The sequence below is a fragment of the Balaenoptera physalus genome (genome assembly GCF_965194825.1).
Source record: "Balaenoptera physalus genome assembly, chromosome: 11".
Classification (NCBI taxonomy): domain Eukaryota; kingdom Metazoa; phylum Chordata; class Mammalia; order Artiodactyla; family Balaenopteridae; genus Balaenoptera; species Balaenoptera physalus.
In genome coordinates this window covers 54,266,580-54,338,668 of record NC_138896.1, presented here as the reverse complement: position 1 = coordinate 54,338,668, position 72,089 = coordinate 54,266,580, and the positions used below count along the sequence as shown (strand labels likewise).

At 42.4% G+C, this 72,089-nt stretch overlaps 2 protein-coding genes across 4 annotated transcripts; one reads left to right on the top strand and one right to left on the bottom strand.

The window, feature by feature from the left end:
• Positions 1 to 35,178: 35,178 nt before the first annotated feature.
• Positions 35,179 to 54,442, bottom strand: LOC309638716 (uncharacterized protein; the record flags this gene model as incomplete). Its single annotated transcript, XM_082415014.1, has 5 exons — positions 35,179 to 45,636; positions 47,652 to 47,914; positions 49,088 to 49,160; positions 53,922 to 54,048; positions 54,237 to 54,442. The coding sequence occupies 5 exons, from the start codon at positions 54,440 to 54,442 to the stop codon at positions 45,106 to 45,108; spliced, it is 1,200 nt and encodes a 399-aa protein (XP_082271140.1). The 3' UTR covers positions 35,179 to 45,105.
• Positions 49,156 to 59,223, top strand: EOMES (eomesodermin). Of its 3 annotated transcripts, XM_082415118.1 has the most exons (7): positions 49,156 to 53,992; positions 54,954 to 55,108; positions 55,763 to 55,884; positions 56,305 to 56,463; positions 56,554 to 56,615; positions 57,372 to 57,455; positions 57,571 to 57,755. In XM_082415118.1, exons 1-7 carry the CDS (start codon positions 53,115 to 53,117, stop codon positions 57,641 to 57,643), a joined length of 1,533 nt encoding a protein of 510 aa, XP_082271244.1. In that variant the 5' UTR covers positions 49,156 to 53,114; the 3' UTR covers positions 57,644 to 57,755. The 3 variants fall into 3 exon arrangements, with proteins under 3 accessions (XP_082271244.1, XP_082271243.1, XP_082271242.1); XM_082415117.1 differs by having other exon boundaries at positions 57,429 to 59,223; XM_082415116.1 differs by having other exon boundaries at positions 57,372 to 59,223.
• The last annotated feature ends 12,866 nt before the right edge of the window (positions 59,224 to 72,089 follow it).

The window sequence follows — 72,089 nt, the reverse complement described above, 5'->3', positions numbered from 1 at the left end:
GGATAAGCTCTTCTCTCAGCTTTCTTTTTAATCTTATTTATTTTTGCCAGACACTCATCACTAGCATACCGGTGTATTCCAAAGAGATTAAATTTGCTTCTTCTTTGAGCAGTTGTCACCGCAGAGACACCAGCATAAATATAGATAAAAATTTTTAAATACTTCCTTTTTATTGGAGTGGGGTGTAAGACACTCAATTTCAGCTTTTCTAACTAACGTACCCAATCTGTTTAGCTCTATAAGGCTAGTTGCTAAATATTCTTTGTGTGATACCTTCAGCTGAAATGATCAGCAAAACACATTCCCCCCATGAGAAATGGCTTTCTTCTGCCAGTTAGGACAAAGGTAGGTGAAGAAGTAGAAAAGTCCTCCATTCTAGTTGACAGTGCCAAACTAAGAACTGTTTTGACTGTGGAACAGCAGTCTTTACTCAACCTTTCTTATTTTTGCTGCTACTCAGGTAATGGATCCACAGGAAGACAATGTGGTTGACTGGTATGGCCACATCTTGACAAATCTTCAGAATTTGCATTTACTGCATTTACCCATAAACGTCACAACAGTGATGGGTCCCTCTCTGGTAGCACACTGCAGGCTGGAGCAGAGAAAAGGCATCTCAGCACACATTTATGCCCCACAACTGTTACATCACCACTGTCTCCTCCATTTAAGAAGCATCTTGGTCAATAATGACCAGCAACATTTTTAGACAAATAAACATAAATTTGGTCTAGTTTATAAAATCAGGGTTATTTGCAAAACTTTATCACTTTATTAGCGTTGGCAACATAGCTCCCAACTGATTTTGGGATTGGGAGTCTTGTTGTAGAACAGTACTTCATAACTGGGGGTGCTTTTGACCCCCAGAATATGTCTGGAGACATTTTTGTTGAAACAACTGGGGATGCTGCTTATGGGCATCTAGTGGGCAGAATCCAGGGGCGCTGTTAAAAATCTTACAATTGGGCTTCCCTGGTGGCACAGTGGTTGAGAATCCGCCTGCCAATGCAGGGGGCACAGGTTCGATCCCTGGTCCGGGAAGATCCCACATGCCGCTGAGCAACTAAGCCTGTGCACCACAACTACTGAGCCTGTGCTCTAGAGCCCGTGAGCCACAACTACTGAGCCCACGTGCCACAACTACTGAAGCCCGTATGCCTAGAGCCTGTGCTCCGCAACAAGAGAAGCCACCTCAGTGAGAAGCCCTGACACCGCAACGAAGAGTAGCCCCCGCTCACCGCAACTAGAGAAAGCCTGGCAGCAGCAACAAAGATCCAATGCAGCCTAAAATAAATAAATTTATTTAAAAAAAAAAAAAAAAGAACTGGTTACTCTTATTAAAAAAAAAAAAAATCTTACAATACACAGGACAGGGCCACAGTCAAAGAATTATCTTGCCCAAAATGGTGATAGTGCTGAGCTTGAGAAACCTGGCTGTAGAAGAATCTGCCGGGTCCAGCTCCTGCCCACCTCACTAAACCCCTCAGCCCTTCTCTGCATGGCAGCTGGCCTCTTTTGTGTCCCATCAGGACACAGGGATCACCTATATTGGTTTTCATTGTTGGCTTGTTGGGCAGCCTCTAGGGCAAGGGATATCTGCTTGCAGAAATCTCTTCTCCCCCCACCCCCACCATGGGTAGCTGGGATAAGTGTGTATTTCAGGCTGACCTGAAGGATTACAATGGCACAACTAGCTTGAGGGTGACTGAGACCCAATTCTATAATAACTAGCTTGAGCGCTTAACAAAATCAAAGAGATGAATAGATATCATCTATGCTGCCCCTCTGTGTTTAGGAAGGTGAAATAATCAGAAATAAATGGAGAAAGTTGTTAAACAGGTGGCTTAACTACAAAAGGAAGTTAAAACCAAATTGTACGGTTAGCCTACTACTTTGTTGTAGCCATTGCTTCTGCTGCTGTTGTTGTAATTGACACCTACCCTAAATTACGGCACCCTTGGCAAATACATTCTTCATACTCTTGGCTCCAATAAGCTTTTTTGATATATATTTTTGACTATAGAAAAGGATATCTGAAAACTAGGAGCAGTGATAACATGGATAATATATTATATCCTGGAAAAAAATGTGGGTCCTGTTCTGGAAGCCATGTTTTTGTTTTTCTGAGACCTCATTTTCCCCAAATGGTCCATGTTTCTTTTTGTGACTCTGAGAAAGGATAGTCATGACTTTGAATTAGTCATTAGCCAATGGGCACCTGCTCTGAATCAGCAGCAAAAATGGACACAAAAGATTCATTTGGAATTCCCATCAAGGAAAACCTATGGGGTAGTTGTGAATTTTGTTCAGTTGAAAAATTTAAAAGGAAAAATTTTGTGGGCTTTGAAGGCTTTGCATCCTTTTGGGTTGCAGAGAAATCGATTCTTAGTGTTTACTAGTGCTCACCCTCCCACCCACACCCACCCTCCCCACCACCACCTGTGGAGGAGGCAGCCTGGAGCATTAGCCCCTTGTACTGGTTTCTACAACATGGTCATCATCTGGGCAGTCCCTATGGAGCTGCTATGGTAACAGCTCCAGAGGGTGCCATTCACCATGGACCAGAATATAAACAGTTCCCTTGGAAATGTTCAGAAGAGACATGGCACCTCAGTGCTGCTTGGCAAAGCTGTGGCATGGGAACTTCTGCCAATTCTGGAAGCGACTGGGATCATGGTCGAGCTGGCCATTTCCCTCTGAAATCCTTCCCTCTCCCTGGAGCACAGGGCTCCATGTCATCTCCTTCCCAGTTTGCGGGAAGCTCAGCAGAGCTTGTAAGACCTCTACTTCATAGCTCCTTGCCTTTCCTCTCATAAAACTCACCCACACACCTACCCACCCAGTGTTCTAATCACCTTCAGTGGATCACCAGAAACCTGAATTTAGCCTTTCCTTGGTGGGAGGAGGGGAGAGCGGGTTGGGTAGAAAACTGGGATGTTAAAATAAATCTGTTTTTTTGTCCTGTTTTCTAATTCATCCTGACCTACCTGGGGCTGAGTCAGTCCCAGAGTTTTTTCAAGGAGATTTCTAAGATAACTTGGCAAGTGAGAAGAAGAGGGAGCATCCAGAGCATTATACCTCATGAACAGGAGCCAGATTGTCACCCCTTCAGCATGAGAAAGAGAAAGTAACTGAAGAGTGAAAGGTATGAAGGGGAAAGCAGCAAAGACAAAGTGTAAGTGCATCCATGCAGAGTATAGGCTAGGTGACAAGTCTGTTCATGCAGAATATATGCCAGACAACCAACTCTGTCTCTCAGGTTTCCTTCCTTCATTGTCTCTCGGGCAGTGCTTGCATTCACCCTCTTGTTCTCATCACGCTTCTTTCCTCCTGGCACCACCTAGTCCAGTGGGGCCGTGTCTCTGGCAGTGTCCAGCCCTGTTGGGTCCCTCTATTGGTGTCAAGAGTTGATTCTCAGAGAATGATGTTTCCAAGCTATAAGTATGGAGAAAAACCTTTTAATCAGGAAGAGAATGGAGACTCCAAATGTCTCCAGAATAAGGATTTCCCATGAGAAGGAGCACTCTGGCCCCACCTCGACATTTTCCCTTCGAATAGCAACCTTTATAATTCATTTCTTTGCTTAGACATATTGCTCTGCTGTTTAATGGATGCTCACCACCTTGAAGGCTGTTCATCGTTCCCTTTGTGCCCTCATGGTAGTGCTAAGCACATTGCCTTGCACATGTGAGGTGTTCTGCAATGTCCTGTGCAGTGAAAATAAAAGCAGGAAGCAGCCATGAAGATGAAAAAGCTAACACAAAAGTATGGGGACCAAAGCCACTGGTAACCATTTTTCATTAATCTTATATAGCAGCACCCCCACTCCTGAAAGGTGTCTCACCTTGGAAGTGAGACAGTGTTGTGTGTGTGTTTTAAAGAAGGAACTAAGGAACTAGAGGCCGCTGCAGCTGGCTGGTTGCTCAAGCCACCCTCCCACCACGGTGCTGGGAGCCTGAGATTCCCTGATGAGTGTGGCTTTTACTGCTTCCATGAGCCCCGTTAGCTGCATCGGGAGAGCGTCTGAGCCTAGGCAGCCTGCGATCCTGGAGCGCTTCCCTTTCATGTGCCCCACTGCTTATCTGCTCTGACAACAATATGGTGAGACTTCCCTCCCTCTGGCTTGGGGCCACAGTGGCCATCAGAGCACACACTGTGCACTAGGAGTGGGCAGGATAGCAAGAAAAGGTCAGAATGAATACTTACTTCTCTTGAAATAATTATACCTTAGCTCAATTGCTTGTCCACAGAACAGAGAACATCTCTGCAAGGGATTTGTCAAACCAGCAAGTGCTCCTGAGGGTCCTGAGGGTGGTATGTTGAACTTCTAACCACGACTAGAGTCAGTCACAAGTGACCCTCCTTTATAATGACTAACAACCCTAATAAAAGGGGGGCTTAAGGGGAAAGGGCCACCTCATCTCTGAGGGTTGATAAAGGAGAAAGAGAAAGTGGTAGGTGGTGTATAATATCTGGATCTGCTTATCTTGAGGGAGAAGGAAAGCAGGAATGAATGGGCACCAGAGTGCCACATGATGTCAACTCTCCGGAGGTCTTCCAGGGCAGGGGCCCGTTTCCAGGCCTTATTTGATAAGACGCCGTAAATACCAATTCTCCTTTGCTGCCTTAGAATTTGTATCTTTCATTCTAAGAGGTTTCCTCATTGCAAATGGGAGGAAAAGAAAATGAATAAGTAAAAATGTTTAAATTTAAAAAATTAAAAAATAAAATGGGAGAAAAAGGACACCAATTTGCAATGTCACTGATGAATGAGACATGGCTTCATGGTGGTTGATGTGATGTGTCCATTCACTTTTGGTGTGGGATGAACCACCCTAAAACTTAGTGGCTTAAGACACACTAATTTAACCCACAATTTTGTGGGTCAGCACTTTGGCCAGGCTCAGCTGGGAAGGTCTGGTGGAGGCTGGGCTGTGAAGTCCATGGTCAGCTGCTGAACCTACTAGGGCAGGAACAGCTCACCTCTGCTCCATGAGGGCTCTCATCCTCCAACACGCTGGCCGAGGTCACTGATCCAAGGTCGCTGACCCGAGGTCGCTGACCCGAGGTTGCTGACCCAGTGGCAGGCAGGATTCCAGACACAAAGCTGAACTGCTCAGAGCTTCTGGAGGCCCAGCTCCCAGCTGACACTCCATGGTCTCTGTCTTATTCTACTAGTCAGAGCAGGTCCCAATGTTAAAGCCATTATAAGGAGTCAGGAAGATACACCATCTCTTGAAAGGAGATGTTGCAAAGTCACACTGCAAAGTGGTGTGACTTCAGAGAGGTGTCAAGAACGGGTAACTCTTTCAAACTGTCTATGCAGTGGGACTTTTCATCACTTGGCCCTGGTCTGTGTCACAGCTTTGCAGGGACCCACAGAGGCAACAAGGGGCTGATTTGAAAGGAGAGCCCTGGCCTAAGAATCAGGAGGGCTGGATTCTTGTCCTGACTTCCATCGTCAGACTGTGCGACCCTGAGACTTTGCTCTCATCTTCTCTGTAAGATAAAGGAGCGGCCTCAGTCAACTCTAAGGCCCTTTCCGTGACGAACGTCCTGCGATTCCCCAATAGCAGCATTCACATCAGTGGCTCAACAAATAAGCATAAGATATGTTTTTGTATTAAAAAATGGATATTGTTATATTTTCCATTATCTTCTGCTCTGGTCATCACCCACAGCTAGCTTGTTCCTTTTCTTATTTTTTTTCATTTTGCTTTTTAATTTTAATTTATTTATTTAAAAAAAATTTATTTTATATTAGACTACAGTTGATTTACAATGTTCTGTTAGTTTCAGGTATATAGCAAAGTGATTCAGTTATACATATACATGTATCTATTCTTTTTCAAATTCTTTTCCCATCTAGGTTATTACAGAATATTGAGCAGAATTCCCTGTGCTATACAGGTTATCTATTTTAAATATAGTAGTGTGTATATGTCAATCCCAAACTCCCAATTTATCTCTCCCCCCAACCTTTCCCCTTTGGTAACCATAAGTTTGTTTTCTATGTCTGTGAGTCTGTTTCTGTTTTGTAAATAAGTTCATTTGTATCTTTTTTTTTAGATTCCACATGTAAGTGATATCATATGATATTTGTCTTTCTTTGTCTGACTTACTTTACTTAGTATGATAATCTCTAGGTCCAACCATGTTGCTGTAAATGGCATTATTTCCTTCTTTTTTATGGCTGAGTAATATTCCATTGTATATACGTACCACATCTTCTTTATCCATTCATCTGTCGATGGTTGTTCCTTTTCTATTCTACTGTCTAAGGTATCTTTTGGGAAATTTGGATCCATTGGGAGGCAAAGAGTATAATAATTAGTCTCTTCTTGAATTTAATTACCTGTTTCATAAATAATATTATGAAAACAGTGTCACAAATAGAAAAACAGTAAAAAATCCTATCACTCAAAGAATACAGACATAATTACACATGTTCTATAAATATTCGTATATAACATACATGGTGTTTAAAATTCATAGTCATCATCTTTGAAGTATATATCTTTATTTTAAGGAACACACATACAGAATACAGCACACAAGTATAGATCTCAATGAATTTTCAAGATGTAAATGTACCCACGTAAAAATCATCCAGGTCAAACAAAACATTACCAAAACCCAAAAGCCCTCCTCATTTCCTCTCTCAATTACTACCCAACTCCCCAAAGTTAGCTAGGATCCTGACTCCTTATACTATGGATCAAGTTTGGCCTCCAGGTAGATGGAATCATGCAGTAGGCATGCTTTTCTATCTGGCTTCCAACTCAACATTATGTTTGTGAGATTTATTTGTGCTACTGCATGTGGCAGTAGTTTGTTCATTTTCACTCCCATAAATCATTCCTTTGTATCAACATACCAATAATTTGTTCATCTATTCCACGGTTGGGCATTTTGGTACTTTCCTATTTGGGACTATTATGAATAGTAGGTCTATGAATATTCTCATAAATGTTTTTGCTGCACACGTGTACAACTTTTTTAGATATATACCTAGGAGAGAAATCGTTAAGTCAGAAGTTTTATGTTCAGCTAGAGTACCTACTGTTAAACTGGTTTCTAAATCAATTTTACCAGATTACATACCAACAGCAACAAATCAGAGTTCCCATTGATCTACATCTTTGCCAGTACTTGGTGATGTCAGCCTTTTTAAATTTTAGCAAATTTAGTGAGTGTGTACCTGTATGTCATTACGGTTTTGCGAATGCCATCTTCATGAAGTTTCTTTTGTTTTTTTTTTTACACATTATAGATCATGCCTTGAAGTTCCATCTAGTCTTCTGAGTTCTCTGATTCTTCCTTTTCTGGTATGGAATTTTTAAGAAACATGCAAAAGCAAAATATGGTATATACATGCAATGGAATAGTTTTCAGCTCTTAAAAAGAAGGAAATTATGACCTGTTATACCATGCATGAAATTTGAGGACATTATGCTAAGCGAAATAAGCCAGTCACAAAAAAACAAATACTGTATTACTCCACTTATATAAGGTACTTAAAGTAGCCAAAGTCATGGAGACAAAGAGCAGAATGATGGCTGTCAGGGGCCAGGGGAAGCTGGGGGGTCGAGGGACAGGGGAAATTATTGTTTAACAGGTACAGAGTTTCAATTTTCCAAGACGAAAAGAGTTGTGGAGATGGATGGTGGTGATGGCTGCACAACAATTTAAATGTACTGAATACCACTAAACTGCACACTTTAAAATGGTTAAGATGGTAAATTTTATGTTATGTGTATTTTACTAGAATAAAAAAATAACAGGCAGAAATAAACCAGCCATCAGTGCAAAACTTTGTATAAAATATGGTGTCTCCTCCTGTCTCAACCTTCAGAGTTCTTTCAGGAGGTGCCAGGTAGGCTCTGGAGAGAAAGGAGAATATAAATAGCAGAATGTTTCCAAGCAGAATATGTTCCTTCGCTAAGCATCAGAGAAGTTACCTACCCCCTCCACCCATAAAAAAATAGAATCACTGGGTATACAGAAGTCGCAAGGAAGCAGATTTCAAGTCAGTGTAAGAAAGTATCTTTTTTTTTTTTTTTTTTGGGTCTTTGTGGCTGCACACAGGCTTTCTCTAGTTGTGGTTAGCAGGGGCTACTCCTCATTGTGGTGCGCAGGCTTCTCATTGTGGTGGCTTCTCTTGTTGTGGAGCATGGGCTTTAGGCGCGCGGGCTTCAGTAGTTGCAACACACAAGCTCAGTAGTTGTGGCTCGTGGACTCTAGCACGCAGGCTCATTAGTTATGACGCATGGGCTTAGTTGTTCCGCGGCATGTGGGATCTTCCTGGACCAGGGCTCGAACCCGTGTCCCCTGAATTGGCAGGAGGATTCTTAACCACTGCGCCACCAGGGAAGTCCCAAAAGTATCTTTACATGAACTGAATAATAGCAAAATGGCCTTCTGGACACTGACCGTTTTGATTTTTGTTTTTTTTGAAGGATGCTTCAGAGATAGGAAAACTGAACTTCCTTTTGAATCTATAATTCGAGTAGGTTTTTCTTGACAGTTGAATCTTAAACTGAATATGGACATTGATTATCCCTGGACTATTCGAAGTGCCTTTTTGAAAGTGTTTCCCCTTCCATAGGAAGGTCTGGGAGCTGGGTGGTCCTTTCAGATCATTTACAGCCGTGACCCAGCAAACAAAAATAGCCTTGAGATGACATATGCCATTGTTAAGAATACACTCTGATGGAAATAGACCAACTTCATGGATGCCTGTTAGCCTGCTTGCTTTCTTAGAGACTTGCTGCTATAGACTGAATGTTTGTGTTCCCCCAAAATTCCCATGTTGAAACCTAATCCCTAATGTGATGGTATTTGGAGTCAGGGTCATTGGGAGGGAACTGGGTGGCTAGAATGGAGCTCTCAGTGAACGCAGTTAGTGCCCTTATAACAGAGACCCTGGAGAGCCCCCGCACTCCTTCTCTATGTAAGGACACAGCAAGAAGACAGCTGTCTACAAACCAGGAAACAGGACCTCCTCACACACAGAATCTTCCAGCACCTTGATCTTAGACTCCCCGCCTAAGAACTGTGAGAAATGAATGTTGTTTAAGCTACCCTATCTCTGGTATTTTTGTTATAGCAGCATGAATGGACTAAGATACTTGGCTCCCTAACTTCATCTGTATTCTATAACCAAGCCCTTAGTCTCTAGTATCTTCCATTTGAACTCCTACTGACCACCCCCCCTCCAAACTCCTCGGTCTGAATTAGATGCCAGCCTATCTTTTATCTGCAACCCCCTGGCACAGTCCCAAGCCAGCCTTGTAATACTCTATGCAGTGCCAAATGAGAAGAATATTCCTTACTCAAGCCATTTCCTGTCTGAAATGGAAACCTGGTAAATGACTGGCATAAATATCGTGATCACTTTTAAGTAGGATATGAATCAGCTTGGTGTAAAGGACTCTTTTGTGGTTATTTTTACTTCTATTAGAGCCTTGTCAGGAAACATTATTTTAATAGGCACTAAGTCCAAGCTTATTTTTAACCTGTTTAGGTCTCCAATATTCTTCAACCTGAAATATTCAAGGCAATTTGTACAGTCAGGTCTAGATGCAAAGTGCAGTTGGAAACCTTTTGTTTAGTCTGGAGGAAATTTTATGGCAAAAGATCCTATCAACTAGGTTAAAATAGATGATTTCTAAGATCCATTTTAGTTTTAGAATGCTGTGATGTTATTAAGTAATAATAATGGAAATCATTCATTGACTGCTTTCATCTCACAAGGGAGAGAGGTGCAATTACTTCCCCCCATCGTACACATGAGGAAACGAAGTCATAGTATGGATGAATAAATTGCTGCGGATATTTCCAGTGCTGGGAATCTAATTCTGGCTACAATGCACACATGTTCTTAACCATTGCTCTCTGTAAAGGGTGCTGGCTTATCATCCTCATTTTCCCAGCCAGACTGAAAGGAAAAAGCATCAGGAATGAGAAGGGATATAAGTTGAATAGAAAAACCCACCATCAGTAAGAGTTAACAAGCAGTAAAAATGCTACTATAATGGAGCTATCACATATTTCCTGAAACATTTAAAGAGATATTACATACTTCTCTCTAATTACAATCAATCACGTGAACTTGCCCAATTCAGAGACTACAGGAACAGTAGAAGAATTTTCCATCCTGAAACTCTGCATCCAGTGTGGTCCCAGAGAGCCTAACCTGTTTACCCACTGAAAGTGTTACTCAAATATAACTTCTAAAGGAAGAGACTAAGGTACTTCATCACTGTTTTTCCTGGCATGTAGAAGACTAGAAATATTTACTGACTGCCCAGTTGGTTGAATTTGAGCATGTTCCACTGTACTTTGGTGGGCAGATGAGGTGGGCTAGCTATGATTTTATTGAGATGTGGGCTTGATAAATCTCCTTAGATATGAAATAACTGAACTAGTTAGGAGTGATGGTAAAAGCTATTGGGATAAGACCCCCAAACAGATGAGAGGGAGCCATGGTTATAGCCCTTGGCCCCAGGAGGAAAGGGGCAGGGTCCTTGAGTTTAATATAATAGTCTTGACTGAGCTTTGGGGAAAGGAATAGTTTACGTGCAGAACAGTCCCTTCAACTAAATTGGGTTCTGGATGAGTCTTGGGGGAATTTGGGGGCAGGTTTCTAAGAAGAAAGGGACTTCACAGCCTTTTTAACTCACTGGTGAAAAAGCACACCAGTGAGTTTTCAGGAAACTGGAAGCACCAAGCCATTTGTTTCTGGCTTCATTTCAGAACTTAGCCTGGAAGAGAGGAGACCCTTCATCCCATGACTCATGGGAGATGTTGATGATGAGCCACAAGCCAATGACTGTCAGTCAAAATGGATGAATGAGGTGGAGGACAAAGAAGAAATTTTAAGGACCATTAGAATGGATGATATCATGGAAACCAAGGCCTAAGCAGATTGTCAGGAACAACAGACAGTAGGAGAGGTGGCTCCTTGAGTGTAAGAGGTCTGCAGTGTACTGGTCAGGACAAATTGGGTCACCTTCAGTACTGCCACCAAATGACTCCATCCCTGGGGCCTGGCAAGAAGAGCACTGGTCAGAGCTGTCTCCTACAACCAGACCTCCTGGGACCAGGCTGGATTTTGGGAAGCTCTCTATGTGTCTTCTGGTGCTTTCAAGAAGCCACACTCCCCATCTTTACTGGTAAAGCATCTAGATAAGTCTGCCATATGGGGACACATGGCATTATCAGAGAACAATGGAAAACAAGGATACTCATAAATGTTCCCTTTACAAACCTCCTGTATTCAAGTTACTACAGGTGATAAGTCTGACAATAGAAATGAACATTTACTTATATTAACACCAACTTTGTTATTTCCTCAAGGGACTTAGAGAAGAAATTTGTCCTATATCTCAGTACCAAGAACAGTTTTGCTTCTTCTAAGCAGTTCTTTTGCTTTTATGGTATTTGTGCTGTGAATCATGGGACAAATCTTGTTCCCTGTTATTAATCGGAGCAGATCCAAATTTATGAGTGTACATCTGTATAGAATACAATTCTTACACAATGCATTTGGGATTCTAACTTTTTAAATCTTACTTTAACTTTTCTCTAATATTTCAATTTACCTACTCTAATTTTCCCTAAATTCAACTGGGAAATCACTTTTGCTTTGTTGTTGTTGATGTTGTCATGTGTAAACAGACTCAATGCAATCCTTATCAAATTACCAATGGAATTTTTCACAGAACTAGAACAGAAAATTTTACAGTTTGTATGGAAACACAAAAGACCCTGAATAGCCAAAGCAATCTTGAGAAAGAAAAAAGGAGCTGGAGGAATCAGGCTCCCTGACTTCAGACTATACTACAAAGCTACAGCCATCAAAACAGTATGATACTAGCACAAAAACAGAAATATAGACCAATGGAACAGGCTAGAAAGCCCAGAGATAAACTTATGCACCTATGGTCACCTAATCTATGACAAAGGAGGCAAGAATATACAATGAAGAAAAGACAGCCTCTTCAATAAGTGGTGCTGGGAAAACTGGACAGCTACATGTAAAAGAATGAAATTAGAACACTCCCTAACACCATACACAAAAATAAACTCAAAATGTATTAAATACCTGAATGTAAGGCCAGACACTATAAAACTCTTAGAGGAAAACATAGGAAAAGTACTCTTTGACATAAATTTCAGCAAGATCCTTTTTGACCCACCTCCTAGAGTAATGAAAATAAAAACAAAAATAAACAAATGGGACCTAATTAAACTTAAAAGCTTTTGCACAGCAAAACCATAAACAAGATGAAAAGACAACCCTCAGAATGGGAGAAAATATTTGCAAATGAAGCAACTGACAAAGGATTAATCTCCAAAATATACAAACAGCTCATGAAGCTCAATATAAAAAAACACACAAACTTGGACTTCCCCGGTGGCGCAGTTGTTAAGAATCTGCCTGCCAATACAGGGGACACGGGTTTGAGCCCTGGTCCGGGAAGATCCCACATGCCATGGAACAACTAAGCCCATGCACCACAACTACTGAACCTGCACTCTAGAGCCCACGAGCCACAACTACTGAGCCCATGTGCCACAACTACTGAAACCTGCGTGCCTAGAGCCCATGCTCCACAACAAGAGAAGCCACTGCAATGAGAAGCCTGCACACTGCAACAAAGAGTAGTCCCCACTCACCGCAACTAGAGAAAGCCCGTGCGCAGCAACGAAGACCCAGAGCAGCCAAAAATAAATAAATAAAATAAATAAATTTATTAAAACAAAAAACAAAAAACACACAACCCAATCAAAAAATGGGCAGAAGACCTAAACAGACATTTCTCCATAGAAGACATACAGATGGCCATCAAACACATGAAAAGATGCTCAGCATCACTAATTATCAGAGAAATGCAAATCAAAACTACAATGAGGTATCGCCTCACATGGGTCAGAACAGCCATCATTAAAAAGTGTATAAATAACCAATGCTAAAGAGAGTGTGGAGAAAAGGGAACCCTCTTGCACCATTGGTGGAAATGTAAGTTGATACAGCCGCTATGGAGAACAGTATGGGGGTTCCTTAAAAAACTAAAAATAGAACTACCATATGACCCAGCAATCCCACTCCTGTGCATATACCCAGAGAAAACCATAATTCAAAAAGACATGCACCCCAATGTTCACTGCAGCACTATTTACAATAGCCAGGACATGGAAGCAACCTAAATGTCCAACAACAGAGAAATGGATAAAGAAGATGTGGTACATATATGCAATGGAATATTACTCAGCCATAAAAAGGAACAAAACTGGGTCATTTGCAGAGATGTGGATGGACCTAGAAACTGTCATACAGAGTGAAGAAGTCAGAAAGAGAAAAACAAATATCATAAATTAATGCATATATGTGGAATCTAGAAAAATGGTATAGATCATCTTATTGGCAAAGCAGAAATAGAGACACAGACATAGAAAACAAATGTATGGACACCAAGGGAGGAAGGGGGGGTTGGGATGAATTGGGAGATTGGGATTGACATATATACATTATTGATACTATATATAAAATAGATAATGAGAACCTACAGTATAGCTCAGGGAACTCTACTCAGTGCTCTGTGGTGACCTAAATGAGAAGGAAATCCAAGAAAGAGGGGATATGTGTATAAGTATAGCTGATTCACTTTGCAGTACAGTAGAAACTAACACAACATTGTAAAGCAACTATACTCCAATAAAAATTAATTTAAAAAAACAACAAAAAATTATCACATTGTACACTTCAAATACCTTAAAATTTTATTTATCAGTTATACCTCAATGAAGCTGAAAATAAAAGAAAATGTAGACTGCAAAAATAATAATGAAACAATATTAAAGTTTAAAAATCTCTAGAGTCCCTCTTCTTTCATTTTTCAAACCAAACACACCACTTCCTATATTTTCCTCCTGCTGTCAAATTGAGTGCCATATTTTTGAGGGTGCTTTTGTGGTACGTTGATATCATGACACCCATAGGGTCTTGGGAAGTTATCATGAGTTTATGAGATATTCACTAGCTTGTAAATTCCATGAGGACAAGAGCTGGCTGTTTTGCTTACCACTGAGTTCTCTACATCTAGCTCAATGGCTTGTGGGCTGGGCTACTGCATTTTCATCAAAATGGATTGGGAAACAAGCAGCAATTTCCAGAGCAGCAAAGCATGAAAATGCCAACCATAGATTTAGAAATAATAATGCCTTTGAAGTCTGGAATTGTAGTTTGGAAGAAGCATTACAGTAAATCGGTAAAAAAGCTTAATAGCTTCAATTCTCCCAAATTGCTACATCCATTTCATTTCAATCATCTTTGACCTTCCTTTCCTATTCCCCACTCCAATTTTAAAGAAAGAAAACAATTCCATATGTCACTTTTTTCTCTAACTCCTTGTTTAAGAATTGGCAGTAAGTGCTAGGAAGCCAAGATTTGGCGTCTCTAAGAGTTAAAGTGGAAAAAAGCATGAAAAAAAAAAATCCATTTTCCCTAAACTCGTTGATCTTCCTGGGTTCCTACTGTCATCGGATTCTCCTCAGCAGGCTTCATCTCAGTCCATTGCCAACTAGTATGTATGGAGTCAGCATGCACATATAAATCACATTATGGTAGACGCAGAGGATATAAGTAGCTGAAAATAGTCTCCAAAGCTCAAATGAGATGCTGCAGGTTTGTGTCACCAAGTCACTAAAGAAAGCATTCCTGTAAAATGAAGGGGTAAGTTGAACAAAAAGTCAGAGTAGTGAGTCTTTTTCTTTTTTTTTCCTTTTATTTTTATTGTGCAAAAATTACAAAGGGGATATTAAGATTTTTCTCATCAGGGGATACTATGCTAAATATGTTGACACAAATACTCCAGTGTTTTGTTGTTTTGTTTTGGTTTAGTTTGGTTTCGGGTTTTCGCTCACATGTCGATGAATCAAAGAATAGAATCATCTCTGAGTGTAAGAGGAACTTTTGAGATCTCACCCTTAATTAATTTATCTATCAACATCAACGTGAAAGAACAGAGGGGAAAAAAAGTATACTTTTAAGAGTAAATAAAACTCTATTGAAGATGAATCTCAAATGCATTCTATTACATGAAAGAAGCCACACTCAAAATACTACCTGCTATATAATTCCATTCATGTAACATCCTGGAAAAAGCAATAGGATGGAGACAGAAAACAAACCAGTGGTGGCCTGGGGGTTGGTGTAGGAGCTGACGTAAAGGAGTAGGTGAGAATTTGGGGGCGTGGGGGGGGGCGATAGAAATGTTCTATGTCTTGTCCTTGTGGTCACGCAACTGCGTGCATCTATCAAAACTCGCAGAAATGTGCACTAAAAATGGCACATTTACTCTATTTGAATTATTCCATAATAAAAATAAAATGAGGGGACACAAGCATGCCAGCTTCTCCCTGAGGGGGTTGGGGAGTGAACGGAGCAGGTAGAGGAGGTGGAGGAGGACCCACACCAGCATCGTCATGATCACAGCTCTGAGGTGACAAACGTAGCTCATCTAGTTCTCACACCCATTGGCCCAAAGTTACAGACTGAGGAGGCTGCCAGCAAGGGTTTCAAACCCCAGTCTGTCTGACTCCAAACCCCCAGAGTTTCATCACGGTGCTACACTGCTTCCCCTATTCTGAGACCGGCCCTCGCAGTTCAGAAATGCACTGACTTCCCAGGACCTGTGGGGAAGGGCAGGGGAGCCCCACTCACACATGAGGAAACTACCAGAGAGTCATAACTCACCCAAGAGCCAGAGCGAGCTCTCAGACTCAGGTCTATCTGACCCTATAACACGTTTTCCTTGTTTCTGTTCTTGTGGTTTGCTTGTTTATTTTTGTTTTTATTCCTTCCAACACTTTTGTCTATAAAAGCTGAAAATTACAAAGGGAATATATGTCTATCATTTTTCATACTCATGCACACGAGGAACGCAAGTCTTGTTATTAAAGAGTTTCCAAATGTAGCTACTCTGAGCAGTTAATGATAATCCAATGCATTTGAATTAAATAAATAAACAATAAATTCACTTTATTAAAATTTGAAGATGTTGAGTGAATTAAAAACATGGCTTTTGGAACCAGATGGCCCAGGTTTGAAATGCCATTTAAGGCTTAGGAGCCAAACCTGGACAAATGTCTTAAACTCTCTGTGCCTCAGTTTCTACAACTGTAAAATAAAGATGATAACAGTACCAAACTCATAGAGTTGTCTTTGGTATTAAATTAGTTAATATGTATACAACACTCAGAACAGTGCATGGGATATATGGTAAAGAATTGGTACTTTTTTTATTTTTCTTTTATTTTTGGGGGGGTAAAAATGCAAAGATATAGAAGGATAAGGTATAAAAGATGATCAACTCCAACAACAAAATGTTGCTGCTTTCCTTCCTTCTTTCCTTTTCTGCTCTTACTTTCCTTCTTTTTCACACACACAAAAAAATGTTATAACCTAAAAGTGACCCAAAAAGAGCAACAAATAAAATCTTAAAAAAAAAAAATCCCCTGGCTCTTACATATAGTTCAATAATTCTAGGGGGTGAAAGAAGTATTAAAACTGGGGAAAATATAAAATTTCTTTAAGATAAAATCTTTCTTCGAGCCTACACACCTGTCCTGCTTATCATTAAATACTCAAAGCTAAATACTCTCAATATAGTCTATATTTATCAAAGTGTTATTGATTTCCAATTGTGCCAGATATTACAGGGACCATGCAGATCGGCTTTCAGAGACCTAAGTCACCTATTGGTCAAATCTTGGGAAATATCTAGACAGGAGGCTTTTTTTTTTTTAAGATTTAATTTTATTTATTTTTGGCTGTGTTGGGTCTTCGTTACTGCGCACGGACTTCCGCTAGTTGTGGCGAGCGGGGGCTACTCTTCGTTGCAGTGCATGGGCTTCTCCTTGCAGTGTCTCGTCTTGTTGCAGAGGATGGACTCTAGGCGCGCAGGCTTCAGTAGTTGTGGCACGTGGGCTCAGTAGTTGTGGCGCATGGGCTTTGTTGCTCCGCAGCATATGGGATGCTCCCAGACCAGAGATCGAACCCGTGTCCCCTGCAGTGGCAGGCAGATGCCTATCCACTGCACCACCAGGGAAGTCCAGGAGATGGGTTGCTTTTTTTTTTTTTTTAACATCTTTATTGGAGCATAATTGCCTTACAATGTTGTGTTTCTGCTGTATAACAAAGTGAATCAGCTATATGTATATATATATATATCCCCATATCCCTTCCCTCTTATGTCTCCCTCCCACCATCCCTATCCCACCCCTCTAGGTGGTCACAACGCACCGAGCTGAACTCCCTGTGCCATGCAGCTGCTTCCCACTAGCTATCTATTTTACATTTGGTAGTGTATGTACGTCCATGACACTCTCTCACTTCATCCCAACTTACCCTTCCCCCTCCCTATGTCCTCAAGTCCATTCTCTATGTCTGCATCTTTATTCCTGTCCTGCCCCTAGGGTCTTCAGAACCATTTATTTTTTTTAAGATTCCACATATATCTGTTAGCATACAGTATTTGTTTTTCTCTTTCTGACTTACTTCACTCTGTATGACAGACTCTAGGTCCATCCACCTCACTACAAATAACTCAATTTCGTTTCTTTTTATGGCTGAGTAATATTCCATTGTATATATGTGTCACATCTTCTTTATCCATTCATCTGTTGATGGACACTTAGGTTGCTTCCATGTCCTGGCTATTGTAAATAGTGCTGCAATGAACATTGCGATACATGAATCTTTTTGAATTATGGTTTTCTCAGGGTATATGCCCAGTAGTGGGATTGCTGGGTCGTATGGTAGTTCTGTTTTTAGTTTTTTAAGGAACTTCCATACTGTTCTCCATAGTGGCTGTTTCAATTTACATTCCCACCAACAATGCAAGAGGGTTCCCTTTTCTCTACACCCTCTCCAGCATTTATTGTTTGTAGATTTTTTGATGATGGCCATTCTGACTGGTGTGAGGTGATACCTCAATGTAGTTTTGATTTGCATTTCTCTCATGATTACTGATGTTGAGCATCCTTTCATGTGTTTGTTGGCAATCTGTATATCTTATTTGGAGAAAGGTCTATTTAGGTCTTCTGCCCATTTTTGGATTGCATTGTTTCTTTTTTTTTTGATATTGAGCTGCATGAGCTGCTTGTAAATTATGAAGATTAATCCTTTGTCAGTTGCTTCTTTTGTAAATATTTTCTCCCATTCTGAGGGTTGTTTTCTCGTCTTGTTTATGGTTTCCTTTGCTGTGCAAAAGCTTTTAAGTTTCATTAGGTCCCATTTGTTTATTTTTGTTTTTATTTCCATTTCTCTAGGAGGTGGGTCAAAAGGATCTTGCTGTGATTTATGTCATAGAGTGTTCTGCCTATGTTTTCCTCTAAGAGTTTTATAGTGTCTGGCCTTACATTCAGGTCTTGAATCCATTTTGAGTTTATTTTTGTGTATGGTGTTAGGGAGTGTTCTAATTTCATTCTTTTACATGTAGCTGTCCAGTTTTCCCAGCACCACTTATTGAAGAGGCTGTCTTTTCTCCATTATATATTCTCTTTATCAAAGATAAAGGTGATCACATGTGTGTGGGTTTATCTCTGGGCTTTCTATCCTGTTCCATTGATCTATGTTTCTGTTTTTGTGCCAGTACCATACTGTCTTGATTACTGTAGCTTTGTAGTATAGTCTGAAGTCAGGGAGCCTGATTCCTCCAGCTCCTTTTTTCGTTCTCAAGATTGCTTTGGCTATTTGGGGTCTTTTGTGTTTCCATACAAATTGTGAAATTTTCTGTTCTAGTTCTGTGAAAAACGTCATTGGTAGTTTGATAGGGATTGCATTGAATCTGTAGATTGCTTTGGGTAGTATAGTCATTTTCACAATGTTGATTCTTCCAATCCAAGATCATGGTATATCTCTCCATCTGTTTGTACCATATTTAATTTCTTTCATCAGTTTCTTATAGTTTTCTGCGTACAGATCTTTGGTCTCCTTAGGTAGGTTTATTCCTAGGTATTTTATTCTTTTTGTTGCAGTGGTAAATGGGAGTGTTTCCTTAATTTATCTTTCAGATATTTCTGCATTAGTGTATAGGAATGCAAGAGATTTCTGTGTGTTAATTTTGTATCCTGCTACTTTACCAAATTCATTGATTAGCTCTAGTAGTTTTCTGGTAGCATCTTTAGGATGTTGTATGTATAATATCATGTCATTTGCAAACAGTGACAGTTTTACTTCTTCTTTTCCGATTGGATTCATTTTATTTCTTTTTCTTCTCTGATTGCTGTGGCTAAAACTTCCACAACTATGTTGAATAATAGTGGTGAGAGTGGGCAACCTTGTCTTGTTCCTGATCTTAGTGGAAATGTTTTCAGTTTTTCACTGTTGAGAATAATGTTTGCTGTGGGTTTGTCATATATGGCCTTTATTATGTTGAGGTAAGTTCTCTCTATGCCTACTTTCTTTTCCCCCACCAGGGCCCCATTAAAAGAAATTTGAACTTTGCAAGCTTGGTTTCTCCTTTCTCAGTTCCCTCCCACAGATATAATTATTCCCCTGAAGAATAAGAAGTAAAGTTCCTGGACCATTTGTTGGGGTACTGGGTAATTTTAGAGCCAGAGCTCATTGACATTATATACTGTCACCAGCAAAGTCCTCAACTGTCCTTGATGATTTGGCTTTGGAATCCCTGCTCCTCTTGCTTTTTTTTTTTGTCCTCCGTTGAGCTCATGACTGCTTCTCCTGACAGCAGTGTGGTAAGACTTTACACAAACGGTGAATAAAAGATAAAAGATAAAACTAACAGATGTTTTATTTTCCCAAAAATGTGTTTCTGACTTATGTTTGTAACAAATTTAAAAATTTCAGAACAGTTTTAGATTTTCAGAATTATTGCAAAGATATTTCAGAGAGTTCCCATGTACACACACTCAGTTTTTACTATTATTAACATCTTACATTAGTAGGGTATATTTATTATAATTAATGAATCTACCTTGATAGATTATTATTAACTAAAGTCCATATTTAACTGAAATTTCCTCAGCTTTTCCCTAATGTTCTTTTTCCATTCCAGGAGCCAATGTACATGTACCACATGTACCTTTAGCTCTCTTGTCTCCTTCGGGTCCTCTTGACTGTTACACTTTCTCAGACTTTCCTTGTTTATGATGACCTTTGCAGAGTGCTGGTCAGGTATTTGTAGAACGTCCCTGAGTTAGAATTTGCCTGATGTATTTCTTAAGATTAGACTAGTACAGTGTCATTTGGGGCTGTTTTATTTTTCATCTTTCTGGCTTGATCTGTTCCTTTTAATTAGTCCCAATAATATGTTTCATATTTGGAAAGAAAATAAGGCTGTTAGGGGAATAATACTCTGATTTTTCTTAATCTGGAAACTGACTTGGAAGACCTAAAACTGTAGACTAAATGTTGGAAACCAGAGTTCAAAACACATTGGATTCTTGTATAATGTTATCAAATATAAATATCTATAGGCTAATACATGAATACACATAATTTTCTAAAAGTGAAATCACTTTTCTCTGGGGTTTATAAAGCCCTGATGATTCAATCAAAATACCTGCTTGGAGCATAACTATATTGTGTGTGTTTTCAACCTCACCAAAGAGCAGTCCTTAAAATCTGTCATTTTTCCTTGAATGGGAGAATTTTGGCTTCCCATTTGTGTAAGTAAATTTCATGACAACCTCTCCAGGAAAATTCACAGAGTAAACGGGACTGGTTTGCTCTGGCAGATGAACAGCTTCTCCACGCAACATCGCTTCAATGTGTTGTTTGTACTTCTCTCCTTACAGTTTCCTTTCCCATACGGAGTGAACATATTTTCACGCAAACAGAAATATGTTCATATCAATATTTGGTTGAGATTTTGTCACAATGTTCTCCCTTGGCATCTAATTAACTGCTGTTCAATAACAGACTTTCCATATTTACAGTGTCAACGAATGCTTGGGGAATTTTTTTTTTTTTTAGCCTTTAACAAAATAGTTTTATTAAATTAAACTGTCTGTAGGGAATACTCTGGAAAGCTCTTCCCCTGTCTCTCTCTCTCCCTCCTTCTCCCCTCCTCAGCACACACACACACTACTTTGTAAATAAATCTGAAAATGAAAAAAAATAGCCAATACTAGTAATATTTACATTGATTTTAAAATCCCAGCCCAGGTATGAAATTTGTGTGGAACCTTATTTACCAAGAGACTTGTGTTAGCCTTTGTCTTGCCACCAAGTTTCATCCTGGGCAAACTGGGTCCCTCACTCTCACTGGGGTTCATTTCCTATATTTGAATTTAGGAGGTTAGATGAGATGAATCCTGATTACTCTCCCCACACTAAAACTGCATGACATTTTATTACTTTATTTATAAACTTCCCATAGTACTAGTGGGGTGCTGATAAAGCTGCTCTTTGGAGGAGAAGCCCTGATTTACAGTATTTGCTAATTTCTATGGAGTAAATACTCCCATCATAGCCAATATCAAGCTACCAACATTTTAGCAACCAGCTTTCAAATTTCCAGGATATTTAAGATTCAGTTAGCATGGGATGGTACAAACTGGCTCCAACACAGCAATCAAGCAGCTGGTAATAATGACTAGGATTAAACTTCATTTGGAATTAAATTCCTTTTGGAAAAATAAAGTATATATATATATATATATATATATATATATATATCTCCTTTCTGATTCAACTAACATGATTCCAAGAGTGACAATATATTGTGTATATTCTAGAGAACCCCTTTCTTTCTATTCTCACTGCCACCATCTTAGTTTAGCCACCCCAAATTCAGGTTGTTACAGGAGTCACCGTAGCTGCCTGAATTAGTTTGGAGTCCTCAGAAGCAGAGCCTGATAAAAGGATTCAAATTCAGGTAGTTTATCTGGGAGGAGCTAGGAACACAGATATGGGAGAAGAAAAGCAAGATTCTATATTGACTGTGTCTTTTATATCTTTATCTGGTGCTTCAATGTCTAGGTTCTTGTGACTCTGGAGGGACTGCCCTCCCAGGGTTGGTCAATTCCTAAAGATTGTTAAGGACTCGCTCTTGAGCACCTTTCAAACACAAACCAACCAACCCAGAGTCCACACAGGAACCACCTCCTTTATCGGGCTCTCAAACACCAGGCCATTATTCACCTGCCCTAATAACCCAGGACCAGATACCAGACAACTAAGGGGCAGCCCCTATGCCTTAGCACCTGCTGAAATGATTCAAACTCGCCCACCCTAAAACTCCTTATCCTGCCTCATCTGTTCCTTCTCAAGGAAACCACAGTGAGGGCTCTTCCCCACAGATCCCCTCCCCTCCTGCCTCCTTCCCTGTTACTTTCCCCAGCCCCACCCCTTGATGGCACGGTGTGTCCCCTCCTCTTGGGAACCATGAGTCACAGGCTATTTTGTGATGGTGATATGTTGGCCTTCTCTTAATACACTATCTTATAAACAGAGTCGAAAGTGAAGGCAGTCACTAAAGCATATGTTATCAAGCCAATGGGAGCTTAATCCCACTTGGGGCCAGGGCAGAACACACACCTCAAAATGGCCCCCTTGAGGGGCAAGGGAATTGGGCTATTTATACACCAGATTCTGTTCATCAGTGGGGAAGGCATACTGAGGGAGGGACATTACTATCCTGTCTCTTCTGGTGGCAAAGCCAGCTCCAGAGACAAGAGAGAGCCCTTCAGACAAGAAACCAGGGGCTGCAGCTGAAAGCGAGGCTAGCCCTGAGGTGACACAGACAAGGCAATGTGAATGGACACCTCCCTGACCACAATCTCCCCTGACAGGCCCCCTAGGGATGTCATCGGAAGTTGCCTGAAACATTAGAGCCTGTTAATTCCAAAATATGTCACCTTCAACCAGTTGCAAAAATCCATGGTGACCAGGTTCTCCTAATGGCAAGTCCTTCTCCAGTGGTTAATGGAACACAGCCAAATCCCTCACAATCCTCTGGAAACATCATCTACCACCAGCACACTGACTCCTTCCTGAACTGACTACTTTTTTCTACTTCCTCGACAATATGGAAACTTCAGACCCTGCTGGAAATTAGCTCCGCTTTTGTTTTTTTGTTTTTTTTAATTTTGTAATATTTATTTTTAATTTTTATTGGAGTATAGTTGCTTTACAATGTTGCTGGAGTATAATTGCTTTACAATGTAGTTTCTGCTGTACAGCAAAGTGATTCAGTTATACATATACATATATCCACTCTTTTTAAGATTCTTTTCCCATATAGTCATTACAGAGTATTGAGTAGCGTTCCCTGTGCTATACAGTACGTGCTTATGGTTGCCAGGGGGGAAAGGGAGAGGGGATAAATTGGGAGATTAGGGTTGACATGTACACACTACTATATATAAAATAGACAACTCATAAGGAACTTAGCACCTTAAATTAGACCCATGTGAAAGCCTGCATGTACCTGCCAGCCGTGCAGCCCAGAGAAGACCAGGGTCACCTTGTGCCCTCCTTTTCTTGCTTCTGTAACAGCCCTGACCCCACACTCTTATGTGTCCCAAGTTTATCTGAATCCCTACCTCAGTCCTTCCCTCTGTCCTTTGAGCAATCTGACTTCCAAATGTTTCCCGCACTCTGAACAGGCAACCTGAAAGGATGCTGCTTCCAGGAACTGTCTATCCGTCTATTACCCTGTCTCGTGTCTCCTACATTAAATACTTGCTGGATGAATGAACACACCCACAGCAATGAAAAGCCAGAGATCAATGTTTATCCTGACTCCTGGTAACTACTTCCAGCTCTCCACTGAAGCCCTTCCTCCTCTGTGCCATCAGTTTCCCCCTTTTCTAGACTAATATCTAGTCATTTCTCCACATAACCCTAAAGACTTTGCACAGTCTTTCTCCCTCCCCCCAAGGTTTGGCCAGGAACAAGATTGGTTATCGTGGTGGCTTGTCTCCAAGATGACGACCAATGATTTTCATTCCTGTGAAAGCACACTGATTGTCCCAGCAAGGGGAGTAGTCTAATTGCCCTCCTCTTGAATCTCAACTTGGCCCCGTGATTTGCTTTCACTAATAGAATACAAGTGATATTCTGGGAGTTCTAGAGCCTTATCCACAAGAGGCCATGCAGCTTCCATTTTTCTTCTCTTGTGATCTGGCCACCATGTAAAAAAGCTTGAGCTAGATTCATAACTGATGAGACATCACATGGAGAGAGAGAGGTTAGGCGATCCCCAGTCATTCTAGAACCAGACGAGTTTCCAGACGTGAGTGAGACCATCTTGGATATTTCCAAGCTGATTTGCAACCACAGGAGGATTCCAGTGAACCACTTGGAGCAGAAGAACTGCTCAGGTGATCACAATCAACACATAGAATTATGAGAAATAATAAAATTGTTACTTGTAAGCCACTAAATTTGGGGATTCATTACTATATAGCAATAGATAACAGTTTCTTTGGTTCCCTCTCTTAACTCCCTACTCTGCCCATCATTTATTTTACTAATAAAAAATAAATCTAATCATTAAAAAAAGGAATGACTTACAATAACAGAACTCTGTTAATAGAATCTGGTGACTAGATCACTGGTGAATGTATAGTGACTTCATAACAAGGCACTGCTTTTTAAAAAAGTCATCAGTGCTAGCTAGTAGCAATAGCCCAAAATGGAGCCCTCCCCAAAGCTCATCAACAATAGAATGGTTAATAAATTGTGGTATATTTGAATAATGGTATAATTAAATAATACAGCAATGAGAACTGACTACACGCAACAATATGAGTGAATTTCACAAAGATATTGTTGAGTGAATGAAGCAAAAAAGAAAAGAGTACATACTGTATTATTTAACTCATCTGAGGACAAAAACGGGCAATTCTCGGCTATACTCATAGAAGTCAGAATTGCATTTACCCCTTAGGAGGAAGTAGGTCTGGGAGGGAGCCTGAGGGTAGCTTTTAGGATGATGGTAATTTCTGCTTCTTGATCTGGGCACTGACTGGACAAGTGTGTTTAGCTTGTGAGAATTCATTAAGCTATAGACTTCTTTTAACCTTTCATTTTTTATTGAATTATAGTTGATTTACAATATTATATAAGTTTCAAGTGTACAACATAGTGATTCATAGTTTTTAAAAGTTATATGCCATTTATAGTTATTACAAAATATTGGCTATGTTCCCTGTGCTGTACAATATATCCTTGTAGCTTATTTATTTTATACATCGTAGTTTGTACCTCTTAATCCCCTGCCCCTATCTTGTCCCTCCCCTCTTCCCTCTACCCATTGGTGATCACTAGTTTGTTTTCTACATATATGAGTTTGCTTCTTTTTTTAATATTCATTAGTTTGTTATATTTTTTAGATTCCACATATAAGTGATATTATACAGTTTGCCTTTCTCCACCTGACTTATTTCACTAAGTATAATACCCTCCAAGTTTATCCATGTTATTGCAAATGGCAAAATTTCATTCTTTTGTATGGCTGAATAGCATTCCATTGTTGGTGGACACTTAGGTTACTTCCATATTTTGGCTGTTGTAAATAATGCTGCTATGAACATTGGGGTGCATGTATCTTTTTGGATTAGCGTTTTCATTTTTTTCGGATATATACCCAGGAGTGGAATTGCTATCTTATATAGTATTTCTATTTTTAGCTTTTTGAAGAACCTCCACACTGTTTTCCATAGTGGCTGCACCAATTTGGTCCCATTTGTTTATTTTTCTTTTGTTTCCATTGCCTTAGGAGACAGATCAAAACAAAATATTGCTACTACTTATTTCAACGAGTGTTCTGCCTGTTTTCTTCCAGGAGTTTTATGGTTTCCAGTCTTACATTTAGGTCTTTAATCCATTTTGAATTTATTTTTGCATGTGGTGGGAGAAAATGTTCGAATTTTATTCTTTTAGATATAGCTGTCCTGTCTTCCCAGGTCATCTATTCCTGAAATTGCTCAGCCAGCAGTGTTCATGGAGCAAGTGTGAGGAGTGATGTGGGGGTAGGGGGAGCAATCTGCACTAAACCAAGGCAGGTGTCGTTGATTCCTAAATAGTCCCAACACCAGAAGTCGCCTAACATGGGCTTTGGTTTTGTTAAAAAGTGCACTCTTTAAGGAGAACATTTTTTAAAGTTTTATTGGAGTATATTTGATTTACGTTGTATTTGTTTCAGAAGTACAGCAAAGTGATTCAGTTATACATACATCCATTCTTTTTCAGATTCTTTTCTCATATAGGTTATCACAGAATATTGAGCAGAGTTCTCTGTGCTATGCAGTGGGTCCTTGTTCATTATCTATTTTATACATAGTAGTGTGTAGCTGCATAGTAGTGTGTATCTGTTAATCCCAACCTCCTAATTTATCCCTCCCCGCCACCTTTCCCCTTTGGTAACCATAATTTTGTTTTTGATGTCTGTAAGTCTGTTTCTGTTTTGTAAATAAGTTCATTTGTATCATTTTTTAAAATTAGATTCCAGGGCTTCCCTGGTGGCACAGTGGTTAAGAATCCGTCTGCCAATGCAGGGGACACGGGTTCGAGCCCTGGTCCGGGAAGATCCCACATGCCGTGGAGCAACTAAGCCCGTGCACCACAACTGCTGAGCCTGAGCTCTAGAGCCCGCATGCCACAACTACTGAAGCCTGCGTGCCCTAGAGCCTGTGCTCCACAGCAAGAGAGGCCACTGAAATGAGAAGCCTGAGCACGAAGGGTGGCCCCCACTTACCACAACTAGAGAAGGCCCACGTGCAGCAACAAAGACCCAATGCAGCCAAATAAATAAATAAATAAATAAATAAATTAGATTCCACATATGAGTGATAGCCTATGATATTTGTCTTTCTCTGACTTACTTCACTTAGTATGACAATCTGTAAGTCCATCCATGTTGCTGCAAATGGCATTATTTCATTCTTTTTTATGGCTGAGTAGTATTCCATTATATATATATGTACCACATCTTCTTTATGCATTCATCTGTCGATGGACATTTAGGTTGCTTCTATGTCTTGGCTATTGTGAATAGTGTTGCAATGAACATTGTAGTGTATGTATGTTTTCTGATTACGGTTTTTTCCAGATACATGCCCAGGAGTAGGACTGCTGGATCATATGGTAGCTCTATTTTTCATTTTTTAAGGAACCTCCATACTGTTCTCCATAGTGGTTGTACCAATTTACATTCCCACCAACAGTGAAGGAGGTAAGGAGAACATTTAAATGATATCATCCACTTGGAATACAACCTATGTCTAGGCTGCTCCTTAAAGAAAATTCCTATTCATTCTTTAATTCACTGTTTGCACCTACTGAAGGCACCAGCAAAGTCGTGAATATGAAGGTTCTGCTTGTCAATGTACAAGGTCAGAAAATAGTTGGATTTAATAACAAGAGATTCTAATCCATTGCAGAAAACTCAGCTAAGCTGCCACTGGTGGTGCTTCAGTCCCCTTTTTGCACAGGTAGAGCTAAAAGAGCATCCTCTTTTCTCCATCAAGTTTGCTATTGACTGGTCTTTGCCTGGTTCCCCAAATGCAATCTCACTTATGTAATATGAAAAGTAAGTTTGATTTTTTTTTAACCAGCATCAGATAAGATAGCTATTAAAAAGTCACTAGACAGGAAATTGAAGCTAAGAATTCTAACAAGTGGCTTGTTAGTGAAGAATGTCCTGGCTGAAGTAAGGAGCAGGCTTGTCACTTTTTACTCCCATCCTCTGAGGATAATAAGTAAGGAGGACAAAATGAGTGCAGCCCTCCTGGGTCTCCCCTTAAGAGTTTAAAAGCAAAATATTGATTTTGAGTTACCCTGCTTCAACTCAGCTTTGCTCTCATGATATTTTTATTCCCTTGTAGATTCCTGGGTCCATTTGTTGCAGATTTTAAAAAGTAAATCACTGGTGAATCTGTGCTGTGTCCATGTAACATTTCTGCACCTAAAAATATGGTCAATTGACACCTTAAAGGTTTCTGAGCAGCTCTAACTCTTAGTGACATCTCCAGTTGCATGCCCAGTACGTTCAAAACAGATAAAGTGGATGAATTGATTTTAGTTGTATAAAACCCTTGACAAAATCTCTTTGTGGCCATCTATGCAGTCTCTTGATGATTTATAAGGAATTTGCTTATGACACAAATGTGATCCTTCCACTCTTTTCCATTTTGTTTTTCAACTGGGTCCACAGTGAATTTCCTGATGCCAAGAGACCAATGCAGAATAGTCTTCAGTACCCAGTGGCAGCCATGGAATCTTTACGAATTTGTATTAAGAGACAACACTAGAATTGTGACGCAGATAATTATCAGTATTATTATCCATAGAGTATTGAACTGGACCAATCAGGTTCATAAATTCTAGCTACTATTTTAAATGAGCTTTCTTCTGTCGTATACAAAATTTGTAGACTAAATTCTGACTAGTGGAAGCTGGAGGAAAGCATACCAACATTCATCCTAAATGAAGTTTAGACACACTTCTTAGGGTTTCTTGGAAAGAGTTAAGAGGATTTTAAATTATAGGATAAATCTAAATTCTTAGAGGATAAGTCTAAATTCTGGATCTTCATTTAAATTTCTCAGAAAGAATTTCCTAATTTTATTAATAGTTTCATAAGCATCCAAAGGAGTGAATTTCTTTTATGGACTCTTCTAACAATAGATCTCACCTTCTTCCTCTGCAAGGGGAGGTTTAGGAAGTCTCCAAAATGCTTTGATTTTAAACCCCAAATGTGGAAGATTGCTCCTGGCTGTGCTACAGGGCTGCTAGGTGGCCTTGATAATTTACTTTCACTCAGGTGTTTTATACCTCTGGATTTCCCTCTATAAAATGAATGTCAGCACATTCCTATGAGACAAATATCTCTCCGTAGAGATGCTGCTAAAGTCCGAAAAGGTAAAAATCCACTTGTTCAATAACACGTTTCAAGACATTTATGCAGGGAGCTTAATAAAGAGATAAGCAAGATACAGATCATGGTGAGATACAGGCAAGGAAGCAATGGTCAAAATGCAAATATATGAGGAGAGAAACACAAGAGACTCCACTAATCCAGCTGCAGGAGCAGGGGTGGGGGATGTCAGAGAAAGCTCCCAAAAGAGGTGACATTTGAGCCAAATATTGAACAATGGGTAAGAGCTCACCAAGGGCCAAAAGGGCACACGAGTCTCCTAGGGCTGCCCTGACAAGCAACCACAAACTGGGTGGCTTAGAACAATGGAAATGTATTGTCTCCAAGTTCTGAAACCAGACGTCCAAAGCCAAGGTTTCAGCAGCGTCGCGCTCCCTCCTAAGGCTCTAGGGGAGGATTTGTTCCGAGTCTCTCTCCTCGCTTCTGGTAGTTCCTTGGCTTGTGGCAGTATCACTCCAATCTTCAACGTGATGTTCTCCCCATGTGCACGTCTCTGTGTCCAAATTTCCTCTTTCTCTAAGGACACAAAGGGCACTTTGGATTAGGGGCCCATGTACTTCCGTGTCATCATATCTTAACTAATTACATCTGCAATTAACCTATTTCCAAATAAGGCCGCTCCTGCAGGTATGGGGGTTAGGACTTAAATATATGAAGGGGGTGACCTGTAAAGAGGGGAAGGGCCAGCTAGGCCAAGTCAGGGCCTGTACAGTCACCGGTCACCAAGGGAGGACTCCAAGTGGGGCTCAAGTGCACACTGGGCAGAGTGAGAGGGAACCCAGTAGAGTCAGATCACAGAGGCCTCTGAGGCCTTTTATCCCAAAGATCATGGGAAGCCCAGGAGAATTCAAATCAGAGGAATGACATAATCAGGTTTTTCTGTTTAAAAAGAGTTTTCCAGCTTTAGAATGGAAGAGGGATTGAAAGGGGCAGAGGAGAGGCAGAGAGAGAATTTGGGAGCCCTTAGCAGAAGTTAAGGGAAAAAAATGGTAGCTCATGACTATCTTATGAACTATTTCATTAGTTTAATTATTTAATTAATAACATATTTCCTCATAAGACTAATTCTCTAAAAAGTGGGTTACTCTCATCATCAAGTTAAGGTCTGACTGTGTGCCTGGTGTGGTACTAGGTTATGAGGCTATGGGTCATAATTTACACGCAGATATTTATGTCATGGATATGTGATAGATACCTATGTATAAATTATGAAGCACATAAACATGTTGAGAAGACACTGTTACCTAAATTAAACAAATACAGAACAAAATACATTAGAGAGAAAATAAAAGTCAAATACCAAAACAGTAAGTGTTGGTAACAGTGAAAATCGCAGGAAAGGCTTCTGGAGGATGTTGGGTCTTAAAAGTTAACTAGAATTTAGATAAAACAGAAAGAAACTGAGCTTATGTTTTGACCTCTCATTTCAAAACAAGTTATTACTCTCTTTACCCGCCAGGGGATGAACTAAGAACTCCTAACAATGGTGAGATTAAGAATGGAAGGGCCATCGTAGCACGCACTCTGAAACTCTTTATTTTATAAACTGCTTTGAATTTCTGTGACTCCACGTGAGAAGATCTACATGGTGTCAAATGCCTTGACTCCACCTTTAACACTGTAACTGGCTAGATGGAGAAAAGTCAGGGGGCATTTCAGGGCAAGAACAGAATCACCAGACAGAGGTACACTATTCACTAATGCCAATCTGAATGTCATGTAAAGAAAACCGAAGAGTCATACAGCCCTCTGACCAGAGGTCAGGAAAGCTGGGGTCATGTCCTGGCACTGTCCACAGCTTTGTGAAACTGGTTTACCCATTCATTTAAATGTTGAGAGCTGGAGGGCAAGCTGGTTATGGTCAAAGATGGCCTGAGGCCTAACTTGCTCTGGCTCTGTGTTTGGGGTTGACTTTAATCTTGAACGTGACATTTTTTTTTTAAGTATACTTTTTTAAAAAATAAATTTATTTTATTATTTTTTTAAATTAATTTATTTTTGGCTGCATTGGGTCTTTGTTGATGCGCATGGGCTTTCTCTATTTGTGGCAAGCAGGGGCTACTCTTTGTTGCAGTGTGTGGCCTTCTCACTGTGGTAGCTTCTCTTGTTGCGGAGCATGGGCTGTAGGTACGCAGGATTCAGCAGTTGTGGCACGTGGGCTCAGTAGTTGCAGCTTGCGGGCTCTAGAGTGCAGGCTCAGTAGCTGTGGAGCACGGGCTTAGTTGCTCCGTGGCATGTGGGATCTTCCCAGACCAGGGATCGAAACCACATCCCCAGCATTGGCAGGCAGATTCTTAACCACTGCACCACCAGGGAAGTCCCTTAACATGACTTTTTGAAAGGCCTCAGAATCCAGTTTCTTCTGGTTCATTCAGATATGATAGAGTTTGTGTTGCCCTGAGATGAAAAATAAATTCCTGGGCTTGGGGTAGGGGGGACAGCAGTGCCTTAGGCAAGATTAGTCCTCCTCTGAGTCTCACCCTCAGCAGCCCAATATTACCTTAACTGATCAGAGCAAAGAGGGCCGTGAGATCTTGTAGCACCATCCCCGCTCTCCCTCTTGCCTCACATTCTGGAAATAGCTCCTGCCCTTTGTGGATTGGTGCCTTTTACTCCTTAGATCCAGTGGCTTACAACCAACTTTGGTGTCTTCCTCCCAAAGAAGCCCTTTCCCCATTCCTGCCAGAAATCAGCAGAGAAGTCAAGGAAAATGGAACTGAGCCAGAAATGTCAATTCTCGTTCTTTGGCCAAATGATGACAAAAAGCCAAGGGCTTTATTCTCAGAAGCTGTTTAATGGAAAGGAGAAAGAGAGGTTTTAAAAGCATGAGGAGGTTCTGAGAATTGGGGAGATTTTGCTTGAAATTTTGACATTACATATTGTTCTTCTAACTCGAGTCCCCCATGACCTTGCAGGGTCCTATGGAGTTTCTCCATGAATTTTGAGGAAATGTTCTAATTATAATCCGTACTCTCCAGAGAGACTTACAGGCAAAGTGAACCATACCTGAGGGAATGTTATGAGTAAGACTCAAGAACTTCAAGTTCCACTGATGCTGAAAACTCAGCCTCTGTGCACCGGTGCCAAACTGAATCTCAGAGTTCTGGGTGAAGTAGAAGAGAATAGCTTTATTGATTTGCCAGGCAAAGAGGGACACAGTGGGCTTCTGCCCTGAAAACTGTGTGTCCCCACCCAGGAGGATTTGGTGAGGAGTTTTATAGCAAAGGTTCAAGGGTGGGGTTGTGGATAAGATTAGGGTGTGTACACAGCCTGCACTCCTTTAACCTGGCCTCAGGTGATCTTCTGATCAGCTTCTGGGGTGCCTTTAATCTGGCCTCAGGTGGTCTTCTCTGGAATGAAGAATGCCAACATCCTCCATTTGTTGGGGGTTTTAGTTCTGTAAAGAGCTCAAAGATATTGTTATGTGTATCCCTTGAGGGAGAACCAGGACCCTGCCCCAAGGCTGCACTATTGTTTCTTGACTGCTCCTCCCTTGTCTCTGCATCCCCTCCCTTCCCTGATTAACAACTGTTTGAACCTGCCCTTTGGGACTCAGGGAAGGTCATGGAGGCTGGAGTCTGTTCCCGACAAACAAGGAACGGGGGACACGGAAAGGCTTCCATGCCCAGGAGCCCCACAGGGTCCTGCTGGGTTTCCTTACCAAGAAAATGTGGGAGGAAAGGGTAAAGGAGACAAAAGACAGTAACCAGAACAAGGGGGTATTTTCAAGGGTTTCTTCTTGGAGCTGAAACTCCATTAAATATCACCTTTGTTTGCAATATAACTTCTGAGTTCAAAAAAGCTCCCTTTGAGGGTATTCCCTGGCGGTGCAGTGGTTAGGACGCCAGGCTTCCATGGCAGGGGATGTGGGTTTGATCCCTGGTCAAGGAAGCTGAGCAGTGCAGCAAAAAAAAAAAAAAAAAAAAAGCTACCTTTGAGATTTTCCCCTCCTTCATAACCCTTGAACTACATTTAAGTCCACAGGAAGCCTCTGTGTTTCTGATGGTATTTGGTCTAAGGCTGCCAGCTTGGGAAAACCTTTGTACCTTATTGATGACTTAGGCAACACTGAGAATTAATGATGCATTGGGTGGAGTGTAAATGTTATAAAAGAGTGATTTTAAATATTCAAATTTGTATTGCTGATTTAAAAAAATTTTTTTGCAATGGTCAAAAAACATGATCTTGCCATTTCAACTATTTTGGAAGCTAAAAAGAAATTTGAGGTTTTCTTTATGAACAATTTTTATAAAATTTCTTCAAACTCTTGAAATGTCCTACTCCATAACTTTGAAAGTTAATATTAAGTTTCTACCATCTAATTGTTATATTTGGTCCATTGTCTATTGTGAGGCTAAAAATGAAAACCAAGTATTTAGTTTGTAGTTCTCTCTCTACGCCTGTGCCAATCAGATCTTTTTTAGAGAGAAAAGACATAGAAGTTTAATAGCTATTCTTAATGAAGAAATAGCTTCCCTTCCCTCGCTGTCATGCAACATCTGAGAATTTTCAAAAGGAAAATAATTGGCTGCTCTCCTCATGTTCAGAAAGGGGAAATCTGAGGGGAATTGCACCATTTTCATTAATCTGGGACATTTATAATCCTTTACCCCACAAGCAGTTGCTGCAGTTCATTTTGTATTACTGCGTATACTATGAACTCCTAACACAGGAGGTTAATTCAAAGTATACTGTTGTCCTCCTAGACAAAGATAATGTACTGATAACAGTGCCACTTCCTGTATTTACAAGTTCAGTGAAAGAGATGAAAGTGACACCCATTCCTCTTCTTGGGAATCACAAGTTGAATCAAAGTATTCAGCACTGGTCATGCTAGATCTTTAAAGAACTAGGCACACAAAAACCAATAAGTAATCATAAATCCATAAATAATCATTCCTTCACTTAATTAAAGTATTCACTCTTTCTAGATAACATCTTCAAAATAGAATTTTTTCTTTGATATTAAATATTTTTTGTTGTTGTTGACATTGTTTTGTTGGTTTTGGATTACCAGTAACTTTTGTAACTTCTCTTAAAAATAAAAGTAACAATTTTCCAACTGTAATGACTCTAAACATTTATGCCATGCTAAATTATTACATTAAAAACCTGCTTTTTAAATTATATAGAGGGAATTAATAAGAAGTTGTCTATCTAAAAAAATGTTTTTAATTAAAAAAAAAAGAGTAACAACAACAAAAAAAGAGTAACAATTTTAGGGAACTAATAGATTTAACAATCCTCAAAGACATAACTCTAACCTTATGAATCCAGTGTCCTTAGGGCTAGCACAGAGCCTGGCACCTAGTAAGTCCTTCACAAATTCATGTTAAATGAGCATATGTGGCACTGTCAAAATGATGCAATCCCAGAAAAAGCACTCTGGTGCCGACCAAGACAAATCACATACTTGCTGCGTGGTTAAGATCCCTTGGCTTATATGGTCCTCTACCAAAGCTTTTATCGCCATTCTTGGAAGCCCTTTTAATCCAACTCTAGTTCTCTGATGCTAACATTTTCTTTACAATCTACTAAAGAAGGAGGAGTAGGAAAGGGACAAGGGAGAGAGGGGAAAAAAGAAAAGAAGAAAAAGAGAAAAGAAAAGGAAGGCATATAGATCACGAAACTTCTCCACCTTCTCCCTCTTACTGCTGTTTGCTCACAATGAGCCATCCAAGAGGTGGATCAAAATCCACCAAAGTCCAGAAAGTTATGGTCTATACAGGTCTACACAGGTGTTCAATTAGGCATCTCATTGTCCACATTCAGCCCACAGATGTGCTTTCTTGGCCTTGGGCAAAACTTTCCCAGATTTTAAGATATTTGGGGACTTCTCTGGTGGTCCAGTGGTAAAGACTTCACCTTCCAACGCAGGGGGTGCAGGTTCGATCCCTGGTCAGGGAGCTAAGATCCCACATGCCTCACCACCAAAACATAAGACAGAAGCAATACTGTAACAAATTCAATAAAGACTTTAAAAATGGTCCACATCCGAAGTGAGAGAGTGGCATGGACTTATGTATACTACCAAATGTAAAATAGATAGCTAGTGGGAAGCAGCCACATAGCACAGGGAGGAGATCAGCTCGGTGCTTTGTGATCACCTAGAGGGGTGGGTTAGGAAGGGTGGGAGGGAGATGCAAGAGGGAGGAGATATGGGGATATATGTATATGTATAGGTGATTCACTTTGTTATGAAGCAGAAACTAACACACCATTGTAAAGCAATTATACTCCAATAAAGATGTTAAAAAAAAATCATCCACATCAAAAAAACTTAAAAAAAAAGATATTTGGATCATTTCCAATATTTTTAAATCCAGAAATTTTGCATAAATATCTAAATTCTGCCTTCCTTGAAAAATCAGCAGAATTAACAAAGCTAGTGTCCAGATACTCACCAGTGATGGTGGGCTGGGACTGACTAGGGATTTCCCCTTTAGAGGAGGGCATGTTCTCCTCTGTGCCAGATACCCCACCTCCAATTCTGTCGGCAGTTTCCAACGTCAGTGGCATTTGTGATGGATGGATTGCAGACAGGCAGCAAGTGCGGTGGCTGGGGGCATGGGCTCTGGACCCAACCACCTGGGTTTGAATCCAGATCCCATAATGTATGACCACTGCTCACCTTGGGGAAGTTACTTAATTGTTCCGTACTTCAATTCCTGATGTGTAAAGTGGGATAATAATTGATACTCACCTTATGATGAGGATTAAATGATTCTATACGTGAAAGAACTCAGACAATGACTTACACATCACCGGTAGCCAGTAAACATCAATTATTACCATCACCTTGCCTGAGCTGTGTTTTCTTATGGTGAGGTTAAAAAAAAGTGAAATAACACCTACCCTTCTGTCTCAATCAAAAGTGGGAAATATACAATGGACTCGGAAAATAAAGACTCTTCCTGCACGTGGGCTATGTCTGCGTCAGGGTAAAGGATGATGCCACTATGAAACTATTCATAGCAAGAGCTTCAAGCAGAAATTCAAGATAATGGTGGAAAGGATTATCTAAAGAAAGGATTGGGGGTTACAAAAGTTTTTTTTTCTTTTAATTTAAGCAATGTTGATGTCTTGATGTCTTGATGTAAAACACAGTAATGTATTAAAAGACAAGAAAATGATATTAACCCTGCTTCCCTCATTTACTTTATCTGCCTGGCCCTTAGAACCATTCAATTTGGTCACCCTGAATTTAGACTTTAATTTCAAAACAAGTCTAAGAACTATCCCCCCACCAAAAGAAGACAGTTGTGAGGCAAACTGAACTTAAAACCCCAGACATTAGAAAATTCAAGCATAGACCTATTTAGTTTTTACATTATTGTAATAACCAACAAGGACCTACCATATAGCACAGGGAACTCTACTCAATATTCTGTGATAAACTATATGAGAAAAGAATCTGAAAAAGAATGAATATATGTATGTGTATAACTGAATTACTTTGCTGTACACCCAAAACTAACACAACATTGTAAATCAACTATAATCCAATAAAATTTTAAAAAGTAAAAATAAAAAATGAAAATAAAAAAATTTTACATTATCATAATAGCAAATTATTTTAAAAACTGTGAAATGAATAATCACATTTCTAAACAATTTAATAATATAGTAAATGTAAGATAGACTCCTGCAGAAGGTGGCCTGGACTTATAGAACACCCTTTTGTACAAAATGGAACAAAATGAACAAAAGACATAAACTCAAAGAATAAGCCAGCCATGCCAAAACAAAAGGGAAAATAACCCAATATTATCAACTATGGTAAGAACCATCCAGAGACAGAAAAGTCTGCAACATGCTGAAAGAAGACTCTGAGAATCAATAGTGGGTTGTTATAAAACAAGAGCAGTAAGTCCAACTGAAGATGTTGGTTACACATCTGGAAACTCTCTCCAGGCCTGAGAGCACAGCTGGCCCCAGGGGAAGACCAGAGCATCTCAGATGGCACCCTCTTAGGAAGTAACAGGGAGCTAAGGTGTACAAAATGAAGGCTTCAGAGGGTCTAAGGAATAACTGCCTGAGGTATGGGTCACCATACATCACATTCAACCAGGAGGCTTTCATAAAAAGGCACAACCCCAGAAATTCTGATTCAGTCGGTGCTGAGTAGGAAAGGACGCAGCAATGCCCAGCGTTATCTATTACAGCACTAACTATAACAGCAAATGTCTGGAAACAGCCTAAATGATCATCAGTGGGGAAACGGATAAATAAACATGGTGCACTTGTGTAATACTCTTGCAACTGACCAAAAAAATGAGGAAGCTCTTTATGTACTGCTATGAAATAATTTCCAACATACATTGTTAAGAGAAAAAGAAAAGCATAATGTAGAAGAGTGCTGTAATATGCTACCACTGGAAAAAATTAAATTATAAATATGCCTCAATTTGAATAAAGTATCTCTAGAAGCATTCATAAAGAAACTGATATTATTGGTTGTATCTGGGAAGAGGGACTGAATGGCTGGGAAAAAAAGAGGAAAGAAGATTTCTCTTTTTTGTTTGTTTGTTTTTGTTTTTGTTTTTGTTTTCAACATCTTTATTGGAGTATAATTGCTTTATAATTGTGTGTTAGTTTCTGCTTTATAACAAAGTGAATCAGCTATACATACACATATATCCCCATATCTCCTCCCTCTTGCATCTCCCTCCCTCCCACCCTCCCTATTCCACCCCTCTAGGTGGTCACAAAGCACCAAGCTGATCTCCCTGTGCTATGTGGCTGCTTCCCACTAGCTATTTATTTTACATTTGATAGTGTGTATATGTCCATGCCACTCTCTCACTTTGTCCCAGCTTACCCTTCTCCCTTCCCGTGTCCTCAAGTCCATTGTCTATGTCTGCGTCTTTAATCCTGTCCTGCCCCTAGGTTCTTCAGAAGCATTTTTTTTTTTTTTTTTAGATTCCATATATATGTGTTAGCATATTGCAGCTCTATTTACAATAGCCAGGACATGGAAGCAACCTAAGTGTCCATTGACAGATGATTTTTATTCTTCAATTTTAAACCATGTGAAGGTATTACTTATTCTAAAAATAAATAAATGTCTTAGAAAAATAAAAAAGAAAGAGGAAAGAGGGACAGAAGGAAGGAGAGAGGGAAGGAGGGAGGGAAAGAGGAAAGAAGATCAGGTTATAGGAAAATAGCACCTGCAAAGTTTTCCTGAAAAAAAAAAATCTGTGTAATAACAGAATCCAGTCAAGCAAAAGAGATTAGATATGTAGAGGGCGGTGCACAAAGGACTGGTAGGAAGCTCAAGATCCATTTAATTATAAATAATGGCAAATCATTACAGCAATTGCAATTATAAAACAAATTTAAATGTTCATTTTTGAAGAGAAAACAACATAATGTCAAACTTATAAAAATATAGAATAGGTATAATATAGATATAAGGGAGTGGTCCCTAAACCTCAAAGCCTGCTGTCAAAAATTCAAAGGTGGGAGCCAATGACTGCTCTAATTCATTCACCCAATCACACTCTACGTATCACCCATCTGCTATGTCAGAGACCACGTGCTAGAAACTGCTGATAAAGCGGTGAATAAACGGCCAAATACCCACTGTGTCCTGATACTTCCATTTTAGCTAGTTCTCCTGTTTCACAATAGTTTATGGATGTTGTTTTACTTCTTAGGCTGGGGGGAGAAAAGCATAGGTATATTATTTAAAGCCATAAAAATAATCATTAAGGACAGGCATTTTCTGAACTACTAATAAAATATGGGGAAGGAGAAAGGAAGACAAAAAATATATATAGTATATATCACACACAGCAAAAGAAGAAAACGAAAAGGGTACCAAGGAAGAAGTAAAATCATAAACTAAATGGCAGAATCAAGGCCAAACATAAAACATGACTATATTACTATGTAAAATAGATTGCTATATTATATAATTATACTATTTGGTGTAACTCTCTGCTAAAACATTTGAAATTTTAAGAATTAAATAGACCTATAAAAATAGGAGAAAAAAATGAAAAAGCTTGAAAAGAGTATTTCCGAAGTCTTATTCATTTCAGGGATAAATTCTTATTAAGCTGACACTTGTAGTTAAGTTGTTTCATAGAGAATAAAACCAAGTCCCCAAATTATTTTTACAAAGTTAGCATATCATTGCAATCAAAACCTAACACAGACAACACAGACCAAATTCCATTTTAAGTACTGATGCAAAACTTTCAGATAACAGATTAGCATGAAGAGCCTAGCAATGCACTGTGGGTATAAAATATGACCACAGCCAGTTTACTCCAGGAATGCAAGTGTGTTGGCTATTGGAAAATCTCTTAGTAAAATTCACCATAATGATGGATTACATGGAGGAAAATATACTAATCACCATAGAAACCAGGGTTGCCAGGGACCGAGGGCTGGGAAAGAAAACTGACTACAGAGGAACACTTGGGAACTTTGGGTGGTGAAAATGTTCTAATACATCCGATTGTGGTATTAGTTACACAAGCACATACATTTGTTATAACTTATCAGCTGCATACTGCTAAAATGGGTGAATTTTTACTGTATGTAAAGTAAACCTTAACAAGCTTGACTTTCAAAATAATTCTTTTGAATCAACATGATATTTCAGATTTGAAAAAAACTGGGACATTATCTCAGATAAAATAAGAATCAATGGCAAATTTCTTAATTTGTATATAGCCGCAAAATACATGCACAAATATGTACTTATAAAAACATATTCAAATGTATCCTAAATTCCTATATTTGTTATATCTATTCAAAATTTAGCATCAGGCTGGATGATTTAGCATAAGAAGGATTCCCGCTAAAGTCAGGTATAACACACGATTATTCAACTATTTTTTAACTATTTATTTATTATTTAACCATTTATTTCTTATTTAACTATGATTTAGCTATCTTAACTATTATTTAACATTTGTTCTGAGTGACAGCTCAATAGCCAAGAGTTAAACTATTGGAAAAGAGGAGGAAAATAATCATGTCCAAGGGAACAATGCAGAAAAACAAAAGATAATCAAATAAATACAAAGCTACTCAAAGGAATTCAGAAAGTAGTTAATAACATGATTTATAAAAAAAATCAATAGTTTTACTATAACAAATAAGATCCAGTTAGAAAATGTGACAAAAGATTCCCTTTACAACAGGAATAACAATATAAATACATAATGATAAATTTATCAAGAAGGATATAGGCCTACAAAACACACAGCTATACTGAGAGAAGTGTTGAGTAATGTTAGAGACCCATATATTAATTTTAGAAAGAAAGTTTATGTTGTAAATATTTCACTTTTTTCTTTAAAAGTCTAAATTCAGTACAATTCTGATCAAAACCCCAGTTCTCAAATTCATCTAGAAGAATAAAATAAGAGAATAGTCAAGAAATTGCTTTAAAAGAAAAGTGGAAATCATAAAAATCCTAGAAGAGAACATAGGCAAAACATTCTTTGACATAAATTGTAGCACTACCTTCTTGGATTGGCCTCCTAAGGCAAAAGAAAAAAAGCAAAAATAAACAAATGAGACCTAATTAAACTTAAGAGCTTTTGCACAGCAAAGGAAACCATCAGTAAAATGAAAAGACAGCCTACAGAATGGGAGAAAATATTGCAAATAATGCAACCAATAAGGGGATAATACCCCAAATATACAAAAAACTCATACAACTCAGTATCAAAAAAATGCACAACCTGATTAAAAATGCACAGAGGATTTGACTAGATATTTCTCCAAAGAAGACATACCGATGGCTAACAAACAGGCACGTGAAAAGATGCTCAACATTGCTAATTATTTGAGAATGCAACTAAAAACCAAAATGAGATATCACCTCACACCTGACAGAATGACTATCATGAAAAAGTCTACAAATAACAAATGTTGGTGAGGATGTGGAGAAAAGGGAGCCCTTGTACACTGTTTGTGGGAATGTAAATTGAAGCAGTCACTGTGGAAATCACTATGGAAGTTCCTCAAAAAACTATAAATAGAGCTATCATATGATGCAGCAATTCCACTCCTGGGCATATACCCAGAACAAAAAAAAAAACGAATTCAAAAAGATACATGCGCCCCAATGTTCATAGCAGTGTTATTTACAATAGCCAAGATACAAAAGCAACCCAAGTGCCCATCAACAGACAAATAGATTAAGAAGATGTGATACATCTAATCTATATATAATATTCTAATATATAATCTATATGTATAATATATATAATATATGTATAATATAATCTCTATATAATCTCTGTATAATATTCCATTATATATAATGGAATATTACTCAGCCATAAAACAGAATGAAATACTGCCATTTGCTGCAACATGGATAGACCTAGAAAATATTATGCTCAGTGAAATAAATCAGACAAAGACAAATACTGTATGGTATCACTTATATGTGGAATCTAAAAAAATAATACAAATGAATGTATATGCAAAACAGAAACAGACTCACAGACATAGAAAACAAACTTGTGGTTACCAAATGGGAGAGAGAAAGGGGGAGGGACAAATTAGGGGTATGAAATTAATAGATACAAACTACCATATATAAAATAGATAAGCAACAAGGATATACTGCATAGCACAGGGAATTATACCCAGTGTCTTGCAATAACCTATACTGGAGTATAATCGGCAAAAATACTAAATCACTAGGCCATGCAACTGAAACTAACACAATATTGTAAAGTAACTATACTTCAACTTAAAAAATCATATCAAGGGGGAAAAGGTTTTCCATATGTGTATGTATGTATATATATATATATATATATATATATATATATATATATATATGGAAAATTTTTATATATATATATATCAGTGGAAAATCTAGACTTGAGAATTTACTGGTATCAGCTAGAAAATTTCAACCTAGACAATTGCTAGAAAATCATAAATATATAAGGTGAAACGTAAGCAAGGGGTTCCTTCTGGCCTTCTGGCCCCAATGCCTGTCTGCTTCGCCAACCCTCTGACCTATGGGTGTTCAACAATTTGCAGAGGAAATGTAAGCATTCATAAACATTCAGTGCTTAAATACCAGAATACAGAACAATCTCTTTGTCTCCTTTTCATCTTTCCTCCCTTCTTTAACCTGATACCCCTTCCCTTAATGCTCCTAACCATTGACACAAGTAAGTCCTAAGAGTATAAATTGTGTGATTAAATAGCCCAAGATTTTAAAATGTTACTAGCTTTGTTTAAAAATATATAGTCTGATCTCTATGAATTGTTCAACAACATTCATACCAGCAATATCCATAATAACCCAAAACAGTGGAAACAACCCAAATGTCTCCAGCAGTAGAATGAAGAAATTATATATTCACACATTGGAATATTACACTGCTAGGAGAATGCACAAATGCAATTACACGTATCAACATGAGCGAATATCCCGAGCAAGTTGAATGAAAGAAACCAGACGCAAAGACCACACTGTAAGATTCCATTTATATAAAACTCAAAACTCATGAAGGCTAATCGATGGTGATAGAAGTCAAAATAGTGGTCAACTCTTGGGCTTGGGAGGCTTCTGGAGTCCAAGCAACACTGGATTTCTTAGCATGTATGCTAGTTATACAAGTATGTTCACTTTGGAAAAACTAACTGAGCCTGAAAAACGCAGATATCATTTCTTTATAGGTTCTTTTAATAGATGATATGAATGCTCTCAGCCATATAATACTGATTTATCACGTGATTTTTTTTTACCCCCCCCAAACAGTTACAAAACTGAGGTCCAACTGAAATGGAGATCTCAGCCTACCACTTAGTTGAGCTCTCCAATCCTTCCTCTCCTCTCTCAACTCAGGCCCTTCATTTTAACCTTTCTGAGAGTTGACTTAACTGGACATTTTCTCAGCTTTATGTGGTGATTGAGCACAAAGTGGTTTTATATCCAACCTCTGCAACTTGGTAATAGTCTGACTTAAAGTAGCTTACCTTAAGGTGCCTCAGTTTTCTCATCTGTAAAATGTTACTAATAAATAATAGTTCCTGCCTCATATGGTTGTTGTGAGGGTTAAGTGAGCTAAAAGGTAAGCTGGTTGGATAGCCCTGGCTTGCATCAATTCTATGACACACCTTTTAATTTCTCGAAATCCAGATGCAACAATAAATGGGGCTTTACAATCACTGTTGTCAGGTGACAGTTGTGGCATAGCTGTTGCTGCCTGTTCTTACAGCTTTAATTGTGTGTATGAGTGAAATATGGAAATAACACTGTCAAAGTAAGCCATTCTTTCGATAAGCACAAAATAAAAATTTGAGGATCAACCGTTTTTTTTTTCTTAGTGGCAAACAAAATAGCGGTGGGTGTTAATGGATAGCATCTTAGATTTGATGACATGTCCACATGAGGTACTTCAAGAAGTTGCTGTCAAGGCTTTCCAGCATTATTCTACTTTCAAATTATTTCCATGCATTATTAGACTTTTAAATTATGTTGAAAACGCAATCATTTTAAACAAGATATTTTCCAGTAATCTTTAAAGCTTCCCTAGGTGTTGGGAAATTGAAAGACCGTCCGGGCGGGGCGGGACGGGGCGGGCGGAGAGTGGGCAGAGCACTGTGACCAGATGCTCAGCCATCACTTGCTTCCTTGGCTCTTAAAACGCTGTTTCTCCTTTCTCCACAGCCAAACCCAGAGCACCAACAAGCACGGGACCCGGCGCAGGGTGTTCCCGTTCACTTCTGGGCTCAAACGCCAATTCTTCCAAAAGACTGCCACCAACCCCCAAACCCATAAGCCCAGTAGTTCTCTAACTTTTCTCATATTGGAATCATCCGGAGATCTTTCAGTGATACTGATACCTGGGTCTCACTCTCAGAAATTGATTTAATTGTTCCGTGGTGCCACCTGGGCACGGGGATTTTTAAGAACTCCCCAGGTGATTCTGCCAAGATTGGGGACCATATTCTCTGATAATCTCTTAACTACTGACTTGGTGCTGTTTGTATCTTCCACCAGCTCCCTGGGACATGGAAGCTTTTTCTTGTCAACCTCGTCCAGTCCCTCACCCAGCGTCCCGCCCCTGCTTTGAGCTGAGCCTCATAAGAGACCTCGAAGGAGAAGCGCAGGGAGCTTCGGCCTCCTCAAGAGTCGCCATTGAGTCTAAAGGGTATTTAGGAAGTAATTCAGATCGCGTCACTCCTTGGGTCTTTGGCAACACGCATTTCTGGCCCGCATCTGCCCAACTTCATCCGCCCCCGGCAGCCAAGCCAAGCGGGATGTTATTGGGGCTGACTGTCCCCTCCAGGTCCTCCGCTTTGATCAGCAACGGCTCCGTCTAACAGATCGCTCTCCCGCACAGGAACCCCCGGAGCACCGGGTCCGGGCACAGGGTTCGGGAGCTTGTTTACCCGCTTCTGGGGTCTCAGGTGACAAATAATGGGAGTGTCTCAAAGAAAGGAAAACTCCCACAGCGAGGCCGGGGCGGGGTTCCGCGCACGTGGAGCGAGGGGGAGCTGCGCCTCCCGCGGAGCAAACCTCCCCTCCCGCCGCGCGCTTCCGGGGGCGCAGACCCTCGGGCGGCCTCCCAGGGGACCGCGACTGCCAGGAGAGGCCCCCACCCCCACCCAGCGCCCGCGGCATTTAGCTAAGCGTTTCCCGCCAATTGTGCCCCCGGGTTGTGCTGAGCTAGCAAAACCCCGACTTCTCCAGGAACTAAGTTAAAGATGTATTTTAAGTGAAAAAAGCAAAGTGTTGAATAGTGTACATAAAAGAGTGCGGATGGGTGGGGGACAGACAAGGGGAAATTCAGGTACATGTCTATTGGCTGGTGCAAACACATAATAAGCCCCGGAAATACACACAAGAAATTAACCGTGGTTGCCAACAGGCCGAGGCGCCAGACGTTGCAACCTGGCGGCTTTCTGAGTTTTTTTAAGCCTTCTACAGATCTGTTTTAAAATATACATTGATTTTATATATTATATACTGTAGGGTGTTGTACATAACATATTCTATTGTTGTCAAAGATATTATATTTTATTATATATAACACACTACAATACATTATATGATACACATACACATTTATCTCTGGTTGGTGGAGTCAAAGAAGTCCAACTTAGTTAGCCTCTGCCTTCGAGGCTGACCTAACACACAGGGAGAAAGGTTCGTGGCGTGAAAAGGCAAAGAGGGAGGACGGGGAAATTATGTGGGACCCACCCCCAATATCTTTTTATTCCAGACAAAGGGACCAAGGGGAACTGAGGCGCTCCACTGCCCGAGGGCAACCCGGAGTGCCTTTGGAGTTCGAAGCCGGCCGCGGGGCAAAAACCGGGAACCCACGCTCGGGGAGGCCCCTCCTGTCCCGGGAGCAGACGTCTGGGTTCCAACCCCTGCCTGGAATCGGCATTTTTTGCTCAGGACGCCTGCCGGTCCGTGGGTGAGGGCGACGGTGCACGGTGATGCTGGCGTTCGCCGGGAGCGCGGAGCCCTTGGAGACTCCCTGGAGGCGGAGTTGGCTGCTCCGCGGGCGCCGCGCGTCCCCGAGCTGCGCGTCGCGGGGTTCGGGCGGCCGCAGAAGCCCCGCTCACAGCGGAGGGCCTGACCCACCGGGCAGTCTCTCTTCCCGACCCGGGCGCGATTCGGAGGCTTCGAGCGTCTGCCGGGGAGACGAGAAGGGCCCCGACGTCCCCCAAATCCCAGCCCAGGCCCAGGTGGGACCAGCGGCCCGCGCAGCTGGGTATGCGAAGAGACGAGGAAGTGGGCGGGCAGGGGGTCGAGAACTGTCCGTTGCTTCCGCGCCGCCCCTTCAGCCCATTGCCCCTCGATAAAAGCTCGAGGCCCGGAGACCCCAGTTCTCTATTCAAGGTTTCAGAGTTCCAGGGAAAGAGCGCGATCTCCCCAGCTTCCCGGTCCGCCCGGACCTGATGTTCACAAGTTGAACACCCTCAGGCAAGTTTACTTTGCCTCTCCCAGCCTCGGTTTTCTTATCTGTAAAATGGGGATGATAGAAGTACCTACGTCTGTGAGGTGGTAGTGGGGGTTTACATGGGGTATTATTGTGTGCCCAGGGCTTGACCCAGCCCTAGCTTGCAGAGAGCGGTGCACCCCTGCTATGGTTACCCCAAGCAAGAAGGACCGACTCGAACCCAGGACTGGGATTTAGGCTGGAGCTATGGGGCCCAGCTTCCTCCAAAGAGATTCATTCTTAAGGTCCAGCGGCCACAGATGGTCACCGAACGCAGTCCACTCGCTTCCTCCGAAGCCACGCGGGGTCTCCATTCTAACATCCACCTCGGAGCCTTCCCCCTTAAAGAAACCCCGCACCCCGCCCCATTCACACGTACTTAACCCCTCTATTGGGAGCCCCGCAGCTCAAACCTCCTGGATTCAAATTCCCGGGCTACCATTTTTAGCTGTGTGCCTTTAGACAAGGGCCTTCACCTCTCCAAGCATCACTTTACTCTCCTGTAAAATGGGATGATAGCATTCTAGGGTGCTAATTTTAAAAGGTCGTACGGGTAAAGCAGAGAGTCTGGCCTATAGTCAGCCGCTGCTTCTTTCATTGTTTTCCTCCTTTGGCTGTAGATTCGAGGATCAACTCTATGCTTGAAAAGTCAGCCCCAACTGGGTGGAGAAATGATCCCAGCTGCTCTCTGCTCCCCCTAGAGACTCCTTTCCTGTGAACCCTCAGAATCTGTAGGAAAAGGCGCTTCCACGGGCCCCCCGGACCTGCCGAGCAGTTAAGCCTCCCAGGTCGACCTGGGCTTGGGAGCCTCCTCCATGCCGCCCCCCTCGGTTAATCTTGCCCAGCCCTGTCCTCTCAACTAGAGGCCGCAGACGGCGTCCTTTTCGGGGACTCCCAGTTTGGGGTGCCCCGCGGGAGGCTTCCGACTATTAACTTAACTCCTTCCTCCTCGGGCGTTTAACCAAGTAGGTGGAGAACAAAACCTGAGCTAAATACCCTATTTTCTTTCTCTGGCTAGTAATCGGCCGGAACGGCAAAATCCCGGCGGGGGTCGGGCGGGCGGGAAGCCTGGGAAAAACAGATGCTAATGGGGGCCCGGGGCGGGCGGAAGACGCACCGGGGTCGGGCGCCCGCCGCCTCCTTTTGAAGTGCGCCTCCCCGGCCGCGCTCCCGGGCCTCGCTGGGCTTCCCCCGCTTTGGGGGAAACTGAGAGGAGCTGCTGGAACGAGTGGGGACTCTCCTCTCAGGCTCTGACTGAGTCACTCCCGCTTTCTACCTCTGGTTCACTTTGCCCTTGACCGGTTTGCTCCTGGCCTACTCCCCCATCAGAGTGGGAATTTCTGGAAGAGAAAGACTAAGGTTCCTGAGCCCTCATTTAGCCCAGTGTCCAGGGCAAAAAAGTGAGCTCAGCGTAAGTGTGATTGGAGTGATAGGAAAGACTGCAGACTTTCCTGTGTGCTGGGTGCTGTGCTAACTGCTTTCCATTCTGTATGTGGTCACGACACGTGGAAATTGGGGACAGACACGTTAAGGAACTTGCTGAGACCCACCAAGCTAGTGAAAGGTGCAGCCACAAACCCAGACGTTTCTGCATACAACTTTAGGCTTTTCTCTTAGGGATCTGAAAAGACAGGTTTAAGGAATGATCTCTTTGGTTTCTGTTTCCTGTCGACCTTCCTTCCCTCCTCCTTCCCTCTCACTCTCCTTCCTTGGTTATCTTAAGGGCTTAACACGTTCTTCTGAGAACTCCCCAACCCAGACTTCCCCTCTCCCCCTTTCTCACCTCGGGCCTGGATGGGAGATTCCAGCTGCCCATGTCACCTGAAGCTCTGGTCAACAGGATTTGATTCTGCCCACCTGTTGTGTAGACATCCTGCCACACCTGCATCATAGAGGTGCCTTCTGTTGAAACATTAATTTCCATTGATTCTGCTGATCCTGTTAGTGATGTGCAAGTGATTTCAGGATAATATTTCTCAGTGGCTACATGGTGGTTGTTCCCATCAACAGCTGTCCTGCAATTCAGGCATTCACTTTTCTGTTTTCCTGTGGAAGAATGTCCACATTAACATGCATACAGAAAGCCTTGCAATAATGTAAGAGCTCTGGATTAAGAAAGGTCTAAAGAAAAAGTTTAAAACATCTTTTAAGAATCTAAAAAAGGTGAAAATTCCGGGTCCATTAGTTTAGGAAGATCTGTGTTTTCTTTTTCTTTTAGAAAAAAAAAAAAAAACCTTTCACTTTCATCTCCATGGTTATAAAGCCTGAGCCCTGACACTGTCCTTGGGCTATTTTGTCTGTTCTAGTCTGCAGATTTAGTAACCCCTTTCTTTCAATTAAGAGATGAGCACCTACTAAGAGTCAGGCCTTTCAAGGTACGAAAGTAAGCAAGACAGGGAGGGCCCTATATAACTCATATTTTAATGTAGCAATGATTAGCCAAACATTCCCCTACTTTATTTTTGAGAGTATTTCACTTTATTTTGCCTCATGTAGTCTTTCTTGTTATTTATGTGGATCTGTAACTTCCATAAATATGATGTTGATGATGATGATGATAGAACAGCAGTTAAATCCAGGAATTCATTTGCAGTTTAAAAAATACTTTCATAAAGAAGATTCTTGATCCAATGTTTAAGATCACTTATTTTTTGTAATAAGCAACTTTTGGTATGTTTATTAACTTTCATTCCCCAATCCCCACCTCCTCATATTTTAACAGTGAACTACACCTGCACTTAGCAATCAAAATACATAGATTGATAGCTGAAGATAATAGTTTAAATTGGCCGTTTTGTTTGAAAAATACAGTGGGTTTAATATAACCCTTTGCCTCACTCATTTGTGGACACATTTGTGGATTTCTTTTAAAGCAAGTGATCAGTCTATTTCAGGGTCACGGTGAATTCAAATTCTTATAAAAAGTGAAACTGTTGGTGGGACTATCTTGCTGTTCTCAGCAAAATCAACACTACTTGTCCTTGCCAATGGACATTTTCTTGAAAAAAGTTATCTTACGGGACATTTTCTTAAAATAAAAAATCTAAACATGAACAACCTTACCGTGATGGAAGCCCCCTCCCCCTTCAGAAAGCCTAGTGGAGGTGGGAATCTGGCCATCAGAGAACAAAGGGCCAAAGAGTGAACCCGCGATGGCGAAATAAAATGTAACATCAACAAAGAAAAGGCCATAGATAAATAGTAAAAGGACCAACTCACCACAAAAAACCCATTGACGTTTGCCCAGAGTCCAGGCGAAGCGCTGGTGACCGGTTAATGTTGGAATGTTTTCCTAGGGTTAAAAGGAGAACCGGCAGCAAGTCTGCTCAGAATTTACAAAGTGTTTGAATAACACGGACAGTGTTTTGATAACACATTTTTAGTGGGGGTGAAAATAATAGAATTTATTGGGACATTTATATGGGCCCCCTTGGTTGTGGCGGGGAGGGGAGGTAAACCATTTCTCACTGCACTCATTTATAACTCACCCCTGTAATTTATTCATACGTTTGCATGTATCTGTTATGTAATACCGTCTTACAGCGAAATGCTTCTCAGTTTTGCCTTTAAAAGCTGAATGCACTGATATTGGTTACCTTTAAGGGGGAGAAAGGGATGAAGAGGTGCCCTGGCCAGGTTGGCAATAACTTTGTGTTATCAGTTTAAGACAGTAGCATGAAGCTGGTATTATTGCTCAAGACAATACAGCATAAGACCTTTAATAGGCTCACACACAGGCGTAACCTTGGCTTCCTTGTAGCTTTCAAAGGGTCCTGCTCCCTCCAGTCTCAGGCTGAAAGGTGCAAGATTTGAGTTAATCCAGCCAGCACTTGGGTCTGGGGTTCCAAGTGTTCTCCACGTTTCCTCCCTAGTGTTGATGTTTTTGTTCAATGTATTCCCGTACACTGTCAGTTGAGCCACATAAAACCAGGCACCTTTCAATAAATGTCTCATTTGGATTTCATGAAGCTTGGGGTGTAATTGAAATCAAACAGCAAACAGGCTGCAAGGCTGTGCTATTTGCCCACCCAATCTAAGGAGGGTGCTGCCTGACTTGTTCACTGAAGGCACTGCTTTAGCTTTCTTTTCTGTTCCTGTTTCTGGAAAAGAGTGATTACATTTTAAAGTGCGACTAGGACGTGTGAAAATAATTTCTATGCCTCTTTCCCTGGTTATCAGTAAAACTGAGCCAGCAAAAGGAAAGCCCATTTCAAGTAGGAAATCAGTCACAGATTTGCTCATCTATAACTCTCCAGGCATTTAGACTAATATATTCCATATGTAATAATAATAATGTAATTAATACAGAAGAACCATTAAAGGAGATTTCTTTATCTCTATGCAGTCAGAAAAAAAATCATCTTTAGTTGAAACAGTGCTTTTCATTATGTTCAAAAGGAATTTGTAATATATATCTATAAATGTAATATAAATTATGGGTATATTTTCCATGTTCCAAAAATCCGGGCCCCAGAGCGGTTTTGTAGAGCCCGAATTTTTATTCTCTTTGAACTTCTCTTTGTTTCTCCGCCTGTAAAATGTGTTCAAGTTTGGGCAAAAGGATAGCTATATTGGGGAGGTGGGGAGATATAAAGTGCAATTTCCTGCCTCAAGAATCAACACTAATCCTAATTACACATACCGTGTATATATTTCATAATTAGGTAGCACTCAAATGAACCCACGCGCTTTCAAGAGCTTGCTCTGTGGCTGGAATAAAATCAAGCCTTTCTGATGTGGCGCGGGGGACAGCTGGCTCGCGTTATTTGCGCCAGAGTGGGTCGGAGCGATGCCTGTTGCCTGCAGTGGCGCTTTGCCACGCGCAGAGCTTCCCTGGCCTCCTCGAAAGCAATTCGGGACACCGAGGCCCGCTGTCTCGCTGAGATCAGGCGCAAAACTGCGATCTAACCCCAGCCACTCTGTCTCCAAAAACGTGAGATCTGATCTCCTCCCTACTTTTTCCTCAAACATCCTGCAGCTCAGGTCAAGGCTAATGTGGAAGAGCCTTGAGTGGTAACAAGATCCCCTAGCCCGGGCTCCCCCGCCAAGCTGCCCTTTCTTTCCTTGCTCTTGATCTCGTGAGCCCCGCTCACAGAACCTCCACGTTGAATATCTTGAAGTCTTGAAAAGCACAAAGTACTTGGAAAATGCAATTCTCCAAGACTTCCCTGAGTCAAAAGAAAACTAAAGCCGACGAGGTGGGAGTGGACAGTGGGGTGATCAGAGCAGAGAGCCAAGCCGAACCCGAACTAAACTGGTGGGACGACACGGGAGAAGTGCTGGGCTGAGCGCGCTCCGGGCCAGCGTTCCAGGAATCTGCTCCTGGGCTGCTGTGCCCGGACCTGCGAGGCCCCCACCCGGGCCACTCGCCTAACTTGCTCTCTCCCCAGCCCTGGCTGGGCCTTGATCCTGAAAACCTTCTCGCGCTCCCTGTTTCCACTACCGCGAAGACCTGGTAACCGCGTCCGAGTGCATTAAGAGCCGCCTCACTCTCGAACTCAGACGTGCCAGTATCGATGCTGCTGTGGTTTGAACCTAGGTTGGAAAGCTTCGAGCCGTTCTGCACCGGCGTGTGCGCGCTCAACGAATCCCGCGACCGCGTCGTGTTGCGGGTGAAGAGTTTCCCGTGTGATCGCGTTCGGTTGGGGAAGCAGAGTCCCGACCTCTCAGCCGGAAAACGCGCTCCCGGAGCGATTACAAGCCGCGTCTGTAATTGCTTATTAACAGCAAATATTCAGGCTTCTCCTTACCCGCAACGAAACGTGCGGGTATTAATAAACAATACAATAGGACGGCATCATCTTGCTCTGCTGTCTGCAAAAACGCAGTGGAGAAACAGGCAGCTGGGGCAAAAGGGCTTAATTCCATATCAAACTGATTATTTCACTAATTATTCCACCTTCTGTGTTGCGCTGCAGAGGAGAGGCGCAGGGAATCTTAACCGGAAGGCTGCTTTGTTTCTCGGTGTCAGGCCCAACTGAAGATGGGAGGGGGTGGGATCCGAGATTCAGGGAAACTGAGCGTGGATTTTAAATTGTGGGGAGTAAAAGTGATTGCCTCCTGAAAGCAGGCGTGATGGTGTGGGGATGAGGGTCTTCCCAGTATCCCACCCCACCGGGGCTTCTGATTCATAAGCTGACGGCTTCTGTCCTCAAGAACTGCAGTGTGCTCTCGCCGCCCCTGGAATCCCAAAAGCCCAACGCCGGGTTCCTCTCCACAAACACTTCCCACTGAGTAAAAAGGTGGGGCCGAACAAAAAGTGGTTCCTGCTTGTTGAAGGCCAGAGAGTCCTCTCCAATCGGGAAGAAAGTGTGCCTGAAGTTACAGCCCCCGACGAGGGAAGAGACTTCCTTGGGCCTCACTCCAGCTCGTCCCAGATCCCCACCCTCAGAAACCGGTGCCTCCCTGCAAGCCATCAGCTTGCAGAACATTTCTACCTCCGGCCTCTAGAACCTGCTCCCGTCCCCGCATCCCCCGGCTCAGAGCGCTGTGACGACTTCTGTGTCAAGAGTGGACCCTGCTACGGAGACCTCAAACCCTGTTCCACTAAATTCCAGCGAAATACAGACACCAGGATTGATTCTCACAGCAGGACTGAGTCTCAAAAAAAAAAAAAAAAAAGAAAAGAAAGAAAGAAAGAAAGAAAAGAAAAAGAAAAAGAAATAAAATCAAGCTAAAGGAAAAGAAAGTCGCAGGCTACTTGATCCAATTAGTAAATGCCTAATTGAATTAGTGTCACCTCCACCAGCCAATAGGAGGGTCCCGAGGCTGTGGGGCCGCGAAGCCCCTCCCTGGCCTCACATATATAAAGCAGCCAATGACAGCCTGCAAGTTTCCAAGTGGTCAACTTGACCGATAGTTTTTCAGTCGAGAAAGGCAGAAAGGCTAGCGCTGGTGGGTGGATGGGGAGAGAGATCTAAGACCTCTTCTTCCCGTGTGTGCGGGGGAGGAGGGTGGAGGTCCAGAGAGGCAAAAGGGACGCGGAAGGAAAAGGAGAGGGCTTCTCGGTCAGATTTCGCCTCCTGCCTTCAAATTCAGTGCCCTTTCCTTGTGGAAAGGGCGCTGGGTTCGGGACGCGCGAGTGCGCGCCTTAGCGGTCCGCGTGTCGCCAGGTGGGTACCCAGGCACAGGAGGAAGGGGAAGTTACCTTCCCCTCGGAAGAGGGCGCTGGCTCCCTCATCCTGCCTTTATAATCAGGCCGCGGCCGGAGAGGAAGCAGCCAGCTGCCGTCTGCGCTCTGCAAAGCATGCAGTTAGGGGAGCAGCTCTTGGTGAGCTCGGTGAACCTGCCCGGCGCGCACTTCTACCCGCTGGAGGGGGCGCGAGGCGGTGGCGGTGGGAGCGCCGGCCACCTCCCGGGAGCGGCCCCCTCGCCTCAGAGGCTGGACTTAGACAAAGCGCCCAAGAAGTTCTCGGGCAGCCTCTCGTGCGAGGCAGGGAGCGGGGAGCCCGCAGCCGCCGGTGCGGGGGCCCCCGCGGCCATGCTCAGTGACGCCGACGCCGGGGACGCCTTTGCTGGCACCGCGGCCGTGGCCAAGCCGGGGCCCCCGGACGGCCGCAAGGGCTCCCCCTGCGGGGAGGAGGAGCTGCCCTCCGCCGCCGCCGCCGCCGCCGCCGCCGCCGCCGCCGCCGCCGCCAGCGCGCGCTACTCCATGGACAGCCTGAGCTCAGAGCGCTACTACCTCCAGTCCCCTGGGCCTCAGGGCTCCGAGCTGGCCGCGCCCTGCTCGCTGTTCCCGTACCAGGCGGCGGCCGGGGCGCCCCACGGATCTGTGTACCCGGCTCCCAACGGGGCGCGTTACCCCTACGGCTCCATGCTGCCCCCCGGCGGCTTCCCCGCGGCCGTGTGCCCACCCGGCAGGGCGCAGTTCGGCCCGGGAGCAGGCGCGAGCGGCGGCGCGGGCGGCAGCGGCGGGGGAGGCGCCCCGGGCGCCTATCAGTACGGCCAGGGGGCTCCGCTCTACGGGCCGTACTCCGGGGCAGCAGCCGCGGGTTCCTGCGGAGGACTGGGGGGCCTGGGGGTTCCCGGCTCCGGCTTCCGCGCCCACGTCTACCTGTGCAACCGGCCTCTGTGGCTCAAATTCCACCGCCACCAAACCGAGATGATCATTACGAAACAGGGCAGGTGAGCGCAGCGCGGAGGGGCCCCGAAGCGCGGGGGCAGAGAGGACCTGTGTGGTCCTGAGGGTGGCCGGGAATGGGGAACCGCCGCCCGCCTGCTCCGCTCTTGGCTGGGAGAGTGAGTTTCCGTGCGCAGCCAGTGGAGACGCCGCATCTCCAGTCCGATGTCCCTCCCGTCCGCGCACCGGCGGTTTGTGCAGGGCGCTAAGGCTACGGCTGCTTCCCCCCTTCTCTCTCGTCACCCTCACCTGGACTGACGAGGAGGAGGCGGAAATGGAAACTGGGGCTTGTCCACAAAGCTGGATTTCCTAGGTACGCCCGGCCGGCGGTACGCCGGTCCCTGAAGGCGGGCGAGGAGCCGCAGATGCGGGAAGGCTCCAGGGGTGGCTACCCTCTCTGAGCACAGGGCATGGGCTCCCACAGTTTTAGGCGCCAGGGTCTCCGCGGGGCGCATCCGGGCGACGAGCGCGAGGACCAGAGCGCCGGCAACGAGGGCTGGTCCGGGTAGTGGGTTAGGCCCGACCTGGAGTCAGACGGGGCTGGGGTCCCAGGCCTGAGAAAGTTCGGATACACATCCCACTGTGGGCAGTGGTTACTTCTGGGGAAAGTGAGGGGTGGGTGCTGGGAGAGGGACGTCCAAAGGGGACTTTTACGAGAACACCTTAATGTTCTCTGGCACTTGTACATATAGAAAATAATGATTTTTAAACATCCTGGAAGAAAATAAATGAGCATCTGAAAGGGTCAAGAACTTGAGTGAGTGGTGCAGAAGGGCGGGGATTGGGGCAAATTATTTCAGAAAAGAGATGTTCCGAGAGTTGCCAACTCAAGAATATTTTACGTAGTGAGGGCCACTTTATCTACCGGTATTCTGTTCGTCTGTAGACTTCTAAATGTCGTCCTTGAGCGTGGGCCTGTGCCGAGGCGTTCCGATTTAAATCTCCTGGTTCTGTTCCCTTGCACAGACGCATGTTTCCTTTCTTGAGTTTCAACATAAACGGACTCAATCCCACCGCCCACTACAACGTGTTCGTAGAAGTGGTGCTGGCGGACCCCAACCACTGGCGCTTCCAGGGGGGCAAATGGGTGACCTGCGGAAAAGCCGACAATAACATGCAGGGTGAGGAGAGAAAGGGCCTGGGCAGGGTGGATCGGCGGGAGCCCCTGACTCAAGACACTCAAGACTCAAGGCACATTTAAATCTCACATCCCTCCCTCCACATCCGGGGCCTGGAAGTGTTAGGAGTTTCTTTGTGTTGATTGTTTGATTAAGAGAGAGAATTGCTAAGTCAGACTTCTTGCCTACTAGTATATAGAATTTTAACCATGACCCTCCTCTAGCCCTTCCCTCCACATCCCTACCTTTGAGAAAGGAATTGCTGTAAACTCTCCAGGTGGCAAGGGCTCCTGGCATTCTAATCTTCACTTGAGAAAAGGCCTCCCCAAGGTTGAGTTCATCATAAAAATCCAACCACCTTCCATCAGATCTTGCCTGTCTAGCTTCAGAAGCCCCCAAGTTAACCTTCAAGAGGCATCGCCTACTGGCTCCATTTTTGCCTTGTCCAAGGAAGGCTGGAAGCACAGGGGCCCTGGGAGGGGAATCAGTAGAGTCTAGTTGGTCTCCACTGGCCTTCTTAAACTGCTAATGATGGGAGACGTGTTCTAAGTCTAGCTCTTAAATCTTGCCCGTAGGTAGTAAAATACCCCTCCTCTACCTCCATTTGCAAACAGCCCTTTATGCTTGGGTTTTGTGTTTTGTTTCATTTTCTCTTAGGCAACAAAATGTATGTTCACCCAGAGTCTCCTAATACTGGTTCCCACTGGATGAGACAGGAGATTTCCTTTGGGAAATTAAAACTCACCAATAACAAAGGCGCAAATAACAACAACACCCAGGTAGGGTGACAGAGGAGGTGGTGTCTTCTGGTTGTGAATCTCTTTTCTAATGAGTTTCCATACTCTTCATTGTATTTGTAATATTTGCAGGTACCTGTTGCTTGCCTCTTTCTGGTCTTTTTTTTTTCTTTTGACCTTTCTCATTTTTATTTATTTATTTTTTTTCCTACTGGATTTCAATAACAGTGAGTTAACTGTTAGGAGCAGAAATACTGAAATCTTTTGGCGACTTAGGAAACCAAGAGGCAAGAGTGTTTATTTAAACACACACACCCAGCTATGTTTTAAGTTTCAAAAATGGCAATAGAAAAGTTAGCTGTTGCTGGGGAGCAAGGAGGAGTCGCATTCCAAAATACAGAATTTGTCAAAATCGACTTTACTTTTTCGATTTGGCAGCTCTTTTCTCTGTACCATTTGCAGATGATAGTCTTACAGTCTTTACACAAGTACCAACCACGACTGCACATCGTTGAAGTCACAGAGGATGGCGTGGAGGACTTGAACGAGCCCTCCAAGACTCAGACCTTCATCTTCTCAGAAACGCAGTTCATTGCAGTGACTGCCTACCAAAACACCGATGTGAGTGCCCCATGGTCCCCAAGAATCCCTGAAGCTCAGTCCAGCGTGAGAGAGAAAACACTCAATGACTGTTTTTTCTCCCTTGTCTAGATAACTCAACTAAAGATTGATCACAACCCCTTTGCAAAAGGGTTCAGGGACAACTATGACTCGTAAGTGCACCTTTATTTTTCCTTGCCTGGTCATCTTTGAACAAGACATATCGAATCAGACACTTTCTTGAGACCATATTCTAGGAAGAGCTTTCACGGTTGGGATTTTTGCCTATTTTTATTTTTGCATATTTTTGGCCTTGACTAATCTTGCTTTAGAATTTTCACAGAAGGGTTTTGTTCATTTCTAAAGAAATGTTAAAGGCTTAAAAATGAGGAGTTTTTTTTTTTTAACATTTGAGTGGAGATTTGAAATTTTCATAATCTGCATTTATATGCCTTCCTTTCCATTTGATCCCAGTTTTTTTATTCTCTCAGGAGCAGGGATTATTATTCCCTCTCATTTTTTTACATAAGAAAAACCTGACACTAAGAGGATGTCATTTTCACAACATCAAACAGCAAGGCCCCACAAATGCCTTTTAAATCTGGGATTTCTACCCACCATGGCCAGCATTCCTTCCCTACCACTGAAGGGAGAGTTGCTCCAAGTTCTTCCAAGTTCTAGGACTTGCAAAGATGGATTTTCTACAGTTTAAATGCTTAATGCTTGGGAGGAAGCTTTTTCTTTCGTGGTGGGAAATTTGGCCGCAATGAGCCAAGTCCAGCTAAAATGGGCCAGTGCATCCCTACTACCTCCACCCCTCCACTTGACACACCAGCACTCCTGCTCTAGAGCCTTCTTCATTTCTGGGAGGTAGATTGTTTGGGGACAACATTAGGGTTTTTTTTTAAGTGTTTCTCTTTATATTGTAGCATGTACACCGCTTCCGAAAATGACAGGTTAACTCCATCTCCCACGGATTCTCCTAGATCCCATCAGATTGTCCCCGGAGGTCGGTACGGCATTCAGTCCTTCTTCCCGGAGCCCTTTGTCAACACTTTACCTCAAGCCCGATATTATAATGGCGAGAGAACCGTGCCACAGACCAACGGCCTCCTTTCACCCCAACAGAGCGAAGAGGTGGCCAACCCTCCCCAGCGATGGCTTGTCACACCTGTCCAGCAACCTGGGACCAACAAACTAGACATCGGTTCCTATGAGTCTGAATATACTTCCAGCACCTTGCTCCCATATGGTATTAAATCCTTGCCCCTCCAGACATCCCATGCCCTGGGGTATTACCCCGACCCCACCTTCCCTGCAATGGCAGGGTGGGGAGGTAGAGGTTCTTATCAAAGGAAGATGGCAGCTGGACTCCCATGGACCTCCAGGACAAGCCCCCCTGTGTTCTCTGAAGATCAGCTCTCCAAGGAGAAAGTCAAAGAAGAAATTAGCTCTTCTTGGATAGAGACACCCCCGTCCATCAAGTCTCTTGACTCCAATGATTCAGGGGTGTACACCAGCGCTTGTAAGCGAAGGCGGCTGTCTCCTAGCTCCTCTAGCAATGAAAATTCTCCCTCCATAAAGTGCGAGGACATCAATGCTGAAGAGTACAGTAAAGACACCTCAAAAGGCATGGGGGGGTATTATGCTTTTTACACGACTCCCTAAAGAGTTATTTTAACCTCGTCAAAATGAGCTAACTTTTTGCCGATGGACTTGGTGGTGTTTTTTGTTGTCTTCTTTGTCTAGGTTGCCAAAAAGACGTTTGCCTTCCACCCTGATGCATCCCGTTTTGTGCAATTCTCTAAAAGAAGGTGCCAAAGCTTTTTGATTGCTTCAGGTAACTGAAACAAGCCTAGCATTTTTTTCTTTTTTAATAAAATTAATGGAGGACTTTCAAGTGTTTTTAAATTTGAAGGTGATTCAAAGTTGTGGATTTATTTATTGGAGACACTAGACATTCAGAGAACTGGGCTGTGAAGATTGAGTGCCTAGCACCATCAAAGGTGTTGAAAGCTTTGGTTCTCATTTTTATTTGTAAATCTGTAAGCAAATAGAAGCGCAGAGTGGTAAGATGTTTTGCTTCTGGAATAGAAGGGTGGGCCTTCAATAACCTTCAATAAGGGACTTTTGCTGTTAGCTTTCTGCTGGGGACAAAAGATGTTAGGCCTGGGAGGCAAGGACTTTGTGAAGGTGCTGGTTTGACCTGACTTTGATTCTTCCCAGGCTTTTGAAACAAGCCATGTTTGCCCTAGTCCAGGATCGCCTCGTGTACTAGGCCTCTGCTGTGTGCCTGGGTGGCTTGTAGGACTTAGGAGACAGCAAGGGAGGGGGGTGCCAGAAAACAAACAAACAAAAACGGAGAATTTTAAAGTGTACAGTTGTGTGCTTAGATACACTGTAGAATAATGTGGAAAATATTGTACAAATAGTCTACGTAGGTATATGAGATTATGTAAAATTGGTGCTTTGGCTTTGTAAAGAATTTGCAATTCACCGGACCACAGCTGCAGGAGCAGGGGAAGTTTCGTCATCCCCACAACATATGGGAATATTCTGTTTACTTCTTAGTTAAGAATGTATTCAGCTACTGTACTAACTTGAAACGTGCTAAGGAAAACCCCTATGTCATCCTCTTCCTCCGCCACCCCCACTTCCCAACTTGGTAACATGAGGAAACAGAAACCTGACGCCCCAGCTCCTATAGGCTTTCTAGAGACCTTGGATTTTTATGTACAGTCGTAGTCATTTTTAATAAATGTGGTTCATTAAGGGAACAGGCATAGCCCTGTCTTCTGTACTATGGGTTTTCATCTTTCTTTCAAAATTCTTAGTTTGCTTCCTCCCCCACCCTCCTCCAGCAGGAACCCTGTCCCACCAACCCACTCCCCCACCCCAAGTAAGCCTCTAGAATCTCTAAGTGGACAGTGTCTTCGTTGAGGGGGTGGGGATGCTCTTGTTTATCTTTTTTCCTTGAAGATGAATGGGGTTATTTCCTCACCGCACTGGGAAGTCTGGACAATGGGGATTGGAGCTGGGGAGGGGGAGGGGGGTTGCCGCCGAGATGCAAGATTGCCCACAGCAGGCTTGATAGGAGCCTAGGAAACCTCCACCCCCAGCCCTTGGCGTCCGGGCCTCTCCTAGACCTCCTTGGGGTCTCCCATCCCCGGACCCACATTGGCTCCCCGGGCACCCTCGCGGCCCTCTGGGCGCCCACGAGTTCCGGATCCCTGAGGCCAGGCGGGAGCGGGCCGCCCCCACTCCCGCTCCCGCTGCCACCTGCGGCTTCCTTCTTCCCGGAGCCCCGGACGCCGCCGCGGGGGCAGCTGCGGGCCGGGGCGCTGGGGATGCGGCGGGAGCGCAACACAGCTCTGCGAGCAGCGGCCGTGGAGCCGGTTGCCTAGCTTTCAGCTCCGCGTTTTCGGCTCTCAATCCGCGGGAGGGGCCTGGGCCCGCGGAAGAGTTAAACCAAGGAGTGCGACGAAGGGCCCTTTGTCCCCCAGCCAGACATCCCGCCGCGCTTATCTGCAGACGGCTTCTGGCCCGGCTTGCAATCCTTTCCAGCCCCCTCCCGACGCTCCCGGGGTAAAGGTCTGGCCGGGAGTGTCATTCTGCTAACCGCGTGGCGCGGAAATGCAGCTGCTAAGAGGATTAGTTCTGGGAGGCGAGCGATCGGCCCGGCCCTCCTCCCCTTCTGCGCCCAATTAAGGCCGCCGCGAGCTCGCACCTCGCTTCTCCGTGGTTTCCAGTTCCCACCGACCTTCCCGGTTCCGAGTCCTTCTCGCGCCGCCTGTGACCTTGGGGTCTCGGACTCTAGCCCCGCGTCTCCGACGATGCCTGTTGAAAACGCTTTGCCCAAACCGCCCCGAATTTTACTGGAGCTGGAAGCGAAAGCCTTGAAATTTGGTTTACGTGTGTTTACTGTGGACGACAGACTCAGACTGGGGGAGGAGGACTAGGAGCCCCCTAACCCGGTCTGCGCGCCCCCCGCCCCAACCCCAAGGAACCCGAGCGCATTGGGAGATGCGATGGAATTTCGAAACGGTGTTCTCCTCTTCTGCCCTCTAGAAAGACAGCAAACGCTAATCACCTCCGGGATAAAGCAGACACTGGCCCCAGTCTATTTCCAGTCCTGTATATTTTTGCACCGTACAGTAAAAAGAACCTGGTACTTGTGAAAAGTCCCTCACAGTGTTTAATAGAAACGTAAGTGGCTGAGTGGCCCCAATTAACACCTTGTGATAAGGCATTCCTACGATGGAGTGTCAGACACCAAATTGTGAAGAGATGTATCTAATTAATCCTCCTAGGATGACACCGATAAACAAGCCTCTATTTAAATAAAGATCAAGGACTCGGCGCCCCGTTTGTTTACATTCTCCGCCGGAGTCCCAGCGTTTGCGCCCTCGCAGGCGGCGTTCCCTGTGCTGGGGCGCGAGGGCGAGGACTGTCTGGGTGGGGGAGCACCGGCTTGGGGGGGGGGGTCGCTGGTTCGCCTCCGTTCTAGCCCCAAACAGAAATATGCAATTAGACAAACTGCAACGAAAGAGGAAAAAGAAGTGCAAAAAGGACACGACTCTGACTTGGAAATACTATTGTTTGTCATTTTCCACGCGTGTCCTTTACATGGCCAAACACTTTTTGGTTGTCTGAGTTTTTAAAAGGAAGGCAAACAAAAAAGCCTTCCACTCGTAGTCCCAGGAAGTCTTTTCTGCTTTGGGGAGAACTCGGAGCTGGACCTTCCCCGCCCCCCACTCCGCACGAGTTCGCTCCTCGCTGCCACGGGATTCCTCCTCCAGGGTGCTGAAGCCCAGAAGCGCTGGGGTGAGGGGTAGCTATCCTGGGGGGTGGGGTGGGGAGCCACCCACTGGGAAAGGCAAGAAGAATCTGGAAAGAAATAGGGGAAGAGGGGAAGGTGCAGCCAAACTCTCAGACTGTAAACCAGGGCCGGGGCTTGGAGCCCGCTCGGAGTCAGCAACAATGCACATCCCCACTCCTCAAAGGGCAGTTTCAAGGCTCCAGATCAGCTTTTGGTCCAGGCTCCTTCCTTTCCAGCCGCCTCTGATTAACTTTCAACCTGGGTGTAAAGGCAGACTCAAGATCCTCCCTTTCCTCTGCAGGCTCTTCCTTCTTTCTGAACCAAACAAGGGGGGGGGGCGGGTACGATGCCTGGTTTTTTTGTTGTTTATTCTTTTGTTCTTGTTGTTGTTTTTAATTCTGCAGGTGTTATGGAAACGCTCCGAAATAAAAAATTCCCTCCTGTCCCTAATCGAAATTGAGCCTCCAGTGGGGACAAAAATTAAAATCACTCATTCTCCACTGGCCTGGACGCTTCCCCTTCCCCGCTCGCGCCACGATGTCCCCCCGCCCAACTGCCAGCCGGCTCCTAGAGTTTGGCTTTTCACCGCGCGGAGATTTCGGCATCATCGGGAGACACTTTTAAAAGGCAATTTGCAAAACTCTGTTGGTGGGCCTGATCGAGTCCCCTTATGTGAACTCCCCATCCCTCGGGTTTAAGCTTTCGAGTGCACGAATTCCCCCGGTCTAGCCCCCGGGATACTCGAACCCGCGGAATCTGTCCACCTGCGCCGGTTTTCGTCGGGGGTCGGAGTCCCTCCTGCGCTTCGCGGACGCCTGGGCGCAGCGCCTGCCCTTGGCGTTCTCATGGGTTCCGCCAGCCCGAACCCGCAGGAGCTGGATTTCCTTCCCCGCCCGTGAGCTGAGCGGTTGGTGGGCAGCCTGAAGCTACGACATTTTTTAAAAACATGATGGGGACTCTGACCTTGGTGGTCACTGAATTTCTCCTTATTACAGCTTAAAAGAAGTAAACGTCTGGAGACCCCTCCACCCTCTCCCCCTTTCTCCTTCGGCCCTAGGAGTACTTTGCGTGTCGCCGAGGACGCATCGAGTCACCGAAGGAAGGATGTTGCTGCGCCAGACACGGAGCAGGCCCTTGGAGGTGGTCCCCAAAGTGCCCGACTTCGATGGACCTCTGGCCGCCCTCGAAGCGCCGGATCTCTGCTTATTTGGGGCAGCAGAATGTGAACACCCACCCCCACTCCCGGCCATTTAAATTTTCCTCGTCTCCCTAAAAAGTCCTTAGCGTCCTTCTAGAAGTTCTCGTGAAGGCAGCGGGGCGCGCACAGGAACTTCTGTAACCCCAGGCTGGACCAGATTTCCTCGCACTGTTGGCGCCGCGCTCTTGGCGGTGGCTCCTGCAGCGGTTCCGAGGAGGCTGCGGGGTCCGGGCGGCGGGCAGCCTTCGCCATCTGGCGGCCGCGGCAAGTAAAGCTCTCCCAGCCGAGCAGGGCCTCGTTACAGGCGCTGCCGCTTCTGCATCCCGCATCCCACTTCCCCTCCTCCTTCGTAAAGCTCCTCGGTTTCGGGGGAGGAGCCCGGAATTTGGGATTGGGGACTTTAAAGTCTAGGCCTGGACCACTGCTCACTAGCTGCCTTGGCTCATCTGTGAAGTGAGGATTCGAACCACGCCTGCCTCGCTGAATATCATCCGGGGCGAGGGAGGAGAGAATGAATGTAACTGCTTTGCAAACCGTTGAGTAGCTCCGAGTACTAGTAGGCATAATTAATTACTAATTTTATAACATGATATGTAGTGGTAAACACAAGTGCATTGCAAATGAAAGATTTTTTTTCTGTAAGATTTTTAAATTTTTATTTTATTTTTATTGAACTATAGTTGATTTACAGTGTTGTGCTAATTTCTGCTGTACAGCAAAGTGACTCAGCTATACACATGTATACATTCTTTTTTAATATTTTTTTCCATTATGGTTTGTCCCAGGAGATTGGATGTAGTTCCCTGTGCTATACAGGACCTTGCTGTTTGAAAGATTTTTTTAATTAACTCAAAAATAATTACGGACATTTGCAAACATACACGAAAGTAGAGAGCAGTGAACCCCCATGTATCTGTCTTCCACCTACACCAAACATCAATTCACGCTGCTCCTGTTTCATCCTGTAAATCCCTACCCATCCTCTCTACCACAAACCCCAGAAATCCCGGCAACTAATCCACAATTATTTCCATACATAGCCCTAAAAGATAAGGAATATATATATATACATATCTCACACCTATAGAATCAACAGTAATCTCTTCATAATATGAAATATCCAGGCTTGTTTCCCTGATTGGCTCATAAAGTTTTTGTTGTTCCTCTTGTTTGTTTTTTACAGTTGGTTTATTTGAATCAGGGTCCAAAAAAGTCTCACACATCTAGTTGATTTTCTTAATTCTCTTAATTTAGAAGTCTTCCCTCTTTTATTTTTCCTCGCCATTTATTGAAGAAGTCTGAGCATTTATTCTGTCTAGTTTTCCAGGTTCTGGATTTTTCTGATTGCATTCCTGTGGTGATAACATGATTCTCTGACCCTTGTATTTCCAACAAAATGGTAACTATATATGAAAACTTCATCTGATTAAAATTCTATTTTTTGGCAGCAATATCTCATCAGTGGTCTATTCTACCAGGAGACCCTTCACATCTGGATTGTTTCTCCTTGGGCCTGCTATTGTCCACTGATGATGTTCACCAGGTCCATTTTTTCATTGAAGATTTGACAAAGGAGGTAAATTTCAGTACAGCTATTGTTACATATGCAGGAGAAAGTTTTACTCAATGGTACTTCGGTTTTTTTCTAACATGTGTTTTTACCCCCAGCTTTACTGAGATATAATTGACATATAACACTGTGTACGTTTAAGTTGTACAGCCTGATGATTTGGTCCATGAATATATTGCAAGATGATTACCACAATAAAGTTAGTTAGCATGTCTATTACATCACATAATTACTACTTTTGTATGTGTGGTGAGAACATTTAAGATCTACTGTTTAGTAACTTTCAAGTATATAATAAAGTATTGTTAGCTATAGTCACTATGCCATACATTGAATCCCCAGAGCTTATTCATCTTGTAACTGAACCCTTTATAATGTTGTACCCTTTGACCATTTCCCTCACCCCCCAGCCCTTGGCAAACATCATTCTTTTCTTTATTTCTGTGAGTTCTGCTTTTTAGATCCACATATAAGTAAGATCATACAGTATTTGTCCTTCTCTGTCTGACTTAAGATAATGCCTGCCATATATCTGGAGAAAAACATGGTTCGAAAGGATAATGCATCCCAATGTTCATAGCAGCACTATTCACAAAAGCCAAGACATGGAAACAATCTAAATGTCTATCAACAGAGGAATGGATAAAGAAGATGTGGTGCATATATACAGTGGAATATTACTCAGCCATTACAAAGAATGAAATAATGCCATTTGCAGCAACATGGATGGACCTGGAGAGGATCATACTAAGTGAAGTAAGTCAGAAAGAGAAAGACAAATATATGATATCACTTACATGTGGAATCTAAAAAAAATGATACAAAGGAACTTATTTATAAAACAGAAACAGACTCACAGACTTAGAGAACGAACTTCTGGTTACCAGCGGGGAGAGGGGGAGGGATGGATTGGGAGTTTGGGATTGACATGTACACACTGCTATATTTATAATAGATAACCAACAAGGACCTACTGTATAGCACAGGGAACTCTGCTCAATAATCTGTAATAACCTAAATGGGAAAAGAATTTGAAAAAGAATAGATACATGTATATGTATAACTGATTCACTTTGCTGTACACCTGAAACTAACACAACATTGTTAATCAACTATACTCCAATATAAAATAAATTTTTTTAAATGTATAATGCCCACAAGGTCCATTCATGTTGTTGCAAAAGGCAGGATTTCCTTCTTTTTTATGGCTAAATTGTATATATGCCAATTTTCATGTATCCATTCCCCCATGGATGGGCACTTAGGCTGGTTGTTTGCATGTTTTGGCTGGTGTGAATGATGCCGCAATGAAAGTGGGGGTGCAGATATCTCTTCAAGCTAGTGAGTCACAATGACACTTTGATTGTGACATTAAACAGAGTGAACCAAAAATCCGAGGTCTCTTCTCTTTATATATTACCACAGGAAAGTAGCTGTAGCCCTCTGGGGAACATGGGTCATAGAAAAACAAGTAAGAAGATGGACAAAGTACATCAATTGATAAGATTTAACAGATGATCCACGTTTATTGAAACAGTTTGCTACACACAGATTGCTAAGAAATCACATTAAACCAGTGCATAACAAAGTAATAAAGTGTGTTTCTATTTGTTTTTCTACTCCCAGGGCAAATTATCAATCTCCTAATCTCCTTAAAAATATATTTCCAGAATTGATAAGCATCATTTGGAAATCATAAGTGGTGAAAAGGACTACCAAATAGTTTGGTGGTTGCTATGGGGAGGAGATGATTTCGTCCATGATAAATAAGGAGAACTGGTTTCTTATCACGGAGTTTGGAGTGGAAGGAACGTCTGGGGAGGGGATCTGGGGAAGGGAATAGGTGGGGCAGAGTCCATGGAACTGCGGGTTACTATCCACAATTCTCAGCCCAGAACGCCTGGAATTGGGATGGAATTGGTGACTGAGAATATCATGGTAATTCTATGAATAACAAGGATAGATTTAACCCATAGATGCATTACTATGCTCCTGTCCCCTTCCCCATCCACAGGCCACCAGGCAGTCATAATGTTGGCTGAAACAGTTTGTCTTTGGAAGTCACCATTTCTTCATGGAATGTCCCAATTTTAATGTCCTGGGAAACTGACCTTCTCCTCAGCCTTTGAGTCCCTGAATGGGAGATCTGGGAGATACCTCAGTGGGGTGCAGCTCTGTGCACACCACGACACGGAGGCAGAGCCTTCGTTGGCTGCCATGCCCCCTGAGGAGTCTGTTGGCTCTGCAGCATACCATGGGGTGGACCCTATACTTTAAAAGGCGGAAGATTTATATGATCTGAAGAGAAACCGGAGTGCAGACCCTATACTTTAAACATAAAATGTTTCAGAGGCATGTGAAATATTTAGTCATGAAAACATTAAATTCTAGAGCATAGTTTTTAATTATTTTTTCTGTTGTTTTTCAGAACAATATTTGAAATGAACAATATTTGAGATCTAAATGAATCAATGATTAATCTTTCTTCTTTATTTTTTTCTAAAATATAAGCCTGTCATGGAGTTGTGTCTATTTCTTCTTGCACTTTGACCTATACTCAACTCTGGGGTAGTGAATTTACCCTACATATCTGTTGCTTTTCTTAATCTTGGTAGGTAGGTTTTATCTTTATATTATAAATCTAAAATCCAAGAACATTTACTTCTTCCAGGATTCCAGTTTTTTTCCTGTGCACCACCTTTTCAACAAAGTGATTGTTGATCTAATTAACCAACTAAGTAGACTATGCTCATCACTAAGTATTTAGAAGGCTGCAGGTAGAGACCACATAGCTGTTGCAGAAAAGCACAGAGAAACGCAGGTTGAGTTAGTGTGCAAAAATGCGCATACATGCATGTATGCAGGAGTGTGTATTTGTGCTCCAGGACTGAATACTATTAAACTGAGATCAGAGAGAGTGAAAAGTATGATTAGAAAAAAATGATAGGGTGGTATCTAATATTTCCTTTAGGGACCCTTCTGCTCAGAGCTGTCAAAACAGTTTGTGTAAATAGACCAGACCTAAGGCAGTGCTCCTAAGCATACTGATGAAATACTCTTCTGAAAGACAGGATGCAAACATAAGAGAATCTCTAAGAATACAATTACACCTTAATCTGGGGATGGTGCCTCAAAAATGATTCCCTCGCATCCCTCTTTCCCTTTCAGAAAAACAAAAACAAGCAAAAACTCATTGGGAAAGGGCAAAGCAAGTATTCCAGAATTCTATCATGCCCTCTTTCCCATTGGAGTTTTAGGAAACAACTTGTGAGTCACATCTTAGCCTGGTACTGAGGAATTAAGGTTCTTGCTGGAGTCTCTGTAGTTGGGGCAATAATGTCTACCAAGTATTCCACTGGTTTCTCTATGTTTCCCAGCCCCTTGCACTTAGGCAGAGTCACTGGAACCCAGAGAGAGGACAGTATAGATAAGGATGGATAAGTACGGATAAGCATTTACCAAAAGCTACAGCCTTTTGAAGAAGGATTTGGCCAACCTGTAGTCAGCCAGAAAATAGGAAGCCAGACTTTCCTTCCACCTTCTACTTCCCTTCCAGTGCCTCTGATTGGCTGAACTCAACAGGAAGCCAGAGGGCCAGGAAGTCTGTGGATGCAGTCATAGAAGTTAGCATCATGGGACCAGGGCAGGATGGAGAAGAATGGAGCATGGAACTGGGGGCAATGAAGAAGATACCCAGCCCCACTCTCACCCCCTAGGCAAAACCTTGATTGCTAAATGTTAGCTTTCTAAATACCTTCCTGTTGTTTTGAGATATCCCCAGGAAAGATGTTTCAAGAATAGCTGGAAATCTGCATTCTTATATGAAAATTCCATTATTTTTCATTTCTATTTCTATTACTCTATAATAACCTAAATGGGAAAAGAATTTGAGAAAGAAAAGATACATGTATATGTATAACTGAATCACTTTGCTGTACACCTGAAATTCACACAACATTGTTAATCAACTGTACTCCAATATAAAATAAAAATTAAAAAAAAGGAAACATGGAGAAAACTACACCAAGGCTTATATTAATCAAATTACTTAAAACCAGTGACAAAGAGCAAAATGAAAAAGCAACCAGGGGGAATAAAAGACACATTATGTACAAAGAAACAAATATCAGAATGACAGCAGAACATAAGTAGGCTAGTTGACAAAGAAACATCTTTAAAATACTGAAAGAATAAAACCATCAACGTAGACTTCTATACCCAAGGAAAATATCTTTCAAAAACAAAGGTAACATAAAAACTTTTTCAGATGTATGAAAACTGAGAGAATTTATAACCAGCAGAACTGCACTACAAGAAATGTTAAAAGAAATGCTTCAGATATAAAGAAAATGATACCAGATGGAAATTTGGGATCTACATAAGGAATGAAGAGCTATGGAAATGGTAACTACATGAGTAAATATAAAAGACTTGTTTTCTTATTTTCAAAATCTCTTTAAAAGAAAATTAACTGTTTAAAGTGAAAATAACAGGATGTATGGTGTTTATAATACATATAGAAATAAAATATATGACAATAGCACAAAGGCTGGGGTAGAGAAATGGAGATATATTATGATACATCAAGTGATATAGTATCACTTGAGATAAACTGTGGTATGTAAAAGACGTTTACTAAAAATCCTAAAGCAGTCATCAAAAACACAAAATAATTACAACTAATAAACCAACAAAGGAGATAAAATGGAATAAAAAATATTCAATTAACCCAAAGAAGGCACAAAAAGAAGGAAAAGGAAACAAAGAACAGATGGAATAAACAGAAAACAAATGACAAACTGGTAGATTTTTTTTTTTTTTTTTTTATTTATTTATGACTGTGTTGAGTCTTCATTTCTGTGCGAGGGCTTTCTCTAGTTGCGGCAAGTGGGGACCACTCTTCATCGCGGTGCGCGGGCCTCTCACCATCGCGGCCTCCCTTGTTGCGGAGCACAGGCTCCAGACGCGCAGGCTCAGTAATTGTGGCCCACGGGCCCAGTTGCTCCGTGGCATGTGGGATCCTCCCAGACCAGGGCTCGAACCCGTGTCCCCCGCACCGGCAGGCAGATTCTCAACCACTGCGCCACCAGGGAAGCCCAAACTGGTAGATTTTTAACCCAACAATATTAATAATAACATTAAATGGTTAGCCACCCCAATTAAAATTTTCAGAGATTGTCAAATTGGATTAAAAAGTGAGGCCTTTCTATATGCTGTCTATAAGAACAAATTTTAAATATAAAGACATTACATAGGTTAAAATTTAAAAGATTAAAAAGATATAGCATGCTAACACTAATCAAAAGAAAGCTAGAGTGGATATATGAATATCAAAATAGATTTTAGAGTCAAGGAAAACAGATCATTTAAGAATGATAATGGAGTAAATTTATGAATAGGTCATAATAATCCTAAGTGTTTATGTATCTAATAATAAAGAGTTATCTGAGGTTCATGTAAAGTTAAAAATCAATGTAATTCACCATGTTTATAGACTAAAAGTGAAAAACTATGATTGTCTCTATAGATGCAGAAAAAGCATTTGACAAAATTCAACATTTATTCTTGGCAAAATCTCTTAGCAATGTTGAAATAGAAGGGAATTTCCTCAAGGACACTCTTACTAACATCATACTTAATAGTGAAAAGTGGAATGCTTTCTCCTCCAGACCGAGAACAAAGCAACAATGTCGGCTGTCACTGTTGCTACTCAACATTATACTGAAGGTTCTAGCCAGTGCAGTCAGGCAAGAAAAAGCATCAGAGTCTTCCAGATTAGGAAGGCTGAAGTAAAACTGTCTTTATTTGCCAATAACATGATCATCTACAGAGAAAAGTCTATAAGAAGGCCATTAGAACTAATAAATTGTTTTAGTAGGACTGTAGGATAAAAGATTACTATATACAAGTCAATTGTATTTTTTTAAATTAATTAATTAATTAATTAATTAATTAATTAAATTTTGGCTGTGTTGGGTCTTCGTTTCTGTGCGAGGGCTTTCTCTAGTGGTGGCAAGCGGGGGCCACTCTTCATCGCGGTGTGCAGGCTTCTCACTATCGGGGCCTCTCTTGTTGCGGAGCACAGGCTCCAGTCGCGCAGGCTCAGTAGTTGTGGCTCACGGGTCTAGTTGCTCCGCGGCATGTGGGATCTTCCCAGACCAGGGCTCGAACCCGTGTCCCCTGCTTTGGCAGGCAGATTCTCAACCACTGCGCCACCAGGGAAGCCCCCAATTGTATTTTTATCTACTAGCAACAATCAGAAATTTTATTTAAAATATTATTTAAAGATAGCATCAAAAATATGAAATGCAAGGGTCTTCCCTGGTGGTCCAGTGGTAAGGAATCCGCCTTCCAATGCAGGGGATGTGGGCTCGATCCCTGGCCAGGGAACTAAGATCTCACGTGCCTCAGGGAAACTAAGCCCTCAGGCCGCAACTACTGAGCTCGGACACCTCAACGAGAGAGCCCGCATGCCGCAAACTACAGAGCCCACGTGCCCTGGAGCCTGTGTGCCACAACCAGAGAGAGAAAACACACATGTCACAACTAGAGAGAAGCCCACATGCCACAACTAGAGAGAAGCCTGCCTGCCGCAATGAAAGATCCCGCATTTTACAATAAGACCCGACACAGCACCCCCCGCCACAAAAATAAAGAAAATAAATTTAAAAATATGAAATGCAAGACCTATGTGCTGAAAACTATAAAACATTACTGAGAGAAATTAAAGACCTAAATAACTAGGGAGATACATTGTGTTCATAGGTCAAAAGGCTCAATATTTTTAAGAAGTTAATTCTTCCCAAATTGATATATAAATTCAGCAGGCTTTTCTTTGGTTGGCATTGACAAGCTGATTCTAAAATTCCTTTGGAAATGGGAAAGACTCAGAACAGCCAAAAAACTTTGAAAAAGAAGAACACTGTCTGTCTTTAAGATTTATTATAAAGCTGCAGTAATCAAGACAGTATGAGATTGGCATAAAGATACACAAAATAGACTGATGGAACTGAATAGACTGTGTAGGTGTAGACCCTCACAACTGATTTTCAACAAAGGTGCAAAAGCAATTCAATGGAGAAAGAGTCAAAAGGTGCTAGAGCAATTGAACAATCATATGCAATCTATAATTTGCATGATATTCAAATATCAGTTTAGAATGGATCAGCTGTAAAACCTAATACTATGACATTTATAGAAGAAAATATTGGAGAAAAGCTTTATGATTCTTGGTCCAGCAAAGACTTCTAAGTTCTGGCACCAAATGTACTATTCATTAAAAAAAAATATTGACAAATTGGACTTTAATCAAAAGTAAGAACTTCTGCTCTTTAAAAGACATTGTTAAAAGAATGAAAAGACAAGCCATAATCTAGGAGAAAATATTTGCAAATCATGTATTTGATAAAGGCCTTGAAACCAGAATATGTAAATAATACTTAAAACTCAAGAAAACAAATTACTCAGTAAAATATAGGCAAAAGATTTAAATAGATATTTCACCAAAAAAGATATATGGATGGCAAATAAACACATGAAAAGAGTCAGCATCATTAATTATTAAGGAAATGCAAATTAAAGCCACTGAGAGATACAAGAGATACTACTACAGACCTTTTAGAATGTCTGAAATTAAACAGACTGACAATACCAAGTGTTGGCAAGGACGTGAAGGAACTGGAACTCTCTACGTGGCTGGTGAGAATGTGAAATCGTGCAACCACTTTAGAAAATAGTGTGACAGATATATACCTACCATATGACTCCGACATTCAACTCCTAGGTATTGCAAATATATGTCCATAAAAACACTTATAAAATATTCATAGCAGTTTTATCTGTAATAATTCAAAACTGAAAATAACCCAAGTGACCATCAATCTGTGATTGTATAGATAAATAGGTATATCAATATGATGAAGTACTGCTTGGTAATAAAAATGAACTATGATACAAACCACAACATGAATGAATCTCAAAATAATCATGCTGAGTGAGAGAAATCAGACAAATAAGAGTATATACTACATGATTCTATTTGTATAAATTCTAGAGGATAC

Coding starts and splice junctions, on each gene's coding strand:
- EOMES (XM_082415116.1), top strand. CDS start 53,115: ATGCAGTTAGGGGAGCAGCTCTTGGTGAGCTCGGTGAACCTGCCCGGC. Junction 55,109..55,762: donor AGCCGACAATAACATGCAGG/GTGAGGAGAGAA, acceptor ATTTTCTCTTAG/GCAACAAAATGTATGTTCAC. Junction 55,885..56,304: donor CAAATAACAACAACACCCAG/GTAGGGTGACAG, acceptor TACCATTTGCAG/ATGATAGTCTTACAGTCTTT.